At 40.3% G+C, this 72089-nt stretch overlaps 1 long non-coding RNA gene across 2 annotated transcripts; it reads left to right on the forward strand.

Annotated features, from left to right (window-relative positions):
- The first annotated feature begins 14801 nt into the window (after window positions 1-14801).
- Window positions 14802-40858, forward strand: LOC140845883 (uncharacterized). 2 transcript variants are annotated; one of them, XR_012124791.1, is made up of 3 exons: window positions 14802-15045; window positions 17882-18031; window positions 40331-40858. It is a non-coding gene; the product is annotated as an uncharacterized lncRNA (long non-coding RNA). The 2 variants fall into 2 exon arrangements; XR_012124790.1 differs by lacking the exon at window positions 40331-40858 and having other exon boundaries at window positions 17882-21987.
- Window positions 40859-72089: the final 31231 nt, after the last annotated feature.

Genomic DNA, 72089 nt, shown 5'->3' on the forward strand with positions numbered 1-72089 from the left:
TTCTGTCCTCTCACTTTATCTCTAAATAAAAGCCTCTACATTGCTCTCCTACCCTGAGTGTTTGCAAAGTTCATTCTTCAGCTCTGTGAACAAGAACCCTGACATCAAGAACTTCCCAAGGAAAGGAGATTTTCAGGCAGGCTATAAAGAGCAGATTGTGCAGCTACAGTCCTGTCTGGGTCACCCAGGAGGCAGGAACTTGCAAGCCCACATAAGAGCTCTCGGCAGCCCCTCCCTACTGATCAGTAGTAAAGCAGAGTCAGAATGAAGGTCTGGAAATAGAATGAAATAGCAAAGAGACAACAAAGATACTCACCACTGGAGGAGTGCAGAGATAAGATGCAGTAAGTTGAGCAGTGAGAAGGCTTTATTTGAAAGTACACACTTAAAGGGGAGGGCAGGCAACATCAGAGAGGAGGTGCACTTAAGGGCTTAGGATTCTGTTTTTTAAGGCTTTCAAGAATGGGGCAAAGGGTGGGGATGGGGATTGTTGGGCATAGGCTTGACATGTGGTCTCATGATGCCTCTCTGGTGAGAGACATACATTACTATCCACAGTCAGTCCTCTAGATAATTCTGTAAGATAAACTTAATGCAAGCAATTTACTAATCCTGTTCTTCTCCAAGATAGTGGTTTCTCTCAAGCACTGACAACATACCAGTTATGTCTGCTTGCCCTGCCTTAAGATAGGTTGTTGGCTGATTACTAAAGAATTTGTTAGGAATCTCACTTCTCAATTCTTTACTTTTAAAATGCAAATTAGCCTTAAGATGGAATCCCTCCTGTTCTTACTATACTGCTTATATCTCAGCATTTTTCAACATAGGCAGGAAAAGTTAATCAGGATGCTTGTTCCGTGTCCCTGCCCCACCTCACCAGGCAGAGACCTTGATTAAAAATCTCATTGTTATACAACCAAAGCAGGATAAGGAAAAATCACAGCCATAAAACTCACCTCCAGAAATATGAGAGGTATAAAAGAAGTTAGACTAGATACTTACACTGGGAAATTTTTTCTGTGAAAATTGCATAAAGCTAGAATAAATACCATAATATAAATATACCTACTGCTTGAGTTATGGATTTGTGAACACTGTGGACGCCTGTCAGTCCTGAATGAGCATTCCAACCAGATAAACCTTAGGCACTCCTGGGACCTTAGCCTGGTTTTCGGTGGCCTCGGCCAAAATGGTATAACAGGATATTATGCAGGCTCCAGGGTAGAGATTATTGGTGTTCTCAACCAAATTTGTGTGGGAAGGAGGATGGATTTGAGAAATGGAAGGAGACCTTGTGCATAAGACAGCCTTTGTGCTTTACAGTGTATGGAGAAAAGTCTTTTCCAAGATAGTCCTCTGCCCTCCATGCTCTGCCAATACTAGACACACTTGCTTAGTCATAGCAATGGAAATTCCTCTAATTAGGAATTCACTGATGTTAATAAGAATCCTTTTTAAGCTGCAATTACCTCAGGATGGCAATAGCTAACTCACAAATTCATGCAAATTTTCTTAATCAGATTGTTTTTCTTCTGAACACCTAGATGAGATTAGTGTCTTTGAAGGAAGGAAAATTTGGACTTTGGTGGTATTGGGAGGTGAGGGGCACAGAGGGTAGAAACAGGAGGAAAAAGTAATTAAAAACATGTTTTTCCGATTATGAAAATCCTTCATGCAGTTCAGCGGAATACTTGAATACAGGCTCTGGGGCCAGACCACTCTTGGCCAGCTCTGGGACTGGACAAGCACTTCATTCCCAAGTAACCTCAGTAATCGGAGGGTAACATGAGTACTTACACCAGAGGGTTTTGCTGTGGTAGTTAGATTAAATGAATTAATGCAGGTAAAATTTAGCATATAGGGAGAATTCAATAAATATTAGCTATCTGAAAATTTTAGGAAGTACAAAAGAAAATGAGTTGCCCAAAGTTTTGTAACATCTATTTCCAGGGCATCGTTTCTCAAAATGGGTGTTGTTAACCTTATGGCCTATTTCTATTCAATATATTTATATGCCATGTACAAATGCACATACAAATTGGGGTTACCCTGTAATTACTTTTTAGTGCTCTGATTTTTTTCCATCTAATGTAAGTTCATGAGTATTTTAAGGAGGGCTTCCTGGAAGGGGTGATCAGTAAATGTACATGCATTTCCACTGTCAGATTTGAAGGAGTTTCAGTCTACGGGTACAGTATAAAGTAAAATGTAAGGCAGGAAGCCTGGGAACAAGTGAAGACACCAGTGGGGGCCAGCAGGGCTCCCGAGAGGGCGAGACTGAATAGAGCTTGAGGCTGATTATGGAAGAACAAGGGGGCTTACTCTGTAGGCACTGATAGTTGAGAGGGAGGCAGGTTTAGGGAGAACAGTTAGGAGTTGGTTGTAATAATCCAGGGTAGAAGCGCTGAAGGACTGACGTTAGGACTGAACTATTTCTCCTGGAATAAATAGGGAGCTATGGATGAGAGGCAGTGTGGAGAAGGAATTGACAGAATATACTGAATAGATAAGGGGCTGTAGAGGGAAGAGGGAAGGAACAAACACGGTTCTAAGAATTCTGGAAAGTATAGCTGGGAGGGTATTGTACTAATTAGACCTTTAAGAGAAGACTTTAAGAAGATTAACGAAGACCAGTACATAGAAACGGGGTTATAGGGTCAACAGTACATGGCTAAGAAGTTCAGGAAATGAGTATGGACAACTCTTTGAATATCTTGATGTCAAAGAAGGTGTAACATAGAATAGTAATATAAAGGAAGAATAATATAGAAATAAGTCTGTTTGTTTGGTTCTGGTTTACTTTGTTATTCTGGTTTATTTCCCAAAAGATAAGGAAAACCTCCCTCCCAAGAGAAGGGAACATGCGAAGATGAAGGAGAAAGAAAAGATAGGGAGTATGGGAAGGAGTGGGAGGGAATCCCCCCTTCTCAGAGGTGCAATGAGGAGAAAGGCGTTGGGGACAGTGGAGAGACCCTGCCGTGGGAGGCACTGGACATGAGGTCGTTGGCTAACGATGGAGCGCAAGTGTGGGACTGGAGATGGTCACAGAATGGAAACAACCCTGAGTAACCGTGAGGAAAAGATGGGCTGAGGTTAAGAATTAAAAAAAAAAAAAAAGATATGCAAGAGCTTTGAGGCTTATCTTATTTAATTAGAAGAACACATGTGCCAATTTGGAACCAGACTTAAAATTAGGTCAGTACGCTATACAAATAAATGCTTTAGTTATAAAAACCTAATAGTTGTTGAAGTAATCTTCTTTCATTGCAGCAGCAAGGGAAAATATACATCCTTATTAAATTCATGTGTTAATTAAGTTCTTAAACTTCTTGCTGGGATGAAGGGTACAGAAAGAAAAGTGGCTTTAGGAAGTATCATAAGGAGTCCCTCCATTTCTCTAGCACTTTTTGGTTTAGGAAATAAATTCACTCAGATTATCTCACATACTAAAAGGATAGGAAGGAATAAAAATCTTGTATGTAAATCACACTGAAAAAAATATTTCCAAAGAGGAAGTATCTCTTGATGCTGAGTAATTGCCATTTCCAGAAAAGGTGTGTAAAAAAAAAACATTAACATTCAAAGGCAGCTCAAAGTTCTAAGATTTTGCCAGCTTAGGTTCATGTTCTTGGGGTTTGGTACTTTGTCAATAGATATATTTCCTTCTCCTTAAATTTATGTAGGCTGCCCAGAAGGCATTGAGCTTCTTGAAATTTCTATTAGGGCTTTCCATTAGTATAGCAGTAACTATTTCCTAAACAACTGTGAGCTATTTTCTAGGATGGGGATGACTTTTTTGTAGATTAGGCCAAATTACTGTGCAAACATTTTGAGACATTTGTTTGACATTTAGGGTAGGTCAGAATCACTAGTCACTAGTAGGGTTCTGAAGGATTGGCTTTGGCCTTGACACAACAATCCAAAGCCGAGTTGACATCCCTAGAGAGGGCTCTTTAGGGCCTCCACACTAGTGTCTGTTGCTCTTTCACATTTGAAAATTTGGGAATGTGGCTTGTTGGATTTTCCATAAGTTTAAGTGTTGTCTATAATAATCACTTTGTGTTTTATACCTTTATAGTTTTATACACGCCATTTGTTCATCCCAAACCCCTCTGAAGTGTGCATGGAAAAGGCAATGCTAGTTCTTTAAGATAAAAACCTGCAGTGATGATTTGCCCAAGGTCTCACTGTTAGTCAGTGTGGAAGGCAGGATTTGAATGTATATCCTCTGTTATCTGCTGTTAACCCTGTAACCTGATATTTTGATGCCCAGTTATCATAGGACTTGATTCAAGAGTAATAGTGGAAACAAATTTTATTTATATGTCGGAATAAATATTAGGTGGAATCATATACAATTTCCGTATTTCTATATCTAAAATGGTTGACTACTGGCAATATCATAAGGTTCTACCCAACACCGGTAGCCAAGTCCTGTGTGGAGACAGCATAGACTTTGGAGTCAGACTAGTGCAGGCTAAAAGTCCCATTTGGCTCCATGTCAGAATTGTTATCTCTATAAGATTATTTAACCTCCTTAAGCCTTTGTCTCCTCATCTTTATAAAGGGTTGATGGTGCTAGCCACTTTCAAGGTCCTTACAAAGAAATACAGTACAATGTTTGCAAAAAACCTGTCTCAGCACATGGTACATTCTAGGTTCTAAATAGACCACCACTAATATTGTCAATAGGGTTAACTAATTCTACATTGGAAAATAAAATGAGCCTTAACTGTTTATTGTATGTTTAGCCTGTGTTTGAAGTAAGAGATAATTTGTCATTGTTTTTTAGTACTGGTGGGCTATCTTTTAATTCATAGATTATTTGGGTGTGTGTGTGTGTGTGGGAGGAGAAGGGCATTTTAAATCAGTTCACTCTTTTCATTTTATACATATGCATTTTCTTATTTTCTGTAACAAATCAATTTTACTTTCATAGTAATTATGAAGTTATAAAATAAAAATTGATTTAGGCACTAAATGATAAAATATCAAGAATATGAAAAAGGAACAGCTTCCTAAGAAATCAGTAGCCTTTAGGTGAACAGAAGTGTTAATTGTTTAGAAAAAAGTCTATATACCTCTTCCTTCTACTCATTTGAACCCTTACTTACTTATATATTTGTTCATTCATTTAACAAATACTATTTAAAAGCCCAGTATGTTCCATGAACTGTGCGGAGAAAGAGAGATGGAATTCTTAATAGGTCACTAACTTACTAGGTTAGTAGTTCATAATAGTTTACTAGTGACTTGTCTTTTCAACAGAGTGTGGAGATACCAAGAAGACCCACCTGACCCCACTTCTTGGGCAACCAGATCCGTATGCTCTATATGCATACCACGAGCTCACTGAAATGGACAAGGGCATACAAACCCGGCTTCAGGAAAATAATAGATTATGTGTGCCATACATTCAGCAGCACTGGCAACTTAATTCAGAGACAATAATATATTTGCCTTTGAAAATCTTATAAAAGATGCCAAGAATAGATATTAACTATCCCTAAAAGCCCTATGCTATTATTAGAGAAATAATCAAGAGAACTGACACAGGAAGAATAAAATAAGATTATACATTTTTATGAAAAGAATGTTTACCTTGGGATAGAGAAAACTATAACTGAAATTTAAGGAATCCTTTAAATGATCAATAGCTATTGATATGTTATTAGTTCTGCACTGTGCTTGGCACAGGCCCGAAGAATGTATGTGTCCTTCCATGTTGTAGGTCAGAGTAAAGATATTTTTCTGGCTCATTGTTTGAAGGGGTAGTTAAGTGGCATTAGTGTTTATTGATTTATTTTTAAAAATGAAATTAGAAAAAAAATTATTTTCAGATGATGCCTGCAATGCAACAGAGAGGTAAGTTTGAATCCTGTTTCTGTCCTAATTAGTTATATTATCTTAGGCAGGTCACTGAACAACTCTGAGCTCCAGTTTTCTCACCTGTTAATTAGACACGATCGTTTCTAAACAAAGAATGGTTGTGAGGATTAAATGAACAGATAATAAACATGTCTAGGACAGTATCCAGGACACAGAAAAGATTTAAACATTTACATTTTTCATTCAAAATTTTTTGATGGATTGAATGTGTGGTTTTCAAAGATTTGCTATGGCTTCTACTTTTAATAATTTCTTAGAATCAATTCTTTTTCTTTTGTGGAAATATATGATCAGGTTTATATACAGGTCAAATGGGTGCTATGATTTAATAAATTTACTTGTTTTTAGATGGCTTTTAGAAAAAAGACTTTTTTTAAAAAAAAAAGAGAAGTAGTCTTGCATGTTTGCAAATATTTCCACACAAAACAGGGAGACAGCAGTACCAATGATCCTTCATTCAACAAATATTTACTGAGTACCTGCTATGCTCTACTAACAATTCTAGGACTATATATATATATATATATATATATATATATATATATATAAAACAATAAATAAATATGCATGTATATATATATTTTACTTTGGTGAAGGTAGGTTAGAGTTCTGTGTGGAGAACATGAAGTTTGAGATATTTGTGAAACATTCAAATAGAGATATCCAGGAAACAACTAGACAAGACCATATCACATGACTGTTCAAAACCCTCCACTAGTTCCCAGCTCACTCAGAATAACATCCGAAGTTTTTACAATGACAGAAAGGTCCTATTCTGGCTTCAGCTCTTCTCTGATTCCTTCTTCCTTTCTTCCCCTTACCCACGGCTGCAGACACACTTGTCTTCCGACTCTTTATAGAAACTCACCATGTTTTTCATGCCTTAGGAGCTTTGTCCTCACCCTGTTTTCTGCCTGGAAAATACCTTCCCACAGGTCTTTGCCTGTCTCTTACTCCTACTCCATTAAGGTCTCGGATCAGATTGGTGGTTCTTCTCTGACCTCTCTACCAAGGGTGGGTTCCTCCTTCAACTTCAATACTCTCCCCCTGTATCCTGATTGATTTTTCCTCCTTAGCAGTTATTGTTTTTAACACATAAATATTTTACTTTTTATTGTGTTTGTAGCCTTTTTCTTGACTGGAAGATAAGCTTCATGAAAGCAGGGACTTTGTTAAGCTCACCATTTTGTTTTATCCCCAGAGCTAGGTTAATACCTTGTATATCACAGGCACTCAACAACTCAATAACTATTTACTGAATAAAAAAATTACTCTACAAATCAAAGCATAAAGATGAAATTGAGACTGGAGTATACATTTGGGAGCCATTAGCATATAGATGCTGTGTAAAGCTCCAAGAGTAACTGAGATGACCCAGGGGAGAGTGTGGAGTGTGCAAAGAAGGCCAAGACTTTGAGTGCCCAGGCACTCCCAACATGTAGGGTTGGACTGAGGAGGCTGGGAGGAAGGCAAAGCCAGTGGAGACCCAGAGGCAGTCTCAGAAAAGGCTGGAAAATCTGGAAGGAAACCCGAGGAGCACAGGGACACGATTCCAGAAAGTGAATGCTATTGGAAGGCAGAAACAATCACTTCTCGTTTGATCTTTCCTTCAACAAAGCAGTTTTTTAAGCTATCACATTATTGTTCAAAGTTAATTTCTTAAAGGAAATATTGCATTTAATTTTCTGAGAGAAAAAAATATTCTAGCCAAATCCATTTTGTTATAATTAGTAACTTACATCTTGAACACAAATTCCAGGAAAGTATTTTAAAGCTCAGAATGAAAGTGGTAAGATCTTCTAACAGTATTTCCACCCCTTGAAAGACCCCAAAATACCAATTTCATCGGATGCCTCCCTTTTTAGAACCTGCAGAGCCAGCAGCACTGGACGGCAATGGTGACAACAGTGCCCGGCAGAGGCAAGAGGAAGAGGGAGAATTGGATGCTCTGGGGTTTCTACCTTTAGGAGGAGGAAATCCCTGAAGATCACGGTGCAGAGGAGGTGGGGACAGCTCAGATTCAGGGCTGCAGGGCCCACGATGGAGCAGCTGGCTTCAGCCAAGCTCGGCTCTGTGCGTCCTGCCAGGTGCACAGGGCCCCGCAGCCAGTCCAATGGCTGCACTCTGTGCACCAGCGGTGCTGTGGGAAGGATCTAGGGCTGTGTGAAGTGCTTCCCATGGGCCATGACTCTGTACAGGGCGGTGAAGCAGAGACTTGATAGCAGGGGGGATCTCTCTCCTTCCCCAGGTGCTACTACCCTCACCTGTCAAAATTAATTTTTCTTAACATAGCCACATTGATAGTATTCATTATAAATTGAGAGGGATTATTCAGTTATTCTGCTGTTAGTATTATAATTCTAGTCCTTTCATCAATCTCTTCTCTCAGTACTGTGGTTAAAAAACAAAATTCAACTGAGTACATTTAAAGACCTATTGGTTTTGTTTAATGATTTGTTAATCTAGCAGCACCCCATCTAACATGCAAAATGGAGCTCTGAGGAGTTGTACAAAATGGAAGGTTTTCAGAGGCAACAAGACCGTGAGACAAGGAAGTTAAAGGAGTGATCATTTCTGTCAAGGTTACCTTCTTTTAGGGGAAGGCAGGGGGTTTTATCATGCAGATTACCTCACAAGTGCTGATCAGCAAATTCTAGACTGATTAGTTTAATATTCCATTCCTGGGAGAGGCTGAAACTGCAATTAGCTTAGGTATTAAGTCTCAGCAGGGCTTAGCAAAAGGGACTCCAATTTGGGTCTGTTGTTTCTTTTTAACACTGTTTATTGAGACACCTATTTGCTTAGCAGTATCTTCGTCCTTAAATTGCTCCATAAGACGATTTTTGTTCCCACTGCCTGTCTGTTTGTCTTTGTGCAGATACTGCTGTTTAGTTACAGTCATAGCTGGGTTGAGGGTAGGGTGGGTGGATGAGTGAAATAAAAGTAGCACCAGAATAGTTGGGCTACTAAAGAAAATAGTATTACTTGTCATTGATCACTTATATATCAGTATCCTAAACATTACAGGTTCAGTACAAAGAGAAGATAAAAGTTGCTTGAGAAACAGTGGGATGGATATTAGTATTTGATCTCGTCAACTTATGTAGATTTAATAAATCAACTTTTTAAGCTGGGCACTACATAAAGACGTTTGATTTGATTTTCTAAAACACTATCAGAAAATCAATTTTCCTTTATTGTTGATGCTGCCAAACAATTTCCTTGGTTTTGAACTACTGCAGGGAGGTCTTAAAGAAATAGAGGCAACCATGCATTTTCATAGTTGATTTGATCTGCCCTCTGATATCCTGACTTATTTCACTATTTAGGAAGGTATTTGAAGCCACGGTCACCTTGGCCACTGGTAGAACTCATTTGCTTCTCTCAGAAGAAACCGTTCTTTCAATTTAGATGTCATGCAGTGTTTCAACACTGTTCTATTGGACCATGAAGAAAATCCTGCACTCTCTGGTATCATGGCAAACCACACACAGGCACAGAAGGCAGTCGCTTGAAGCTGCTTCTTACTGGCTCGGGCAAGTGTTTATCCTTGTACATGGAATACTTAATAGTTTCAGACAAATCTCTAAAACCAATTTTTATTAGCTTTAATCAGCAAAATTGTTTCTCTCATAATTATTGTTTATGATACGAGTAGGACAAAGTGTTCTGAATTTCTACCTTCCAGCTTATTTCAGTTTGAAAATGTAAGAAACGAGGGCTGAAAAACTTGAGTCTTGTCATCATACTTGGAAACTAATCTCTTTCTCTCATCCTTTCCCTACTTTTCTCTCTTTTCTCCTTCTCATTCTCTTCTGCTTCACAAAGATTTAAAGTAGCATACAAAGATGTAAAGAATACGTTAAATAAATATAAGTCCAGTAAGAAATATGAGGCAAAGGAAAAAAAATAAAAGATAAGGAAGAGAAAGGGAAGTAGGGTTGAGGTTAAGGGCCCAAATTTTAGGCACAAATTCCCATATACTTGTTAGAGGCAGGTTGTGAAGGGAAACCAAGACTTCCAACTGGCAATGTGAGGAAGGGAATGCAGTAAGTTTTTGCAAAAGGAAAAATAAGCCAGTCATCCTGGATAATCAACATTTTTCTTGGCAGTGAGATGAGAAAGACTTTTTTCCTGCTCTCGTCCCTCCCAGAGGGGCACTGCTACCGTAATGAGTAGTCAGCAACATTCTCAACGATTACCTCAGGGACCGTTCTCATATGGGCTTATGGTATTAAGCCAAAGTGCCACTCAGGGTAAGCAGTTCAGTTCTCCAGGGGTGTGGGGGGGTTTATCATATAATGTGGTCAAGGTGGAATATGGCCTAATGATCTACTCTCACTTGGATTATATAATATTCAGGTGAATGGTAAGTTTTATATCATTTAGGGCATTGATTTTCAAACTACAGTGTGTATCTGTTAGTAGATAGTATAATTAATTCAGTGAGCTGCAATTAATTTTTTAAAAAAGGAAAGAAACAGAAGGTGCTAAAGTAGAATAATTGGAGTGTCTTGAGAAATGTTTCATGGTTTCTTTCAAATGTGTGTATTGGGTCATGATGCAAAGTATATTTGTTACTATAAGTCTAGTTAAAAAGGTTTGAAAAACACTGCATTGAGGCAATTTTCATACATTATTTTCCTTGCCTAATTTTTTGGAAGGTTTTGCTTGGCAGTACTTAGATTATGTCCCTTGGTGAGCACCCGGAGAGTTGCAATTCTGAGTTCAGTCACCAGCCAGGGTGCAAACACCAGGGATTGAGGGAGAAGCATTAAAATAGATTTGGAAAACTGAAGGTCACTGACAAGTCCTGACAAGTCCTACACGATGGTGAACTACGACAGTATGCCAGGGGTTCAAGAGTCTACTGAAACAAAAGGAAATCCTGCATAACTGAATGTAGAGCTTAACATGGAGCCTCATCTATGATCAGTTCAAAGTTGGAAGTCACACATCCAAAACAGCAATGTTGGTCCTTTTTGCAGATGATAACTGTACTGCAGTTAAAGTGATGAGTAATAATCTGACTGCATAATTGTGATAAAATCACATACTTTATAAGAGAATAACCTACAAGAAAGTACCCTTGGTTTACACCAGGTAAGTCTCTCTGATGCCTAAGACTATTTTCAATTCTTGAGAATTTGATTAGATTTCACTGACTTAGAATTAGAAAATGCAATCGGTTTTCCTCTTACAATCTTCAAAATTAATCCTGTGTGTTGAAGTGCCACAGTGAGAAATGTCTCAGAAAATATGACTATTTGATAGTCATGTACATACATCAGTATCCTAAACATTACAGATAGAATACAAAGAGTCATAAAAGTTGCTTGAGAAACGGTGGGATGGATATTAATATTTGACCTAGTCAACTTATACAGATTTAGTAAATCACCTTTTCAAGCTGGGTGCTACTGGATACATGATAATGCCTATATTCCATCTGCCCGATTATCAAACCTATGAGGAATCCCATAAAGGGAGGTTAAAAGTATATGTCTTATGAGGTCTCTTTCTTCTTAAAAAATATATCCTTGGTTATCGTGAATGTCTTTTCTCTGGTTTTGCTTTATCCACTATCCGTAGGCTCCCTGAGGTCAGTGACAATGTTCCACGCTTCTGAAGAGTGAGTTGATTTATGCATAATTTGTTTACAGTAGAATTAATCTTCTTGTGTGTACAGTTCTAATGGATTTTAACAAAGGTGTGCTGTTTTGTGCCATGGAAGTAAAGGTGTAGGAATTTTCCTTCATCATAACAAGGTTTCTCGTGTCCCTGTTCTAGTCATTCCTTTTTCTCTGTCTTCTTTTACTCAGCATAATGTGCTGAGATTCATCCATAATGTTGAATGTATCAGCAATCTCTTCCTTTTTAATGCTCAGTTGTATTCCACATACAACTTACTTACCACTCACCAATTTATGGGCATCTGTGTTTTTTTCAGTTTTTAGCAGTAGTAACTAAAACTGTTAGAAACATTTATGTAATAGTGTCTGTGTTGACACGGGTCTTCATTTTTCTTGGGCAAATGCCCAACTGGGGGATTGCTGTGTCATACGGTGAGTATAGTTAACTTCACAAGAGCAAGGCCTTCTTGACTATAGTCATTCATTAATCATTTTTAGGCAAAAAGCAATGTTGATATGGAAGCAATTGGGTATAATCAAGTGAAAAACCACCAATCATTCATTAATTTCAATGAAGTTATTGCCAAAAAACAGAAAAATTGACTGATCTTACCTTTGTCCTCCTTAGCTACCCCTGGTGACTCTGAATTAGATGCTAATAAACAGTGAAATGGCTGAAAGGCAGCAGGAAACAAGTTAGAGAAGCAACTGAAAGTGTGCTAAACCCATGAATTGGAAAACAAGCATCATGCAAAGTGCTTATTTTATCATCTTCATACTTTGAGTCAGAAAATTAACAATACTTTTAAGGATTCTGACTTTCACCTAAAGGAGCTGAATATATGTGCAAATAGTCAAACAATGACCTGGATTATTCCTTTTGAAAATCTGAACTAAAAAAATCAATTTTGTATTTATTGCACTAAGTTTTAGCCATTTCATCAAAGACATACCAATAAATGCTGTCTTTTTTCCCTGGCCCCTAACCAGTGACTGATATGCTTCTTGATAGTATGTGTTTAAATGTACACTGGTCCCCGCTTATCTGAGGCTTCATTTTCCTTGGTTTCTGTTATCTGTGGTCAACTGTCGTCCCAAAGAAGATGATCCTCCTGATGAATTATCAGAAGACCAGTCGTAGCTTATATCACAGTGCCTGTGTCATTCACTGAACTTCATTTCATCACATAGGTATTTTATCACCTCACATCATCATCACAAAAACAAGGATGAGTATATTACAGTAAGATATCTTGAGAGGCAGAGAGAGAGAGATCACATTCACATAACTTCTGTTATAGTGTATTGTTATAATTGTTCTATTTTATTATTAGTATTATTAATCACTTACTATGCCTAATTTATAAATTAAACTTTAACATACTTATTCATAAAGGAAAAACCATAATATATATAGGATTTGGTACTACCTGTGGTTTTAGGCATCCACTGGAGTTCTTAGAACCTATCCTCCTTAGATAAGGGGGGACTGTCGTATTGCCATAAATAAGAAAACAGCCATGAAAAGAAATTCACATTTTAATCAAAGATTTTATTTTCAAATTTTCAGTGTGTCTTCCCTTGTGTGTTTTTTTTTATGTGTAAGATCTGAATTATTTTGACTAAGGTTCAAAACTCTAACCAACTAAGTGAAAACTCTTCAGTGTTTAGATGAATTATTCTAATTGAGTGAACTGTCTAAGCCAGTTTAAAGAAGTGTTGTTCACTGTAGGAATCAGAATTCATGAATGCAAAGATAGGTGAATGGTAATCAGCTTTATTATTGTTTAACATGTGAGGATTTATTCACATGGAAAGCTCTTCTGGTTTTCTTTAACTTTTTGCAATGATGTGCTTTTTAAATCATGCAATAAACTTGCACTGAAGACTATGCACTTATTCGTGGCCACTGGTATTTGTAAGACAAATTCTAGGGTCCCAGAAGCAGAAGTTAGATCATATTGGAAGACAATATTCAATAGTTAGTGAATGGTACTTAGCTTTGCCAACACATGGGTCGACAAGGTTTAATTATGTACATGTACATCTTTCTCTAGTTCTCCTAGCTGACTGATTCCTGAATTTCACTTTTTCATTATTTCTATATTTTTGGCTGAGGTTTTTATTCCTCTTAAAAGCTGTGACAAGCTACATTGTCTCTTCTATTTATCTCTTACACCATAGAATGAAAGAAGGGCAGAAAAATGGCTATTACTAGTATTAGGTCTAATTGGCTTTATCAAGTGACTCATGAATCCATCAGCATTTCCCTTAACAACTAGAGAGATACTCCAGGTACTGTACAAAATGGAAGGTTTTTGGGGGAAAGAGGGTGGAACAAGAAGTTATTAGCAAAAGAAAAAAAAGATTGTTTCAGACGAGGTCATCCTGCCTTAGAGGAAGGAGCAGGGGTTCTTGTCACGCCCCATTACCTCATTGTTGGGGGGGATGGGAGGGGCCCATGTGACAGATTACCTTATTGGTGCTGACCAGGGAATTCCTGATTGTTAAAAAGGTCCCATTCCTTAATTATGTTGAAACTGTTATTAAATCTTGTTTTGGGGGGCAAATTATCCTATGTGGGCTTGTTCTTTCTTTTTTTAAAAACACTAAATAGGACCCAGAGAACTTGTAGGAGGAACGGGAAATACCAAAGGTCGGGAAAATAAAATTCATGCTCTAGAATTCAAATGAACTGATTTTACCCTGGAAATATGAATCTTGTTGGTTTACAAACCCCCTTAGATAAGGCCTAGTCACACCTGGGACTGGCACTTGACCCATACAAATCTGAGCTTCCCAGGGGAGAGATGATATGGCTTCGGGCTAGAGCTGAAGCAGGAGAGAGGAGGAGAACAACTACACCGATTAAAGGCCAGATTTGCTAATTGGCTTTTGGGCTGTGGGGGGAGGGAAATGGCATGAACCAGCAGGACTATGTGGGGCAGATTGGGGGTAGGGAGTTTGGGGGGATTGCCTTTTGGGAAAAGAGAGATTGACCAGATGAATTCTGTGATGGCTATTGGATATCAAGTAAAGAAGTCAAGTGGGCAATTGAGTTGTAAGTCAAAAGCTCAGAGACTAGTTTGAGGCCAGATGTGTAAATCTGAATGTTATTTAATAACCTCAGTGGTAAGGGGAGTGGTGAGAGACGTGAGATAAGGAAATGGGACAAAGCAGTGGGGAACCCTCGCTGTCGGAGTAGGAGAGAAAGGGGGGAAGCAGCGAGGCAGATGCAGAAGGAGGGGCTGGGCGGATGATCGACGGGGAGCCCTCAGTGAGGTGAGAGGAGAAGCCAGCGGAGTGTATTGCCACGAAAACCCGGGAGAGGGAACTGCAGTGAGGAGCGCTCGGCCGCGGTGGGCGCCCCCGAGAGGATGCGTGCACGGGGAGCCGGCCTCCAGACCCGGCGGCGTGGGGGGTGCTGTTGACTGACAGGCCCCGACGAGTCCCGAGGACGGAGGGTGAACAGAAGCCGAGAAGGGGCGTATTTCTGAGAGGTTCTGCTCTGAAGGGAAGTCGGGTAAGGGAGATGCGGTGCCGTGCGGGGCAATGGGAGGAGGGATCTTTCCTCTTTTGAAAACACACACGGGAGCATGTGTTTAGGCTGATGGACGCAGCCCAGCAGAAGTGCTGCGTTGACGGTATGGGAGGGAGAGAGGGGTCGGGTAACACCAGACTGGGGATCTCGGGAAGGCCGGAGACAGGAACCGCAAAACCAAGGTCTGAACTTGAATAGCTGGGAAGACGTGTTCTCCGTTTTAAGAAGAAAGAAGGTGTAGAAAGGTTGCTAGATTTGTGGATAGGGAGGTGAGTGAATTCCTGATTGATGGCTCTTATTTGCTCCATGAAACATGGAGTGAGGTAATCAAATGGGGGTAATGGGAAAAAATAACAGAGAAAAAGTATAAAGTAATCATCTTGGAGAGTGGCAAAAAATGAGGAAATGCAGCCAGATGGCCAGCGTTTTGAGGGCCCCTTGAATATCACGCAGCCCACTTGCCTGTGTGGTTCCCTCCCCAGTGCTCAGCTGTTTGGTTAAGCACGTCACATACTGGCATCACCCAGAGCTTTTATATTCTCCTGCTTCTTATATTTAGAGAGGGGCCGAGAAGATGGGATGACAGTGATAACATAGTGGGGGTCCATGGAATTGAGGTTTTGATAAGGCTCAAGAATTTTGTCAGTGGGGCTATTGAACAAGTGCAGTAGAAGGATTGGAAGTAGTGACTGGAGAGTGCTTAAAAGTGAGATGTTTGAAGGTGGAGCAACCTCTGCTGATGAACCAGAGGACCTCAGCTGTAACTGTCGTGTGGGTGACAGGGGCAGAGTGGAGGAAGGCACAAGTGAGATGGTGTTATTGAGAGAAGTAGAGTCCCAGGTGGATACTCTTGTGAATGTTGAACTCATTATGAATGATGACCGTACTTTCATGGAAAGGAAGACTATACATAAATGGGGGATAAGAAGCCTCTAGAACATGACAGCAAACGGGAGGAAAATGAGGTGGTGTATTCAGGTGCCTACATGTCAAGGGAGCAAGACACGTGCTCGCCCACTGCCTCCCCTGCCCAGAGGACATGTGAACCACTCACTGAGAAGTAATTTCAGACTCTTTACAATGGCCACCAAGGCTCCTTATGATCTGGCCCTCCTCATCTACTGCTCCCATCTTTTCTAGTGTATTTCTGAATTTTACCCACATTCCAGCCACAAGGCCACTTTTCAGTTCCTTGAGGAGGCTAAGCTCTTCTATCCCAGGGCCTTGGCATATGCTATCACCTGTGGCCCCTTCTCAGCCTCAGCTTAGATGCCATTCCTCTTCTCTGATCTTATAAACTAAGGTTTATGAGCACCCTCTGATGCTGCTTTGTTCCTTTTCTTTATGGTACTTACCAGACTTTGAAAGTATATATTTAATAGTTGGTTTACTTTTAAATTATTTATAGTAATTCATGAACATAGGATCCCTTTCCCCCCCCAACTATTGTTGTTACAGAAGCTGGCAGGGTGCTAGGTGCCTGGTAGGCAGCTCAGGTGTACCACCTACTGTTAGGTTACATAACCTGAGTTCAAATCCCAGCTCTACCAAACCATTTATGTGATCTTGGGGATATTACTTCACCTCTCTGTGCCTTTGTCCTTTCCCACCCCATGTGTAAAATGGAGAAAATGGTATTTGTTTCATAGAATAGATGTGAGGATTATAAATAACATAGGCAATTGGAATACCTATAACAAAGTGCTCGATAATTATTTGCTAAAGGATGCTGCAAATAAGCCTTCTTTGATTCAACTTTCTATTGTGTATAGATTTGTTATAAAAAAAAGCTCTTTTAGTTGTAAAATCATATTGTTTCTAACATTAAGTAACCAAAACACTTTTGTTCAGTTTCTTCAACTATAAAATGAGATAGCTGATATTGTGATCTCCATGGTTTTCTCTTTTATTTAAAAATCCTCAGTTATATGAATACAGAATAGATTTTCCTCCTTTGACTCATCATGAAAGTAGTTATACTTAATTACTTAAAACACTGAGGTGTTTTTTCATTTCTTTGTTTATTGTTTCAATAAGAGTTGGGGGAATCATAATGGAATCATCTAGAAAGTGCTTGCAAATTACAGATGCTTTCCCTCTTCCTTGCTTCTGATCCTGGCACAAGTGGGAGAGGGTATCAGAGTTGAAAAATGTCCCCAACTAAATCAAATCTCCTCCTGTGGTGTCTCCCACTGATCACCTTCTGCCAACTGCCTATTAAGAACCATTTATTTAACAGATACTACGATGGAAGAGATGCCTACATGGATGTGAGCCAAACATAGGAGGCATGATGACTGTAACCATGTACCATTTATTCTCCCCACTTAGAATTTTTTGCATGTCCGTGTTCTGAAAACAATTCTGTTCACAGCTCTGTGCAACTCTATATCTCCAATCCTTAGAGTTTCTGTATCAAGTGCATATTTATTATCACAAATCTCTCTATAATATCTCTCTAAAAAAGTGAAAGGATTGTCACTTGAATTTCCTTATATTCTATTTCAGTGAAATTCTATGAGATTTTAAAAGGCATTATATCTTTGAAACATGTTGCAATCAAATCCCAGTGTCAAAGCACAATACATCGAGGTTTCAAGTGTAAAATTTTGAGTGAAGGCTTTATTCTGCTTCTTCTCTGGTCTACTTCAACTCTTCTCACTTACCTTCTAACCGAATGAAGGGAAGTAGACAGTTTCATAAACAACAGGGGACGTGTGAGTTGGGTCAGAAGTGGGATGCATGATTTTGGTATCTACCAAATTTGGGTGCCAAGATATTGACTTCTTTGATGGTGGGAATTGATTTGTTGACTTAGGTGGAGGCTACTGATGTGGATGACTGCATGTTCTTTGCCTGCCTTGGACAGATACCTGTGGAGGCCCTCATTCTCTGCCGCTGGAACCTGGACATTTTCTACAGTTCGAGAAGGCCTACTCTACAAAAGCCAGCATGAGAGAAACATTCTGTAGGAAACTATGAAATCTAGTCGTAGTTGCATTTCTTTTTTCCAATAGTCTTACATTTTCCAACTGTAATCAATTTTGTTGTGTGAAATTTCCATTTCAATCAGCACCTGCCGAAAAAGCTTTCCAGATTGTTTCTAATTTATACCTGCTAAAGTGGCTCCTGTTTTGAAAGGCATTTGGATAGGGAAATGTTCTCGATTGAGAAATCTGCACGTTCTTGTTTACATTTGTGATTGCAGATATAACTGAATTTTCTCAACATTCTCTTAACGAAAAAACATCCCAGTGTTTCTGGTTTTACTGAACATTTGAAGTATAAAAAAAGTTCCTGTGAAACCTCGAATGGAAAAACCAGACAGTTTGGCCATTCCTTAGTGCTGAAAAAACTCAGGCAATATACTTTATGCAGGCTTAGTGAGAACACCTCAGAAAATGATTTGTGTAAATGAGTGTCTTGGAAAATTCTTACACAAAGAAAGGTTTGTGTTTCAATTTGTGCTTAAGAGAGAAAAGTCTCTCTTTTGGGTCCAAAATACAGAAGCATGAGGAAAATGGCTTCACTATTCCAGATGTCTTTTCTGAACTTAAAACAAAAATTTCAATACATACTTGGTGGTTAAGGTAAGATCAGAGTACACAAGTGTGAGAGACTGCATTAACCTCCCAGATACCCCAGAAAATGCTCCCACTTTTGAGTGTGAATTCAATTCCACTCAACACCAACGTTTTGATTCAATTCCACAATTGAGTATGTGCAAGGCATTATGGAAGGTAAGCATGAATAAGACAAAGAACCAAACTTCTGGAAGAGTTCACAGTCTAAAGGGGAGACTGAGATTTATGCACATGACTTGCATTGGGAGACCAAGAGAAGTGATGTTATGGGGATGTACAGGAGGGGCTTTGGGCTCATGGAGAGGGACTAGGGCTTCTTGGGAGGCTTCCTGAGCTGAGTCTGGAAAGATGTGCCTGGCAAGGTATATTCTGAAAGGCTTTCCATTTCTATTAAGTATCACGTCATCCTAAGAAATAAATTAACTCTATCACTTAATCATTCATTTATTTATTCAACAATATCAAAGACTCACAGTAGACCAGTTACTGGGACTTTCTGGATTTATTCAATATTTATTCATTCGTATATATTATTTGAGCACCTATCACACTGTTCCAGACTCCTTTGTTGTTTTTTGTTTTTTTTACTTTTTAAAAATATTGAGGTAGGGTTGATATACAGTCTTTCGTTGTTTTCTGGTATACAACACAGTAGTTCAACAGTTACCCATATTATTAAATCCTCACCCCCACTAGTGCAGTTACTGCCAACATGGAAAGATGTTACAGAATCACTGGCTATATTCTCCATGCTATACTACCCTCCCTGTGACAAACTTATATTATGAATGAAAATTTTTGTGTCCTTTTATCTCTCTTATGCTCCCCACCCACCCACTCCAAACCTTCTCCCATGGTAACCACCAGCCACTTCTCAGCGTCTAGGAGTCTATTGCTAATTTTTTTCTTTTTGTTTAGTTTTGTTTTTATATTCCACAAGTAGGTGAAATTATATGGTATTTGTCTTTCTCTGGCTTATTTCACTTAGCGTCATGCCCTCTAGTTCCATCCATGTTGTCACAAATGGCACAATTTCTTGTGACTCCTGTGTTTTTATGCACAGCAGTACAACTCTGTTCAGGTTCCCGGACCCAATTCCAATGCATGTGTGTTGGCAAGGGGGTCTTCCCATGCACAACACCAACCAGTTCTTGAATACCAGCAGGGTCTCCAAGAACTCAGCTCAGTTCTAATGCTATCTGCCTAGAGAAAGCACTAGATTTGCAGGCTAAAGGCTCCATCTTATTAAACTGCTCTCTACCCCCCACTCCAGATGCTAGTCACACGCCTGTCCTAACTGGCTACACATTGGAGGTTCCAACGACCTCCCTCTTAGGTTAGATTAATTGGCTAGAATAACTCACAGAACTCAGGAAAACATGTATGCCTACCTTTTTAATAAAGGATACCATAAAGCGTACAAGTTAACAGCCTGATGAAGAGATGCATAGGCAAGGTCCCAAATAAAGGAGCTTCTATCCTTGTGGAACCTGGGGCCTGGCTCAGTGGCATGTGAATATGTTCTGGTTCCCCAGGCATGAAAACTGTCTCCGACAGGGAAGTAGGACACAAGAGAGTGATATGCTCATCTCAGGGGTTTTTGTGAGGGCTTCTTTGCATAGTCATGATTGACTAAATCATTGGCCATTGGCTGATTTAACCTTCAGCTCCCACCCTTGGGTTTGGTCCAAAAGTCTCTCATTGACATGACAAGACACCCTTTTTTCACCTTTAAGGCTCTGAAGTGTTTTAGATAGCTTTGGGTGAAGACCAAATATACTTTGGAAATGTATATTTGGTTATCTGAATGGCCAAACATGTATTTCTTATAATTCATTATATTGCAGCTCCTTACCATAATCTCTCCCTAGGACTAAATCTTGGCAGTTTTGGAAGAAGGTCAACCATGAGAAACTGCTTATGGCCACGGAACCCAACTCCAACTATTTCATTCTCCCAATAATTCACAACCAACCCAACATTGGCACCTTAATATTTATGATTGCAATTTTTCCAAGTCAGGGGCCATTTTTAATTTAATTGCTGTCATAGTTCAGAAAAGAAAAAGTGGACTAGGAGACAAACGCTTGAGTTCTAGTTCTGGTCTCACCATGTATTATCCTCTCGATCTTGAGCAAGTCAACCTCTCCTTTCTCTTCTGCACATTTAAGATAAGGCTAATAATTTTGACTTGATAATATGAGAGTGGGGAATTGTGAGGACTGAATGAGAAAGGGTGCCCAAAAGTCCCTCATAAGCTGTGAGGCCATATAAAAATGGAATGTTTTATTGATAAGCAATTTGCTTACTACATCAAGCACTAGACATTTGCAAAATACTTGAATATGATTATTAAGTTGATGGTTAATTCTCTTTGGTGGTGAATATTATCAATACAGCCAGTAAATTATATTGAAAGTGGGTCCATTCTGGACTGAGTTGTGTTCTCCCAAAATCATAAGTTGAAGCCTTAACACTTCATGTGATTGCGTTAGGTGATAGGGCCTGTAAAGAGTTAATTAAGGATAAATGAGGTCGTATGGATGAGGCCCTAATTCAATATGACTGGTGTCCTTACAAGAAGAAGAAAAGCTACCAGGAATGCTTGCGGGCAGAGGAAAGGTCACGTGAGGACACAGCAAGAAGGCAGCTGTACTCAAGGAAAGGAGAGAGGCCTCCTGAGAGGCCAGCCCTGCCCGCATCCTGATCTTGGACTTCTAGCTCCTGGAACTCTAAGAAAATTAATTTCTGTTGCTTTAGCCACCTAATCAGTGGTATTTTATTATGCCATCCCTAGCAAATTAATATAGGATCCTTAAGTAAACTTCAGTGATTTTTCTTTTCTTAATGAATTTACCCATGTCACAAGTAAAAAGGTCACTTAAGTAGAGAAATTATGGAATCAGACTCACCTAGAGTTTTAGAACTGAGTCACTTAAAAGTAGTAACAACAGATTCAAAGGATTACCAGATGTTTAATTGCTATAAATTTGAGAAAGAAGTTGTGATAGTCCAGTTGATTCAATTGTTTCTTGTTGAAATTTCACCTCTAAATTTTGGGATTATACTCAGCAACTTTTGCACTCATACACATTTTTTGTTAAGATGCACAGATGTGTTATTTGCAAAAAATAGCTAAGTAGAAGTGTCAGATCTTAGCATAATGTCCATCAAAGAAATGAAATCCCAGAAGTCTGCAATTCTTTACCGGGATCATTTTCTTACTCAGTAGGGATTATATGTATATATGCTTTGATACTTATTTTCATTCAGTGTGGAAGGTTTTTCATTTGCAACATACATGTTCTTCAAATCTCCAAATATATACAGTAAGAAATTCTGCTTGTTTTATTTTTGTTTTTCATGTATATATAACACTGATTTTATTTTGAGTATTTTATTTTTTAACTAAACAGGAATTATTCATTCCTGGCTAAAAAGACAACTAGTGTTCAGAATGAATTGCTCGGTCCTAAAATGTAGATCTTAGAATACATATAACACTTCTTATTCTCTGATAACTGTTTTGCATCATTTTATTCAGATACCACTTCTCTTTTTAAAAAATAAAAGCTTTAAAGCCATTTGTTAAAACTGGTTAACATAAAAAGTTGTAGAAAGGATAGTTTTTTTGGCATTTGCTACTGCCTCAAGTGGAGGCTTATTGTAAAGATTTGACTGAACAAACATACCCTTAACAAAGAAGTTGAATGATCTGAAAGTTCAGAAACTGATGCAGTAACTGATTTGGGACAGCCACACCATCTTTCAGTTACCAATTTAGTGTAATAGCCAATAGCATGATGACAATCGAGGAATAGCGATTTCGGACAAATATGTGGTGTAGTAACACTGTCATGAACAAAGAGGACATTTCCCAGAGATACACTTCATGGTCAGAAACTTTGTCACCAAAAGCAGAAATAAAGCAGGAAGAAAAGACATGCATGCACGATAGAGAAGTGAGGGTGGTGGGAGGGGAGCAGGACTAGAGCCAAAATTTATTTGCTGTCTCTCAAACAGTGATGTCACTCACCTCACACGTTTAACTTCGAGACTAATTCCCTGTTACTCTGTGTGCAATGCAGTTACTGTTTGTTGTCTGTTTAATACCATAAACTGTCCCACTATTAGTCTAGATCCTTGCGCCTCCACATGTGGTCCACAGACCAGCAACTTGAGTCCCCTGGGAGCTTATTAGAAATGCTGACTCCTGACGGCGCCTGATATGCAGACCCTCTGAGTCAGAATCTGCATTTTGCCAAGATCCCAGGTGATTTGTTTATACATTAAAATTGGAGGACACAGCGCCCTGCTACTTTAAGGTGAGGAGGAAGCACCCGAACACCTCGTTAACAGGCAGATCCTGATTCAGTAGGTGCGGGGTGGAGCCTGAACCTCTGCCTTTCTGAGGGCCAGGCTGAGGGCTGTCGGGCCGCCCTGGGGGCCAGCAGGATAGAGTGCGGTGGCCGAAATTCTCCAGTGATGACACAAACTTGTAGAGAACTCAAAATGCCAGGCACCTCATGGAACCACTGAATTAGAACGCTCTGGGGAGTATTCTGGGGAAAGAATTTTGACTATTTTTTTTTTTTTTTTTTACTATGTCAGGTAATTCTTATCATCAGAAGTTAGGAAATTCCCACAGAGGCCAGTACATCCATTTTGTTCTTCCCATCTAATACCTCTGACCAGGACACATTCCCCAATGGCTCAGTGGCCCGGGTCGTACAAGCACTCCCATTTGAACGCTCCATGAAGTCTGAAGTCCTGGCCCTTTGTGCCTTCCCTGCGGAATGATTTTACCCTGCGGAAGGATGCGGTGCTACAAACCACGTCCTGCTTTAGTGCTTTACGGTGGGTCTCCAGGAGAGGGGCAGAGGATAGGAAGAAAAGGAGAATCCAACGGCCAAGACCCTGTCCCACCCCGAGGTGCATCAGTCTGCCCTCTCCCCAGCATCTTTCCCAGCTCAGGGAGTGGCCGCCCCAGCCTCTCAGTGTGCTTTCCTGAACATAAAGCCTTTCCCTGGGGCGTCAAACCAGGCTGGCTGGCTGCAAGTGAGTCTGTCTGGAGGCTGCTGGCCAGTCTTGGGATGGCACCCCCTGCAGGACAAAGATGGTGAGTATCACAGACTCTCCTGAACTCTCCAGTCTTGTCCTTGCCCAGCCCATGTAGCTTCCTGTGCATTGTAATATATTTTGACCTCATCATCTGCTGTTGTAAAGAAACTCCCTTTTCGATGATTTGTTAATGCAGCTCTTAGTGGTTCCAGCCCCCGACCCATGTCTGCTTGCACTGCTCGCTTCACTTGGAATGGCTCTGCTTCCTCCTCTGCTTGCCTGGAAGTTGCACCGTCAGCCCCCGTCTCACTCACTCATGGGCTTCTTCGGGATGCCTCATCGCTCATCACTTCTCTCTCCTTGAACTACTACAGTACGAGCATTTATGCACACGGAGGCATATGGGTGACATAGTAAGAGAAAGGGCCTGTTTTCAGCTTATCTCTGCCACTTATTGATTGTGCAACTTTGTGAAAGGCATTTAATGTCCCTGGGCCTCAGTTTCCCAATATGTAAATGGGAATAATAATATTTACTAGTGCAGAGACTCATATGAGATCACATATGAGAAAGCTAACGGCATATGAAGCACAGCAGGTATCCAATAATCCATAGGTCTTGTTATTATGACCACTATTATCACGTATTACAAGGTGACTGTTCCACATGTCTGAGTTTCTAACCACCTTATGAACAAACAAAGATAATATTTGACTCTGTTTGTGAATTCTCTTTAGTCCTCAAAAGGCTGCAGGTCTTTGGAGAAAGGCTTGAAAGTCCCACTGGAAGATGAAATGTGAAATCCTAGAATAAGTTAAAGAAGTTCTGCCCTCAGGGTTAGGAGCCAACAGAGACACAGACACAAAACTCGGCATGCCAGGTGCAGTGGCATTTCCCAAATGATGCTCTAGAGAACTGTGATTTTAGGAAATGCATAAATGAGGAAAACGAGGCTTGAGTTGAGATTAGTTCAGGAAACACTGCTGGCAATAGCCTCCTCCTGACGAGTGACTAATATTAAAGCTTTGCTGGAAAGAAACCTGTTTAACTTAGTTTAACCAAGCATTTTCCAAAGATTGTTACTGAAACATTTTTTTCAACTAACATCCATGCAGAGAGACGTTTGACTGGTTTAAGAACACATCAGCAAGTCCTTCAGAGACAGCGGTATAACCGATCTTTGCTCTATTTTCAGATCTTTGTCCACCAAGTAATCACCTGGGTTGTATTAACCTAGAGGGTGGCATGTGTCTATCTCCACAGATGAGTCTTCCTGTACTCTGTTGTGATGTCCTGTTGTGACGAGTTGCCCCTGGCGCAGACAAGGCAGTCTCCAGCACATTATCTAGACTAACGTTCAGCAGAACTATGCCAGCAGGTGTATATAAACATGTATATAGGGTTTACACATAAACACGATTTGGAGGAGGGCAATTGAGCCTCATTCACTGCATGTTTAGGTAGAGAGAACTGGGTTTCTAGGAGATCATAGCTCCATCTGGCTAGGAAACTATTGCTGATGTCTCTATTTCATCTCCTGACTGATTTCTTCTCTATCCTTTGGTAACTAAAACCTGTTTGTGATGTCTGTGCCTGGCTCTTCGGTCGATCTAAACCTACTCCTGGCATTTGTCTACACGGGGATCATATAGTCCAGTAAATGCCAGAAATATTTTCCCACAAATAACTTAATTCACCATTTGGATTTAGAAGCAGTTTATATCTTTGTATGTTTTTAAGAAGCTATCATTGTTAAATGTAGCAGATGAAAAACATTTTTAATTTAGAAATCATATAAAATTATAGACTTTTAAGCTATTGTCATTAAACTAACTTGCCAGATTGATTGTGCTCTCCATTGAGTTGTATGCTTACCAAGTGGGGTGTGCTTTATCTCACGCCTGTTTATGCTAGTTCTACTTTTGTTACATGTTCCTAATTTAATTAGATATTACATATTTGCTGATAGAATGCAAAAAAGATTATTGTTGAATGCTTTATATAAAAAACTAGATAAAGTTAGCTATCTTCCCAAAAAAATCCCCAAATTAAGGCACCAAAATACTATTGCTGTAAAATTAGATGTAGGCCAGCGTAAATAGCCTAGCTGTAAATAGATGTATAAAACAATTATACAAGTTGGAGAAGGGGAGTCATAAAAATCTGTAGGGGATTTTAAATTCTTGTTTCACTTGTAAGACATTAAAACTTGGCGTTATAGAGAATGTATTATCAATCATGAAAACACAATGCAGAATTCCAATCAGTGAATTCATATGCTAATGAAAAGTTTGGTTCTAGACCAAAGTCTTGGTCAATCAATGTGTTCTTATATGTTTTTAGTCAAAGTCAATTATGTAGGGTATGTATCAGGTATCATTTTTTATGATCTTCTGGTTTAACTTTGTCAGTTAGCCAGCGGACTCATTGGTGTAATCCTGTTATACTGGATTTATGCAAGCTCTTATACAGGCTCCTATTATTTGAACCTTGTGATAAATGAAGCATGAGTTGCCCCTTGTGATTTCAGCTCTCCTCCTTACCTAGCTGCAATGCGGATGCACTTCAAGCCACAGAGCCCTGTGCTCCCTTTACCTGTAGTTGCTCCATCCATCTCTCAGCTCTTTTCTATTTAGCAGTCCAGAAAACATGCGAAAGACAATGTGGAGGCTCTTTCTCTTCTCTCTGTTAGGGCAGCTGTTGCCTTACTCTTTCTGAAGTCCCGAAGCCCGATGTTAGCTTGCCTTAGTCCCAGAAACCCAGTTTGCCTTTCTTCACATCACACTCACTTCTTTAAACTGGGGACTTGCTTGGGCAGCTGACAGCTCAGATGGTCCGTCTTTGTTCTCACCTGCTGGCTCAGAGGTCTCTCACCGGTCCTGCTCATACTTCCCATGGCCTGTTCGTCTCTGCTTTGAGCTTTTGGTTCATAGTTCCTTATGTTGGTCGTCACATGGCACCTTTGATGTCTTGGGCACAGTCTTCATCTGCTGGAGTTCAATCCCCAAACTGGATAGTGAAATGATTTTACTCTTTCTACTGTTTTACTTTGTTTTTTTTTCCAACAGAGGCAAAAGACTAGAATGTAACTAACTGTGAAGGCAGCTATGTTGTGCATGTACTGTTTATGTACTGTTTTCAGTTTTGTTTTTCTTTAGACTATTTTCTTTAGACTGAGTCTATCGGAAAAGATAAATCTGGAGAGACTGATCTCTTATAATTAAGTAGCTTGTTTATAGGCATCTTTAGTTACCACCCACCATATAATCTCAAGTTAACTATGAAGTATTAATTATATATATCTTAATCTCAATTTTGGATTTTAGGAATCAAGGCTAGGAGTTCAACCCAGTCATGGAAGGTTGGTGGATGTTGCCAATAAACAGATAAAAAAGAGGGAAAGTAGGGTGGTGGTGGTAGTGGTGGTAATGAATATATCTTCCCTATTAAAAAGATTCACTGTATGCTTGGACCATGATAGAGAATAAACTCAATGCAGTTATACAGGCTTCTATTATTTGAACCTTGTGGTGAATGAAGCATGAGCTGCCCCTTGTGATTTCAGCTCTCCTCCTTACCTAGCTGCAATGTGGATGCACTTCAAGCCACGGAGCCCTGTGCACCCTTTACCTGTGGTTGCTCCATCCATCTCTCAGCTCTTTTCTATTTAGCAGTCCAGAAAACATGCGAAAGACAATGAGGAGGCTCTTTTTACTGGAAGGCTGAAAAGGAATAAGAAAACAATGTTTGTGTTTAGAATACTCTGTAGGAATCAGGTTTTTTAGAGTTTAAAGTGTAAAGAAGAAACTAGAGTAGTTTAATAATATTATAGCAATAGATTAGAGTGAGTGTATGCACCACGCATAGTTCTGAATCTCACACCACTCTCCTCAAATACCCGTGGATGATGCTGTATTGCTCTGTCCAGGGACAGCAAATGACAATTCATATGAGCAAGTACAAAGGTCAGCATGCCTACACCCATTATTACTTGAGTTGAACCTCCAATCTAGCCATTTATTTCCAGATAGACTCATGAATGTCATTACACGGTTTTATAGCTCATTCAATATTGAGACTTTCTAGTCTTCTGTTCCTAATTTATGAGATTTATGAGATTTAGATAGCACATATGTTGGAAGTATTAATGAATGTGACTCAGTCTCAACTTAAAATATAGTGTAGTTATTCTGTCTCTAGTTTCTTTCAGTTCCTGATGAGAAAGGCAAAAGCTTAGGAATGTGATTCAGTGATACAGAAAGTAAACACAGCATATACTGCATATGATGCTAAAAAACCCCAAACAAACCCTAATATCCTGGGCAGGTATAGGAATAACTTCACAACAGCAGACACAGTGTCTTTAGGTAAAGTAGTGCTGGCAGTGCAGGCATGTCATTATACACAGTACTGGGCAGTAGCTGAACAGTGTAAAATTGCTCTCCAGATAACTTCAGCAAAAGGACACCAACCTGTGCCATTCAGTCAAAAGTTACAGGCAAAATATGTGTAAACAATAAAGAATCTCATTTGTTTTAGTTGGCCATTTTTGGCCATTTCTCCTTGATACAATGAGGGATGATAATTCAAACCAAAGGGATTTAAATGCATGGTGTTTACTAGCACATGTCAAGTTAGCAGTAATTTAAAATGCATTCATTTTCAGTTATATTGATTATTAATATTATGCAAAGATTTTAAATCACACATCAAAGACTCCTTCATTGAAATATACAAAATTGGTGTATAAAAGTTTTTTCCACTTAAGCCACTTTGCAAGAAGAAAATCCAGTAACATTCAGGCATATCAGGAGGTTTTCATGGGGTTTGCTTTCTGCTTTTGGGATATCCTTCTGGGATGTATTGGCAGCAGACCAAGTTCACTAAGACTAATGAAGTTATGCTTAGATAATCATGTGTAAGGCCGTGATTCAGCTCTAAGCAAGTGCTTTGGGCCATTCATCACACAGCATTTTTAATACTGAGCAGTTGTGCACCTGTGCCATGGCCATGCCTCATCCTTGGATGGCAATCAGGACTTTCTACTCCTAAACCTCTCTGCTCCTGCACACCATTACCTCCTGATGCGATGCACATGTAACTGGTGTACTGGGCAACCTGGGTGCAAGAAACCAGGAGCCAAAGCAATTTTTTTCTTTCTGATCACTCCCTTTAAACTGGGTCTCAATTTTGTTCTTCCACACTCCTTGAAAAATAACCTTAAAGCAAGTCCTAGAGTTTTGGGCACTCTTAAATGAAGAACAGGCTCACTTCAGAAATTAAAATAACCAGTTGAGTGTAATAGTCAAACCTCCAAACCTCATTCTATTGGTGTTTCCTCTTCTGCTTAAGGGCCTGATTTGGGCTGATAGCCTGTAATGGGGAGCTCATGGGGTTGGCTCTGACCTCCACACCACTGACTCCCTTTCCCAATTATTAGATGAGGTCTTTGAGCTCTTTGACCTTCAGCCAAAAGGGAGAGGGAATCAACAAGAGGCAGTTTAGGTGAGGCTGAGGTTCTAATGTTGCCCTAGTCCTTGCTGGGGGACTAGGAGCACCCCCTCCAAACCCCTTCTCAGTCCTGGGACCCAGGGATTCTTTTTCCAAGGGGCCCTGACCCTGCTTTCCAGTCCCTGCTCAGGCCTCTTCCCCAGGTCTGTCTTCCAAGAGTAGGCCACACCCGCTGCATGCACTCCTAAGCCCAAAGGATGGCCAGGGGTGACATTTTGCTGGGGTGTAAGTGGGTGGAGCCTGGTGCTTTGGGCTTGGGGCTTCCTATGCATGCACCTGGATCTCCTTCTGCTGGATGGTGGAGTCAGGGGTGAGGGATCTAGGCAGGAGACTGGGCGCTGGCAATCTCCACCCCCCACATGTTGCCCTCTTCTGCCATGGAGCTTAGAGGAGTCTAAAAATTATAAATCTGACCCTGGTCTTCCAGATGATTCTGAAGCTATATTTTTAAGGTAGGAAGATGAAACATGTTATTCAACAATTTATTAGTTTTATTTACACTTTTAATTATTTAGGTAATGGTAGGTGGGCCTCCAACACTATTCTTGCTGTAGGCCCATCAAGTGTGTGTGTGTATGTATGTGTCTGATACTTCCAAGAGACCTCTGATTATACTGGCATTACTGTAGTCAATGACTCATTTTCACATGTTTACTTGTTTAAACTTTACCTATCTCTGCCCCTGGAGTTCTTATGGACCATCCCAAATGTTCTCTACTGGCTCCCTTCATCCTTTCAGGAAGATGGAGGTACTTTTTAAAATAACTAGAGGCTGATTCTCCACCACAGGCCCCCTGGGCCATGAGAAATCTCAGGCCTCCTTTCCCCATCATCAGAGGATATGAACCTCACCCCCATAGAAGCTCTTTTTCTCCTTGATGCTAGGCAAGTGGTTCCAGCCAGCTTCTCTTTTGGTTTGCTACCGGCAAGAGTTTCCTTTTCCTCAAATGCAGGGAACATGTGACAAATTCTCCCAGTTGTTCTGTCAAGGTCACTTTCACTTGGTCATGGGGGTGTGAGGCTCTGCACAGCCCACTGATGACCCTCCAGAATGGCCCTTCCTCCCCAGCATCTCTGCCATCACCCCCATTAGGCTGGAAGTGGGTAAGCATTCATGTTGGAAGAACTGGGCTCCTATTTTCTTAGCTTGCCCAGAGTAGGTAGTGTAGGACCTCCCTTTAGGGAGTCCTTGATAGACATAATTTTATGGACCTTTGGGGTTTCTGCCAAAGTTCCTCAACACCAAGAAAAGCAAAACATCCCATTATATCTGCATTTGAAGGATGCCCCAAACCCATGTCTTTTTTCCTCCCATTCTAGGCAGAAATGGAGACAGGGGGATCAACAGAAAGAGCCTCCAGATGTGTATAAGAAAAATAACTATTTAGATCCTCAAATAAGGGGAAAACAAAATATTAAATTCAGCTAGTAATATTAGATTTACAAGCAGACAAGGAAAGGGACCAATTTAAGAAGCAGTTTAGAATGTAAAAAATCATCTGAGTGGGGTACATTGGAGGAAAACTGAGCACTCGAAATACTTTCTATGACACCAAGAAGGAGGCAAGGAAATGATGTCCTGGAATAAGGGAAAATTCAAGAGCTGAGGATTTCAGGATTTTTGAGCAATAATGTGGATTCACACTCAGCCTTAAAAGGCGCAGTCTTTAAAAGTATCAGGAGGAGCTGCCAGTGGCGATGATCCTGCTGAGACAGGGGTAGCCACAAGGAGCAACCTGCCCTGTGTATATTTTGTAGACCTACTATGTGCAAGAGAGAAAGGCACTGGCAATGGCAACAATAACTCAGGGAAAACATGTCTGGAGACCTTGTCATCTATGAGAAAATGCAGAGACAGGAGGAGGACTGTGGAGAATGCAAAGCTTCTACAAACTGGGATGCTCTGATTTTGAAATAAGGGAGACAGTATCTCTAGCACCCAGATGCCTAGACAGAGCCCATGCTCAGTGCAGCATTTGCATACCAGGGAGGAGCGACTTCAAAGGGAAATGGAAATTAAGAGTTTTTAAACATAAGAGTTGGGGAATAAGACAGCCTTGAGGAGGACATTATGGCTGGATTGTCCCCAAAGAGCAATTTTCTAAATTTTGTGAGAAGGCCAGAGTATCTTAAATGCTGTGCTCTGGAGGAGAAGGCCCTGGTGGAATCCCATCGCCTCTCCTCCCCACCGTGGCCACCCTCAGTCCCCAGTGGTGAGATTCCTCCTGACCCAGCTGGGCTCACAGGTCCTGGACTTTGAATTCCTGGCAGAGATGCGTCATATCCCCTGAGCCTGGAAACTCTCTTCCAGCATTTTCTCTGATGACCCTCCTTCCCCCAGACACCATCTGGTCTCTGCTCTGTGGTAACCACCTATAGATGCTGCTACAGGGACTCCACGCCTTCCAGGACAAAGCCCAGGTTCCACTGTTGAACGCACTCCAAATCTACAAGGGCAACTCTATGTCAAGTTTCTCTTGTCTAGTTTCTCAAAGGTGAGCTGACAAGACATTTTGGAGGGAAGAATTTGGGGCTTTATCTTGTTTGGTCCTCAGCTCATATAGGTCTGTAATTTTGGACTTTATTTTTCATGTAGAAGTTTATTAATAGAAGGGCTTATATGATCTGATTTTCGGGCATATTTTTCATGGTTGATTTTCTTCTTTGTTATTAGGTTTATTATTGTGCTATAACTGGCCATAATTTGAGATGGAAATAGAATGGAAGGTAAATTTTTAGCCTCGGGTGAAACACTATCACAGTTAATTAAAACATCTCAACTCATTTTATAGGTATCTAGAGACAGAAAGTAGAAATGCTACTGTCATTTCAAGAATAAACGAAAGAGCAATACTCAGGGGAAGCAGCGACGTGAAGGGGGAGGCAGGACTGCCCTGATCGGCTGCTTTTCTTGTTCTGCCACAGTCCGCCTGCAGCCCTGGTGACCTTGCAGAGTCTGTAGGCGGAGGGTTAGAAAACGCGAAGGAGAGACCAGTTTCTCCCTTTCCCCATGCTCCTCTTGGAGCACAAGAGGAACTTTCACCTTGTAGGGAATATTGGGGAGTAGCCTCTGTCTCCTGCGATATACCCTCCAGCCACTTCTTTCCTAAGAAGAGGCCCTCTCCCTGCTCTGTGTGGGGAGCCAGCCCCAGGCCTGGCCCCAGGCAGGAATGGCTGTCTTTACGCAGTGCCCGTGCCTTTGAGCAACAGGGAGTGGTTTGGAGGGGAAAGAGACAAGTCTGACTTCGGCTGCTTTTCAACCTAATTTTACTGGAAAAATATATTTTTATGCCCATTTGATACTGTTTATTGCTCATTTGTCCTGAACCTGTAGGGGTGTGATTATCACTCCCAGAAATCCCAAATCGGAGTCCTATGGAAACTGGGATGTTAAACATGGCCTCTTGGCTGCAGGCACAGATCTCTGCCCACTTCTTGGCCAGTCCAAACCCTTAGTCCCGGTGCTTCTTGGAGGCAAGATGACATGGAACGCATGGGAAGCTTTGTTAGTATTTCACCAGGAAAGGGGTGCTCTGGTTTTATATGACTGGTTACATTTATGGACACAAAAATATGAGGCAAAACTTCTGAGAATTACTCTTACCTCCACCTTAGGGGACACTTTTTTACTATTAAAATAAACCATGAACTATTGACTGGGGAAAATGTTTGCTCCATGTGTTGCTGCATTCTCTCAGCTGCCCAGACTCGTTGCTTTGATTCCCACACCCAGGTTTGGGGCCGCCCACATTTTCTCTTTTGCCTAAGTTACAAATCCCTTTGCCTGGTGCTTATCTTCAAGTACTGCTCTGTTCCTCAGCCTCGTCTGATAACCAGGGTGCAGGACTTCACGTCTGCTTTGGATTTTGTGCTGGAGTGTGCGTGTGTATGTGCCTTTGACTGGGTCCTAAGTGAATGTAGTCAGGTGGGTCAGTGATCCACCTTTCTGTCCTCAAAATAAGGGTGGTTTTGGTGTGTGTTTACAAGCAGTGAGTTTCTCACGGACAAGCTTGTGAATACTGTAAAGCCTGGGGGTTAGTGATATTGCACTGCCTTTTATTCCAAAGGCTCATGCAGCAATTTACAAATATGCAAAAAACAAAAATTCAAGCAAAACACAAGACGAACACTGAGGGAAAAAAATAGAGTGAGTAGGTAAGGAAGAAAGAGAAATTGGTTTGGAAAAATAAGATGAAACCTAGGATGAATTTAGCTGTATGCTGAGGCCTGCCACCCTTGTTACACTTGGGCCATAGATTTAAATGCCTCTGAGTTTTCTAGCAAGAAATGCAGAAAAAGAGAAACAAAAACATACGATTTTCTGTGTATATAATAAAAACACATTTGCTCAAAAGTAAGAAAACTATTCCTGCTGTTTATGCCTATGGGGTTGCTTTCTATGTTTTTATAAAGAATATTCTATGAAATTTAATGAGCAACGTTCTCATGCTGAGACAACAGTGAATATCTTAGCATCATCCCTCCATGGACGTAATGGACATAATTATTAAATACAGTCGATTCATAAGAGCAATTCTACAGGAACTGGACAATGTGGTCGAACTATGCAGCCCTCAGAGTTTTAACTTGATTCAGGACACATTGAAGTTTACAATATATGGACCGCTTATCCAAAGTTTAGGCAATTCTTCTTGAACAGTGCTCTTCTCAATGGAATTTTGATAGTTACTGGGAGGCAGTGGGTAGGAGGATATGGTGACTTTATTAAGTTCCTGAACTGTAGACAATCCATATTATTGATTTAATTTAGAATCTTTATTCCTTAACAGTCAGATGGGCTGGAAAGTAGGACTGACATTCTCTTTTTAGATTTGAAGATCCTGGCAAGGATCTCACTTGCTAATAGAAATGAGCCCAGGTAATTAACATGCACAAGATACACAGATTTTTGCTTTACTCAAGTACAGTGACAATTACTGATGCAAGTAACAAAGTGCTATTCCTTAGAGCCTAAATGAAATAATTTCAGCCTGGAAACTTTCTGAAGTAGGTGTTGGGAACAAGTCAACAGAACCATAAAAAATTATTCAGTAAACACCTATGAAATATCTAGCTTTGAACATATTTTAAAATATTATGCAAATTTCATCTCCCCATTTCTCTACCCTTCCCAAATGAGCTCTTTACTTTGAGATGCTGTGAGTCCTTTCTTTCAAGAAGTTAAAACTCTCATACAGGCTCCATAGAAGACTTGTTTATATCACATTAGCCAGAACTGTGTCACAGGACCACTCGTAGCTGCAGTGGAGATTGGGAAAATGACCATTTAGATTTTCCAGCCTCTAGAGTGGAGGCACCCCCCAAAATTGGGAATGGGAGTTCAGGGACCAACTGACAATGTTTCCTACCACAGCCCTCTAGCCATAATAGGAATGGTGGTGGTGGAAGTAGGATTTAGGTATTCTCTCATACCTAAATTTTGCATTAGCAGATGGAGAAGGAGGCCACACAGGGAACTCAACTAACATAGTCAAAGCCAAGACAGAAGGAGGTTCGAGGCAATTGTCTTAGTTCTAACTCTTCTGTTTGTCTTTTAATGCAGCAGGTTGCTGTGCACATCTTGATATCAGGCCAGTGTATCTTCCTGAAGAACTCTTCCATCTGGTGGCATTTCTATGGCCTTTTTGTTATGATAATTAAGAAGGAAGGCCTCATATTTAGTGTCCAGCCTCTGAATGACATATTCAATAGAAAAAAATAGTTGGAAAATCAAAACATACCACAAAGAAAAAGTGGTAAAACTATTACATAAATGGAATAAATAGGTAAAATAATCACATCTTCCTCTTCCATTTTATATTATAGATTTAATCAAACAGATTTTGGTGATACTTATTGCATAAAAAGCATATTGGGAGAGAGAGAAATATACATTTTCATCATTTTCAACACAACAGTTTTCATCTTAGAAAGACATCAGGTAGAATATTTTCTGCAGCAAACAACAAATTCCTCATCTTTAATGACTTAAAAATAATATTTATTTAACTCCCAGGATAAGTGCGTAGGTGTGGCAGTGCTTGGCTCTGCCCTCTTCTGTTGGTTTCACCAGCAGGCTGGTAGCAAAATTACCACAGCTCAGGGCACCACATACAAAGCACATCCCCACAGAAGAGCTTGTTCTCAAGAGCTGAGAATTTTCCAAGTGGGGGTCCACTCTGCTTCGTTAGAATCAGCTTGAACTTGTTAGGAATGAAATTCTCAGGCCCCACTCCTGGCTTCCTGAATCAAAAACTGGGAGTGGGTTCCAGGACCTTATGGATTTTAGCAAGTGCCTCCTGCCTGAAATACTTGTCTCACTAAAATTTGAGATTCACTGGCTCAGACCAATAATTCTGAATCCTCAAGACTCTAGACGCCAGAGCTCTACTCCAGAACTACCAAAATTGGAAGGATGGTGTTTGAAGGAGGGCTGAGAGAGGGAAGAAGCTGGACATTGGCACTTCAAGAGCTTGCCCAGCTAAGAACTTCTGGCTTCACCTAATTGTGCCTCTGGGCCTGGGCTCAGATTCCCTGAAAACATATATGGTCTGTGGAGAAGGTAGACACTGCACGGTATCCTGGTCTTCCTGGGAGGAAAGAAGACCACCACCAGCATCTTCCTCTCTCTCACAGTTATAAGCTCAGCCCAAATCCCAAAGCATACTCCTTTCCTCTCTCACTGGTAAAAGTATTTTCATATTGTTACATAGTTTTATTTCATAATTATTGCCTTAATAGCTACAAAATGAGTTGAATCATTTTGAAGTTGTGGTGTATGTAATTTTCACAAACTTAAGAAATGTTCATAAAGACTACAAGGAGCTAGTGTTATATAAGCTTAAAATTACCATAGAAACAGACTCTGCACAGCTATGCTAGCAGAGGCATAGCAGACGTGTGTGTGATGGTGTGTCAAACACAAGGAAAACACAGCTTTTAGGAGCTGTGCTACCTGTTCTTCTGCCTTCCCTGACGGCAGAGCTTGTATGGAGATAATTCCAAACAAAAAAATATGTGTAAAAGATTTTCTTAGCTGTACTCTATAATTAGTAGAATACTAGTTCTTTTAGGTAAGAGATAGAAATACCATGAATCATGCCAGATAGTTAAATATTTGGGAGCTCAATGCCAGATATTTCCTAACTCTCTTCTGACAATGATTGCATAAAGTGGGAAAGAGACAACTGGCAAATCAAACAATGGATACCTATTAGGCGTGTCTACAGGGTGGTATGCTAGGGACCACGCAAGAGAAGGAAGAAGGGCAAGATGTGCTACATAACATATGTGTCATATATGTATGATATATACCTCAAAAACTTTTGCATGAGGATAAATGAATTAATACAAATACTTGGCACACAGTAATTGTTCAATAAATGTTTTTTTCTATTTTAAGTCACGTTAGCATTATTGTTTTATTAGCAACTGGAGACCCTTAAAAGATAAACAGAAGATACATATTATTCAATTTACATTTAAAAAGTACTTCCCTGGCTGGAGCATGGAGAATGGACTGATGGCAGAGGAAAGGATAGGTGGAATACTGAAATTAAGAGAAAGTTGTAATAATCTGATCGAGAGAGGGTGGGGACCTGGATTTACCAGTGGAAATGCATCGGATGGGAACCTGTAGTACTTGACTGAATATTTCTTCCAACTAAGGAATTAATAATTATTGAGCTCTTATCATATGCCAGGCACGGTCTCAGGGCAGGGGTACAATGGCAAGCAAGAGAGGAAAGGTTCTTTTCTATTTGGAGTGTGGATTGCAGTAGTTTAGAAAATAGGTGCAAACTAGTAGGAGAAAGATATACCAACTGGAGTAAGATTTGTGAAGGGGACAAACAAGGAGCTAAGAAACAAACAACTCATGGGTGGAGGTGGGGCTAGTTTTTGATGTTTCTTTTAAGAGGCCGCTCCCAAGTGGCTTTGAAGCTGAACACTGAAGAATGAGAAGAAGCACCCAGGGGAATGGGGCCCAGGCATTGGGAATGGCACCCACCAGATGGAGCCAGTGTGGCTGGAGCCCCAGCAGCAAGAGGAGGAACGTGCAAATGGCAGTGAGGGAGGGGTGCGGGGGCCCAGGCACGCCGAGTCTCCCAGGCCCTGAGAAAGAGTTTGCATTTGAAGTGGAGAACTTTTGCAGTGTTTTAAGTAGAGTGTGAGAAAGCCTTATGCTTCATGGTGATGTCACGGTGGTGCTGGAGAAGAGGCTGAGGAGCTCATTGAAGCAAATAGTAAACGAGTGAGGACAAGTTGTGACAAAGTGATGAACAAAATGCTCTGTCACTCAAAGGAAGCCATCGTAGTAAATCTGCCCATTCGGGATGGAGAAGCCTGGGCATATCGAATTATACTTGCTGATGTGGTAGACCAACTTCTGAGGAGATAGCTCTTCTTTTTGACTCTAAAGGACCTTTCATCTAAAGGCCATAGTTAATATCTTTTTTTTAAAACCTATAATGATAAATTCTTCTGTTCTTTTTATATAGGAGAAAAGGGCAGATATTTTCATCTGTACCTAATTTAAAAAATGCCTTTCTGAAATTTCAGCCAATTTTAGGTTGTCTCTTCTGTTCTTAAAATATTTTCATATTTGAAAAACCATTCTCAGCAGAAAGTTCAGTAAAGTTAACAGATAATGGAATCTTAGAACCCTAGAGTCTTAGAAGTGTAAGGACAGCTAAATATCCCTTTGTCCAAATTTCTACCTCAGGCCAAGATACTTTTCTCCGAAGTCGCCTAGTCTGTGATGAACAGGTCATCTCAGGGCTGGGGCACCACTCCCACACCCAGACTGACCCACAGGCAGGCAATACTAACTCTGCAGCCTTAAACTGAGTCTTGTTTGATATGATACCTGCTTTTCTTGAATTCCACACAATGGTTCTACTTTTACCTTCTGAATTGACAGAGAAGTCATCAACATCCTTTCCCTTTAAAGTTTGTTATAAACTTAAAAACAAAGTAACCTCTCAGAGTCACCTGCTAAAGAGTCTTGGAGCTAAGATAATACCTGGACATCTGAGACTGAGCCCATGCTTTTAACTATTAAATAATCTTCTATTTGAGCCATCTAATTGTATGATCATCCAGTATTCTTCATCTTGATCTCAAGGATGCAACTTAGTATTTTGTCTAACAGTGGCCTAAAACCTAACTTCAAAATATTTAAGTTAGGTCTTTGGTTTACTAGCGTTTTACCTTAATTAAAAAAAAAAGAAAAGTAAGTAACCTATATGGGTAACAGAGATTCCTAAAGACTTTGTCTTTAATATGATGTACATATGCACAAAGTTCATTTGAGTCACTTATCTGTCTATATGATTGAGACTGGCTTTGACTGGAGAAAGAAGATAAGGTGCCATTGTCGTTTATCTATGTTCCAATCAGAAATAGTGTTGGGGCAGGAAGTAAAGCCCAATCAAGATCCTCAGTATACATAGAAATTATTTAAATAATGCAATTAAAAAAACTCAAATATTTGAGGAGCAAAATAAAAAAACAAAAACAATTTTGGGGGAACATTGTCAAATAAAAAGAGAAAAAATTACAGCACCCATAGTTCCACCATTTAGAGATAATCTCTCTTAGCAGAAATGTGTATATTCCAAAAGTGTGTTTTTAACCTTTTAAAAAATAATAAACTTTACTTTCTAGTGCAGCTTTAGGTTCACAGCAAAACTGAGCAGGAAGTACAGAGTTGCCACATACCCTCAGCCCCGACCCATGCACAGCCTCCCCCACTATGGTCGTCCTGCCCCAGAGTGGCACACTGATAAACCTACACTGACTCATTATAATCACCTCAAGTCCATAGTTTACATTAGGGCTCATTTTTGGTGTTATATTTTCTCGGAGTTTGGACAAATGATGACCACATGTATCCGTCATTATAACATAACACTGAATAGTGTCAGTGCCCCGAAATCCTGTGTTCTGCCTATGTAGCCTTTCCTCCCACTAACGCCTCGCAACCACTAAACTTTCTACTGTCATCATTTTGCCTTCTCCAGAATGTCATATAGTTGGAACCATAAAGTATACATATAGCCTTTTCATATTGACTTCTTTCACTGAGTTACACGCACTTAGGGTTCCTCTGTGTCTTTTCATGGCTTGATAGCTCAGTTCTTACCTCTGAAGAGCGTTCTGTTGTCTGGATGTACCATAGTTTATTTATCCATTTGTTAGGCAGGAAGCCAGAGAGAGGCGGGAGGAGGGGTCAGGCTGACCACAGAGAGGTCCAGATTGCAGACAGTTTCCACCAATGAGAAAACCTCTAGCAGGAGGAGTAAAACCACAGAGAAAGCACACAAGCTAGAGTCCAACTGTGCATGCTCCTGGGGTGTCCTGAAGTGACCTTTCCTCATCATAAATTCATTAACTTAAATCAGCATTGCAGTTTAGCCCCTCTTGGTAGGCAGAGAGAATTCTGGGATAAAGCAGCGTAGTGGCAATTAGCTTACATCATTGCCAGCCCATCAATCAACATTTGTTTGCATAACACTAACCCTCCTAAATACCTTTGCAAGCACCATAAAAAGGAACTATCACCAAATATTCAGGGCCTGTCTGACATTAGGTCAGGGTCCACTCTGTCACAGAGTGTAATAAACTTGCTTAACTTTTTTAACTTCCTTGACTCTAGTTTCACTCTGTTCAGCTTCCCAGTGACACCAAACCGAGCTCCTTCCCAGTATCCCCTGCTGAAGGGCATCTTGGTTGCTTCCAAGTTTGGACATTTATGAATAAAGCTGCTATAAACATTCATGTGCAGGTTTTACTGTGGACATAAGTTTTATATTTGTTTGGGTAAATACGAAGGACCACAATTGCTGGATCATATTGGAAGAGTGTATTTAGTTTTGTAATTGAGGAACATATTTTAAGTTCAACTGAGCCATGCAGAGGCTTGAATTAAAAAGTCAGGTCAGAATAAGAAAAACAAGAAAAAGAAAACAAACTAGGTTGCAAGTAAAACAGTTCAGAAATCTTCTGAAGTTGACTATCTATCATTAATTTACTTTGGTGAAATTCAAATAAGCATGAAAGTACAGTAGTCCCCCACCCCTTATTCATGGTTTCACTTTATATGGTTTCAGTGACCCACTGTCAACTGAGCTCTGGAAGCAGATGATACTCCTGATGAATCATCAAACGGTCAAAGCAGCCTAACGCTGTGTCACACTGCTTCTGTCATTCACCTCATTTCATCTCATCAGAAGGCGTTTTATCACCTCACATCATCGCAAGAAGGGTGAATAAGAGTATAAAAAGATATTTGATAGGGAAAGAGATTGACCACATTCATGCTTTTATTACAGTATATTGTTGTAATTGTTCTATTTTATTATTGGTTACTGTTGTTCATCTCTTAGTATTCCAATTTATAAATTAAATTTTAATTATAGGTATGTATATGTAGTAAAAACAAGTAAATAGAGGGTTAGATAGTATCTGTGGTTTCAGGCATGCATTGGGAGTCTTGGGATGTATTCTCCCCCAGATAAGGGGGGACTCCTATAAATATCTTGTTGGCCCAACTTACCTGTTGATTAAAGAGCCCTTATTTTTTTGCATCCCTCCAATGTTTGAGTGAATGACATTTAATGACAATAGTTCTATCATACAAATTCAATTGTTCTCCCTGAAAGGTAATAAACATGTAAATAGTAGGATTTGTATCCATTTAATCAAAAAACCCCCCCCCCCCCTTTTTTTGAAACTTTCCTTCTCTGGCATGCTTTTCTTTGTACATCCTTTCATGGATCCCAAGCAGTTCTAGTATTAAAGTATATTTTTTGCATTTTTAGGATTACTTTAAATTCACTTTACCTTTAGTAATCCTGTTGTTTTGTCATCTTAAAAGAGGGAAAAAGTGGATTCTGTAAACTGTATTGTCACAAGGAACAAATATTTGTCACAATGTGATTAAAGAGGTATACCTAAGATGATGACAATTCTGTTTTGAAGGATACATATTCGAATGGTAAGCTCAAATCTTTTTACATGATTCCCTTAGATGTCTTTCATTACATTTTTAAAGAAGTCATGGAAGATTGTATGCAGAGAATAAAATGGAGATCAATTAAAACTTGATTATTAGAAGTTTGGGAGATGATTGTTTGATTTTAACTCTGTGCAATGGTATTATTAGGAAAAAAATCCATAAAGACATTTCTGAGAATATTAATAGTATAAATAATAATTTTGACAATCTGCTTGACATCAGCCAAATGATGACAAGGAAGAGATGTGGAAGGAAAATAAAGTTTTATGGAAAAGTGCTGGTTTCCAAGTGTGATGAACCTTACAGATAGAATCACCAGTTTATCAAATACCATAAAACATCCAATTCAACATAATGGGGCTTTTTCCATAGTCTGGCCTGCAGCCCATGCCAGCATTGTTTTTCTTATGTTGATACAAAGAAATCTATTACACTAAAAACTTATATAACAGAAATGAATGTTGATTGCAAATCTCTACCGCCCAGTCAGCAAATTACTATTTAATGGAGACATTGTCCTTTTGAAAAGGAGTTGGGTGCAATAACTCCTGGAATACAATGGGAGACATTCTTAATGCATTTTGACATGTTTGATAGATTCCCCACCCCTTCTTCCAGTGCTGTGAAGGCTGAGATCCAAGGCAGAAAGAATTTCTGTTCTCAGACCCAGTCCCACTGAGCTGATTGTTTTTATGTCTCCCAGGAAAGGCCCAAATGTCTTTTTCACTCCTTTGTCTTAATATGGTCACAATAAGCAGTAATTCATCAGGAATTACTATCCAGCTGTTTCATGTGTATGTATGTACTGACTGCTGTGTCAAGGACCATGTGTTCTAATAATTTGTATTCTTTAAATGTCAGGTATTCTACTGAACAAATGGGAATCACTCTGAATACTGAATAAAGAAAGCTGAAGACCAGATGGTCTTTAATTTTTTTTTCCATTTTACTGCTTAAATGCAGATACTCAGAGATGGATTTAATATGAAACTAAGTAAGCTTAAGTTTTAGGGCCCGTTTAAGGCATGGGAGTGGCCTCAATGTGTATCCATATGGCCATATGATTTTATAAAATTTGCAATAGTTGTCACGGTAGCCTTAATTGGCTAACACTGTTGTCTTCTACTTATACTTACCCCTGCCACACTTCCTGTCAGAGTGAGTGGTGCTGGAATGGCTGCAGGCATTTTGGGATCCAGCCAAGGAGAATTTGATTAGTCTGGTGAGTGGGATGTACTGATATGGCCTGTGGTCATTTCTGACTTTAGATTAGCTCTTGTTAGTTGTCCTGGCATAGAAAGAGCTTCCAGGAGTATGCCCACCACTCTTTGTGCTGAATTGCAAATGAGCAGGGCTGGAGGTTGAATCATGATGTCCTATAGTACTCAGCTCTGGATGTATGTTGAGAATGAAAGAGAAATGAAGTTGGAAATGTATGGAGCCAGGAGCTAATATATGACAGAATCTTCCAAATAGGAAAGTTCTCACCTCCAAGAAGTCTTTTCTGATCTTCCAGCAAACAGAACAATCACCGTCCAAATGCTTTTGCACCAGCTTCTCAAAACTATCTTGTGACACTCCTTGGATTCTTGTCTCTGCTGGCATTTAATTTTTTGTGTCTCAGTCTTATTTATCATATTAAATTAAAATGTTCTTAGTCCTTACTAGTCCTACTAAAATAATATTAGAATTTATCTGTGAAGAGAACACACACACACACACACACACATACACACACACCCCCCCCCACAACCACCACTGCCAACAACAAAATTCTGAGTGGAAGTCTTCCCAAGGCAGACAGTATTCATAATAAATTTGTGTGATTTTACTGATTGTGAGTTATGAAATGGATGAAATACTTTTTTAAACAATTAATAATAAAAAAACATGAATCTATAAACTGTAGGAACCATTTCAAATAAGAGGAAACTGAAGTGTGGCTAGCCACCTTCTTCAGCAAACAAAAACAATCCACTTGTCTATGCAGCCTTCAAATGTACAAAGTATGCAGGATTTGTGTCAAACTTATACACTCAGAACTATTCGGGACAAAATCTCACCTTTACTATCCTAGAATCTAACTCTATTAAATATTACATGATATAAATAGTCCCTGATTGTGTTCTGGAAACCACTTTGCTGATGGTTTATTGGACTCAACCTGTCGCTATGGGCCAGATGCCATTCCCACTCTGGCTCATTGGCTTGTTTATTCCCCAACATGCTGTATATCTACTCCCTGTGATGTGCTTGTTCCAGTCAGTCGCTTTACCCCATATGTCTCTCTTTAAATTGTTTTCACTTAGTCAAATTTATCCTCTCTACTCTACTATCAAATCCCACCCTCACCTCCCAGAAGTCTTTTCTCATCTTCCAGCGAACAGGACAATCACCCTCCATATGCTGCTGCACCAGCTTCTCAAGACCATTTGGTGACACCCCTTGTGTTCTTGTCTGTTGGCATTTAATCTTTTGTGTCTTGGTTTTAGTTATCCTATTAAATAAATTTGTCGTATGTTCTTAGGGGCCCTTATTAGTGCTACTGTAATTATTAGAGGGCCCAGAACTGTAAGAATTCAAAGCTATTTTTGAATGAATGCTTCATGAATGACTAGTTTTAAATCTGAGAATCAGATTTTAAGCCAGGGAGACTGGTTTATCAGTATAAGGGCGGGGATCCCCTTGCTGAGTTTAGACTCCAGATATTTGTTTTATTTTGTTTTCATGGAAGTGGGAACAAACTAATATTTTTAAGAGCTTCTGAACTTTTTTTATTCCTTCCTGTTTCTTTAGAGCTGGAGGCTTGTGAATTCACATTTACAGGCTCTTGACCCATTTGCTTTGGAACTTCCTCCTCTTCTTCTCTTCCTTCTTTTTCTTACGAAAAATGATGCAATAAATATTTTTATTAATATTCATATATGCAAGTATCCATTTAAACAAATATATATACTGCAGGATACCTCATCTTTAAAAAGTGTCATATATCCCCTCCAACTATGGTCCCATTTCTTTGCTCCTCCTCATTCGCAGCATAATTTCTCATGAAGTCAAGAAATATTTGCCATTTCTATATTCTTGTTTTCTTCTTCATCTACTCTAATTGAGATTTTTTTCCCCCTTACTCCATTACAACTATTCTTGTCAAGGCCACAAATTATTTCCATGTTGCCACAGTCAATGGTGACGTCTCTAGCCTGGCAGCATTCGCATCCACATTTACAGAGTTCCACCCCAAGGAGAACCTGTTCTCAAACTGTGGACAGAGTCAAAATGACAGTGAAGGCAGGTTGAAACAACCCTGGCACATGCAAAAAGAAAAAGGATAAATGAAACAGGATATGCCATAAATAACCCAGTGCCCAGGATGGACCATCTTCATCAGATGCTTTAGTCAGGGGTGTGGCCAGAGCATCTCATGTGTCTGGGACACTTTGCAATACTGCAAATCTATCTTAGATAAGAGTCTAATACTTTTTTTTTCCTATAGGGATTTATTTCTGTAAGTCTAGTTTCATTTATACTGCATTGAAGAAGGTATAAAAAATCCTGACAGTCCAGTTTATGAATAGCGTGAAATTCTGACTTCCTCAGTTTCACGTGATGAGTAAAGGTCGCCATGCAGTCAGTCATGGCCGTGGAATACTTACTGCTGAAACACCGAGGGTTTGGTGAGCTCTGGTGATTTGGCCCCTTCGGCTAATAGGGGTTTTCAAAGTAAAAACAGAGTATCTTAATTTTGGTAAGATGAGCTTTTATTTTATAGAAAAGATCTAAACCTCCTCTTCATAGACACACATTTCCTTGTATGGCAAGTCCTTGGGTGGAAATCCATGTTTTGTCATTAATGGTTATACTTGGAAGCTGTGATTTGCTAACTGATCATGCCATTTACATTTGTAGTCACTTACTTAGACTTCCTTGAAGCAGACAACATCTTTGAATTTCCACGTGACACTAGCTAATTATGTTAAGTGTTAAGAGAAGGTGAAGTAAAATCCAAAGACCCAGCAAAGTCTAAGCAAATCTCAGCTTTGCTTTGAGCCGTTTTCCCCTCCACATCACATGCCTGTGGTGAATCCTCAGCACCAGCTGAGCAGCAGAGCCACACTCTTCAAGGAAGTCAGAAGTACAAGCATAAGGAGAGGGATTCAGAGAAAACAGGAGCTGGAACAGAAACAAAGGGGCCGGAGTCGGGAATATGGTGCAGGTGGGGCAGCGGTGTGCGCTGGGGCCTCACACAGGGTGTCAGGATGTGGGCAGCTTGCCGAGGGCTGAGGGCAGCGCGGAGCAGGTGCAGGAGTCACTCCCCGCAGTAAACTCCTCCGTGCTTTACTTCAATGGAGAAACTATATGGAGTTCCTGGTTCAAAAGCTACTGGAAATGTCTTCGTATCTGTACTTGTGAAAAATACAGCATCAAGAAAAGGGAGGCTAATTAACCCTTCTTGGCACATATTAAGTCAATTTACATAGATGGCAAATCTGTGAAACAACATCAAATAATTCTAACATTCATTGAGGATGTCTATTGAAAGAGGTTTCACTGGAGCAGAAATAAGAGAAGACTGATGAACCGTTTCCAGGCTTAATGACTGGCCAAGGGCCATTATGTTTGGTACTAAAAGTGAGGAGACCTCTGTTGCAATTTATTAACTGTTGCTTCATGATCTTTGTGTGTTGATAATGGTTTCACTAGAAAATCTGAGAGTGTTTTTCAAGCAAGCATTGACTGATTCATTTGTGTCAGGAGAATGAGGGGTGAGGCAGATGGGAGGGTAATACAAGCACAGTAAAACCCAACTTTCTTTTTTTTGTCCCAGTCTTAGCAGATTGGAAGTGCATCTAATCATCTTCCATTCTATGTATGACATCTTCTTAAAGACAAATATGGAAAGATGTGTTTTTCCAGAGAACACCAAAATAACAACTGAAAACATATGACAAGAACAGCTTTATTTTGAATCAGGTAACAGTGAATTTTAAGTTTTTCGGTTCTTAAAATGTTATATGGGTCAGAGATCTGGGGGTTAGAACTAAAGTCAGTCAAAGGAGTTTGATTTGGCTTCTGAGCTTCTGATTCAGTGGACTTCTGATGCTATTCATCTTTTTGAGGAGCTCATAGATTTTTTGTTTTGCTTTGTTTTTTACTAGCCTGGCTGTGTGACTACATTTGTTAGATATCATATTCAGAAATTCTAAAAAGAGCCTTCAAGTTCTCTTATCTAGGGGGAAATTTGCTTCCCCAGCTGAACTTTTAAGACCTTCAAATAGGGCCTTCGGCCTGGGTCTCTACTCAATTGCTGCCCAATATTGGTTTTTCCCTACAATCCCCTCTGTGTCATGTTAAATTGTGATTTATTTTTTTCTCCAGGGCTCTGATTTTTAAAAAGGGCAACTGCCTCACCACTGAGTTTCAGCCCCTGGCAAGTTCACTCTGGCTTCGGTGAGAATGAAAAATGACAATGAAACATAGGGAGTAAAAGCGTTTTTACCCAGCTTTATTTTCGTGGTGGCAGATCAAGCGCTAGAATCCCGTCTGCCTCAGGGCAAGTCTGCATGCAGCCAGCTGCGCTTTGCCTCCATGTCTCTCTGCTGCTTCACAGCCCCACAGCCCCAGAGCACAGGGTGGAAGAGCTTTTTATATAAAGTCAATAATAGCTTATTGCCCACACATGTGCAAGCCTGCACCTGCGAGCATTGCATGTGCACAGTGGGCAAGCAGACAAGGGTCAGGTCAGAATTCTGGCCATGGAATTTCCATTTACTCTACAGCAACCCAGGGAAAAGTTTGTATGAGCAACTACTGGGATTATGTTAGGGTAATTATAGATCTCAGACACTCCATTTGCAGTCTCTGGTGTAGGGACCCGTAAGTGGAGTGGAGTTTTTGATCTGTTGCCTTCTCCACTGAGAGGAACAGAAAGCTTTGCTGAAACATTGGATTCCATGAAGGGGAACCAGGTGACCCCTGGGGCCCAGGTCACACTGATGATACCCTGCCCTGACATTGGTTTCATCCCTTTCCTGTCTTCCACTAGAATTCACTTAGAACCATACCAGGAGGGAGCGCTCTCTCCCATTTTGGAATTGGCCCTGCTAATCAATAATCAATCTGACTCATGCCCATCTGTTTTTAGGAATCATTTTTTCCCTCGAAGGCCTCTCTCTGGGCCAGGGAGTACTGCCTCTCCCGGCCTCCTGCACATCTTCTTGATGATGGTCCCAGACAACTGCCCTTCATCATCTCTCTCACAGTGACTGTCACTCTGCTGCATGAATCTGTAGACCTCTCTGACCCCAGCAGCCCATGTCAATCAACAGCCTAGCTCACATGGCAGGAGATTTTTTCCTTCAGTTATTGTCTATGTGCAGAGCAAGTTATTTGTTCTCTTTGTAAAGACGTGTGGTACTTTCGGATGCAGGAATTTGCTTTTAATAATTGTTACAAAATTTATTCACCATACCCTGTAGTATTAATTATTTTAGGGGGGCCTGATAGGGGCCCATCTGGAGCTACTGAGCCATGGAACGATCATATCCCCATAGGACATGCATTGAAAGATGGCTGTATTAATGTAAATGGGACAATTCTCAGCTAATTCACAAACAGAGGTGGGATTTAGTGGTAGTTTTTAATTATGAAGACAGAACGTTTTGGTGAATAATTCCTATTGAATTAATTATAGATGTTCATATTTGGGCTTCCTCCAGTCTCTTTCTAACATGCTATCAATGCATAATCAAAGTGAAATGCCGTAATGATTAGAAATTGTTATCGTGAATTTCTTGGTGTATTCCACAGTCCTGTGGACAGCAGAACTTCATGGTAAGGAAGACAAAGGGAGCATTTTCTTCTACATGCTGTTACAATGTTTAAGTCATCTTCTGTATTCAAAGCTGCTATTATTAAGTAGACAGACCAGGATGTACTTGGATACGTCCAAGGCAAAGTCAGGGGCTCAATGTTTCAGTTAAGTGAGATGGCCAGTGTGGAGTTCCTTGCTGAGGGAATATGAGAAATTCCTGTGGAGGTCCTTCAGGGGCACAGCCAGCTCAGTCCAGGGGGGCTTCTTGTTTGACTGGTCATACTGGACAGTGGACAAAAATAGCTTGAATTGAGAGCTGGCATGTCAGCCTTTCCAAAGGCACTGCCAATCCAATTGTTCCCCAAGACTGAGGTTCTAGGAGCTCAAGGTTGTTATATGTTGTAGTTGTCAGATTCTGCTGTGTTTGTTGTCAATAGGCACACAGAAAGGAAAGTTAGCAATCCAGGATGGATTAAGAAGTGTAAATAATAATAATAAACTTTACCATATTGCCAATATGCTCTATTTCCGAGGGCCTGGTGCACACTTAGGTTGGTTAGCTGCATCTGTATTGCTGGCCACTGCCCTGCAGGGTTAGGGGGTGCAACTTAAGAGGAGAAAGGGGAGTTTGGATGAGGTGGAGCAGCTGTTTCTCATAGTTCATCTACCTCCTCTTTAGCCGCACCACGGCATGCCGGCACAAGCCTAGCCTTTGAGTCCCCACAAGCCTGGTCTCCATCTATTTCTCTGCCAGTCATTGGCTGCACGACCGTGGACATGTTATTTAATGTCCTGTAATGTTATTTATCTTCTGTAAGATGGGGACACTGCTACCGCTCCTCCAGCTGTCTTAAAGCATCATCACGAGAATGAAATGCGATGATGATGTCAAGTACCTAGCAAAGTTTGTAGTGTATGGCAGGCCCTCAAAAAGTGCTAGTTTTGCTTTACCAATCCCATTTATATTGTCCTTGATCCAGCCTTTTCCTTTTGGCTTCCTGCTTTGGGAGAAAACTGTAAGACTAGGCTAGTGCAGAATTGTAATTTTTTAGTTTCTCATCCACTCCATTGAAGTTGCTCCTGAGCTTAAATTTAGCTAAACCTAAATGAATGCCTGTCAATCCTTATCTATCTTGATCTTTCTAGCATTTCACTTTGAGAATAAGAAGGTCCCCAAACTTAGGAAAAGTGTGATTCTTCTATAGCTATGGCAACAGCCAGAGGAACAGGTTTTAAACTTAAATTAATCAGCAACCATTCTATGATTGTGTGTTAACAAGCAAACTCCAGCACTGGTTTTAAACAATGCTGACTGGTCCGTGACAACTCAGTTCACTGAATATGCCTTTGAAAGATTACCAGTCAGCGAGAGACTGACACTTGGAGACAATTGGAGGTACACTTGTTCCGGGGAACATTCTTTTTTTTTTTTTTTCTGATGTTATCTGACATTTATTATGGTAAACTATTTACATCAGAAATGCTACATTATGAAAATAAGGCTACAGAATACCATATTTATGCTTAGACATTAATCATACAACTTTAAACCTCCTACATCACACTTCCCATGTGTTTTTCATTCTGTTTCTTTAGCCCATATTCTTCCTACCCTTTAGTCTTGGACATCTGAGAAATTTAAAATAATATGTTAAGTCTGTGTTTGTGATTAACATTTTATTTTTTGAGAGGGCATCTCTCATATTTATTGATCAAATGGTTGTTAACAACAATAAAATTCTGTATAGGGGACTCAATGCACAATCATTAATCAACCCCAAGCCTAATTCTCAGCAGTCTCCAATCATCTGAAGCATAACGAACAAGTTCTTACATTGTTAACAAATTCTTACATAGTGAATAAGTTCTTACATGGTGAACAGTGCAAGGGCAGTCATCACAGAAACTTTCGGTTTTGATCACGCATCATGAACTATAAACAATCAAGTCAGATATGATTATTCGTTTGATTTTTATACTTGATTTATATGTGAATCTCACATTTCTCCCTTATTATTTTTAATAAAATGCTGAAGTGGTAGGTAGATGCAAGATAAAGGTAGAAAACATGATTTAGTGCTGTAAGAGGGCAAAGGTAGATGATCAGGTGTGTGCCTGTAAACTAAGTGTTAATCCAAGCTAGACAAGGGCAACAAAACATCCACGGATGCAGAAGATTTCTCTCAAAACAGGGGGCGTGAGGTTCTAAGCCTCAGCTCTGTTGATCCCCAGGGAACATTCTTTGAGGGCTGACATCAACCCGTTCTTACCTCTCAAACCCAAACAAAACCATTCTCACAAAAATCTATCTAAGATTAGCAATTTGCTTTCCTTAGTAAGACTATGCCTGACCAGTATGGCTCTCCTTTACTCAAGAAAGCAATAAATTCAGTTTGTTTTTTGTTTCAGACTTTCTCTGATGCTTTTATCTTTTGATAATTTTATGCACAAGGCCAAGGCTCAGCCAGGATGAACTAGTTCAGACATTCCAGCTGCTTAGACCTGCTGCTGCTCCTCCTTCTTAGCTCCTGATTCCGCTCTTCCCTTCCTAAACCTTGGTGTTCTGTAGGTCTTACCCTCGGCCTCTCCAGTTCCTTATCACTCTGGGTGATCTCCCCCGTGCTAGTGGTTTTAGGTGTGACCTTAATGAACCCCAAAGCAGCATCACTAGATAGAAATGTTTTTCCTAAAGGTCATCTGCCCACAGGATATTTCTACCTGCCATTGCTCAGATTTGATATTTCTCAAACTGAAATTCATCTTCACATTCACATCTGCTACATTTGCATCCTGCGGCCCAGTTACCTAAACCTTACACATCCCCTGTCCTACATTCTTCCCACAGCTACCCTAAAGAAATTGTACTTTCTGCATCTCTGTGTACCCGGCCTCTCCATTTAGGTCCCATCCTCATCTTTTGCTTGTATTATCACAACAGCTCCCTAAAGGGTCTCTGACTTTGGTCTTGCTCTTTTCAAATCCCCACTCTGGCTAGAGGATTCTGCGTCACACTGCATTGATTTTGAATGCTTTGTTCAGTGGCAAATGAGAGGAAACACAGCTAGTGGTGATTTAAGTGCCACAAGCTTTCTCACGTATGAGAATTTGTCTGTAGTCATCAGTCCAGGGCTGGTTCAGTGGTTCCGTGATACGGGCAGGACCCTGGCTCTTTGTTTCTTCTTTGCTATTATTCAGTGTTGACTTTTTGTCCTCATGCCTGATGTGCCCTGGCTGCAAAGTGGCCACTACAGCTGCAGTGTATCTTACTTCAAAGTCTTCATTTCTCAAAGCCTTGTGAACTTCTGTTCTTTCTTCTAGGACTCCAAAACTTTCACAGGATGCCCCTGAAAGATTTCCTCTCCCAGTTCATAGGATAGACTTGGGTCCCTTAGCTAGAAGGCGGGTTAACAAGCACATATCTCATTTTTCTCCAACCTCCTCTGTGAGGGGTGGGCAAGGAGAAAAGAAGGTGGCAGTAGATGTTGTGTTTCAACGTTACCACCTAAATCCGGCCTGAAATTGCTCAAATGAATGCCTGTTTTCCCTAGAACAGTGTCCAAGTTTCTTAGCATGGCACGTAGACCCCTTCATCAACTGGCTTTTCTAACACTTTATTTCCTGATATATTTTTTTCACCTGCCTATCGCTTTTGTAGAGAAGGAAGCAGGAGGAGGAACAGAGATTTACCGTATTACTCAGAGTGACAAAGCATTTAGCTAAAGGAACTGTTTAAACTATTGCACTGAACAGGGTTAAAGTGTTTCTTTATATTATTTAGTGTGTAGACATGTATGAAGAAGATTAATACAGTTCAATAGAAAGAAGTTACATTTGCTTTGTACATCTCAGTGTTGCATGGTAATTCTGTTATCCCACTAGTGATAACATGGGAGGACACTGGGGAATTTTGGATAATTAGGATAATTTGGGAAATTGCCTAATGTAACAACTGATATCTTTGCAATTTAGGATCTCAGGGAAGAAGGTTTAAGAATTTCCCCCAAAGACAAAGAATTGTGTTTTTAACAGATTGATTTATATTTTATTTTACTGTGCTAAGAACACTTAGCATGAGCTCTACCCTCTTAATAAAATTCTAACCGTATAATACATTATTGTTGACTCTAGGTACAGTGTTGTACTGAAGATCCCTAGAGCTTATGCATTGCTTAGCTGAACCTTTATGCCTGTTGATTAGTCACTCCCCATTTCCCCCTTACCACAACCCCTTTAACAGTTTTATTAATCACAAGTTTTGTCCCTAGAGAAATATACCCACTCACAGGCACCTTCATGCTTTTACAGAGCTGGTTTATCACACGCATAGGTGAGTTAACTGGAGAGGGCACCTATAACAGGTCAGAGATACAGAACACAGTTCTGACTATAGTGTCAAAGAATCACCTTAGGATTCGACATTCGCACTTTCATTTTGTTTTGTATATAAGCTTTGATGAGCTTTAGTGCCAACGCCTTTGGCCTTGATATTTATGCATCAGTACATTGAGGTTGCAGGGTATATTCTGTTTGTCAGTGACTTGCTATGTTGGTAGAATTCAGCGCCCTTCTCTGTGGAGGAAGGTCCTGTGATATACAGCCTTGTTGAAGACCTTTTCCTAGTGGCCCCAGCCTTTGATAACTCCCCACATTTGAAATTTCCACATAATTACAGATCTCCAATGTTTTTCCTTGTTGACAGCTTAACCTAAATTTAATTTTCTATTACAATATCCATTAAAAAGTAAATCAAGCTCTTTATTATCACATTCTGATAATGAAGTTAGTGTTATTTCAAATGGTATTGATTTATATTGCTATCATTAATAAAATTATTAATTTTAGAGAAAGTCAAGCTCTGAATATACTTTAATAGAAGCAGATTTTCTTTTTTTATTTTTAATACCCTGTATGTTTTTTATACCCTGTATGTTTCATATGTAACCTAGAGGATATTGGGCTTGATGCAAAGTTCTAAGCTACTGCTGCCTGGGGATGTTTAATCGTATTATACAGAAAGTAGAAAGCATTGTGCAAGTGGGAATGTGTTTAGTTTGACTTGAAGCTAAAGGGGAATTTACTCCCAAACAGGTTTTAAATTTTCTCCTGCAGAGGGACTGCCGGGGTTAGTAAGAAAGAGTAAGACTTCCGTGATCAGGAAGGCATATTCAGTGAGGGACACAGTGAAGAGATTCATGCTGGGGCAGACCTTGTGTCCTGGACACAGTTTAGAACTGATCTCCAAATCCGTAGGAGGAAGCAGAGAAGGTATCCAGAACCCTGGATCCATCCTGTTGAGCTGGTTTAACAATGTCTGTATGGCAACCTGTCCACATTTTCAACTAAGGAGCATAGGCTTAGCCACTTAGAATATTTTGAGAAAAAAATATGAAAAGACAGAAAAGTATATCATGAATTAGTATTTTATATTCTCATCATTCCAAATGGATGAAGCAATTTTTAATAAATTCTTTTATCATTGTTGGAAAACCCACAGATTAAGAACCTTTTGGAATCATTGCACATTGACATTTGGGTCCTACCTGTTCCTGGAGACAAGATCCTGCTACAATGGGTGAAAACCGGTGAGCAACCTTCACTAACAGAGTCATGCCTTGGGTTTACAAGGCTATTTCATCCTAGCTATGATCAGTTATGGTCCTCAGGAGTTAATGGGGGGAAAGCTCTGCTGTCCCTATGTGTCGTGCATTGGGAAAAAATACACAACAACCTCTTTTAGTTGGACATTTGTGATGAGAGAAGTGTGAGGTCCCTGAAAGGCAGTGGAAGTTGGAGCACTGGAAGTGATTCCTGCTCACCTGCCAGTCTTGTCTTCTAGCTTTCCTGAAGGAGTCCGGAACTCATCACAGTGATGCACATCAAGGAGATTTGTACTGGTAATAAGAGTTTCACAATCTCTTCTACAAATTGAAAGCAAACAAACCAGTATAAAGCTTCAGTTTTTTCTGCATTTTTTCTCCCTTTGGACCATGTATTAGTTTGCTAGGACTCCCATAGCAAGATAATGCAGATTGAGTGGCTTATATAACAGAAACTTATTGTCTCATAGTTTTGGAAGCCAGAAGTCAGAGATCAAAGTATCATCTGTAGGGCTGGTTTCTTCTGAGACTCTCCCCTGGCTTGCAGATGGCCGTCTTGCTGTGTCTCCAGAGGGTCTTACTCTGTGCATCTGTGTCCTAAGGTCCTCTTACAAAGATATGGGTTACATTGGATTAGGGCCCACCCTAATCACTGCATTTTTAGCTTAATTACCTCTTTAAAGACATCATCTTCAAATATAGTCATATTCTGAGGTACCGTGGTTAGGACTTCCACATATGATTGTAGGGGAAACCTAATTCACCCATAACAGACCACAATTCAGACATAGTCTTTCCCTTTCAGATTTCATGAACTTTTCCTTCCTATGGCTCTTGACATATCGCTACTAATGGTGTATATGACAAAACTGGAGGACTAAAGAGAACATTAGCTGGAGGTGATTAGCAGAGCTAAAATCCACACTATTCTTATCACCTAGAGGAATGAAAAACAAATGGAAAATTGAGATGATATTTTTCAGATCATTTCAGGGCTGTAATGATCAGGGGACCATTTTGGTGATTTTTCTCTGCTTTGTGAGCACCCATTTTATTCAGTTTATAACATTAATAAAGCCATTGACTTGGGCATCATCTATTCTGGTAAATTCCAGCAAATGTTCAAAGGCCAACATTTCTTGTTTCAAAATAAAAGACAGAGGTACAAAACTGATGGAGATTTTTTTCTTCTCCAGGAAATACTTCTTAAGAATAAGACTTCATCAGCATGCTGTGCTTCTTGGGAATGATTAATGAGAAATTTGTGATGCAATGCCTGAGTCTGCTTTCACACTTGCATTCACAATATGAGCAAAATTATTTGGTTGAAAAACAACAGCCAAAACACAGGGGGGAAATGGATTAACTTCTTGTTTTCTCCTGTATCACTTTGTTATTTAAATCCAGCCAAACACTGAGGATATTTCAGATCCAGAAGCCAGCATATATAATGGCAATGAAAGGGAGAATGAAAACAATTGAACCAATAATTATTTATTTAATGTCTACTTATATGCCAAATACCATGCTAAGTATCTAAAGGATATAGGAAAATTTAAGTCTCTTGTTCCCTACTATTCCTCAGAGTCAGCATTTACATTCCAAATGTAGGAACTGGAATATAAGGAAATTTAAATGACACGCATAGCCTGAAGTACAGCAGATAATAATTATTGTTAGATGAGTGGAGTAAACACTCAAGTAGAGAAATTTTGTGGAAGGAAATGTCTTTTCCAGATGGATGGTTGAAAGAAGGCTTTAGGAGGGAGAAGAAATTTGAGCTGAATGTACAAGGAAAAAAAGGAATGTTTGGAAGAAATAACAATTTATTTTTGCAGGAGATTATTAGGAGAAAAAGTGAGGTTTATGCCAAGTTCTAGTAGAATTTAAATAGACATAGATAAGTCAGTTTATATTAGGATTTTTATCTTGGCCTTAAGAAGTCATTGAGGTTTTGGGACAAGAACACAGCAGATAAAATTGCTTTTAGGAATAGTTTAGACACTGTTATACTAGCTTATGTGGGAGTGACTAAGAATCCAAAATATGCAGGGTGGTTTAAGTCTGAGGAGAGGAAATCCCGGGGCAAAATGCCTCTAAAAACCAAACTCAGTCAAAAGGAGAAATGAAGTTTAAAACCCATTTATTGCTTACAAACTGCAGTCCAGCGTCGTCTCTCTCCCCTGCTTTGGATGAAAGCAAGTAAGCAAGCCCCTCCCCTTAACCTCTCAGGTTCAGACAAGCCCTCAGTTGCCCAGGTAATTACCCATTGACATGGAGATGAACTTCTCTCCACCCCTGAGGAGGTGCAAATGCACCAAAGCCAGGCAAGATATTGGGAAATGTTACCTTTTACCCACAGTGGTATAGGAAGGGGAGGGTGCAATGGAGAGGAACTGGGAATAAAGAGCGGAATGAACTTGGTGAATGCTGATGAAGTGAGGGAGAGGAAGGAACAGAAAGCGGTGCCGGGTTATTAAGCCCAGGTGAGCCCGGGAGACCCAGAGGAGAGTGATGGCATTGGTGATTCATGATTAGCGATGATACTAGCGACATGGGGAGGAGGAGAGGACTCTATTTCCCTCTGGGAGGGGAAGAGCTTCACAGATGCTGCTGGCCGGAAGTTCGTGGAGGAGTGTGTTGTGAGCAGTTGAAGATGGAGGTTTTGGAGGCCGGAGAGCAGCTGAGGCCACAAAAGTGTGTCCTCACAGAAGGAGAAGGCAGAACACGGACCCTAACAGAAATAGGCTAGAAAAAGTAAAATATGCATGTAGAAACAAATTGCATCTTAGTTGTTAAGAGCAGGATTTTCTTCCATCTCAGTATTAAGTGTGAGTAGAATTATCTTTTGGCAACAAATAAAGGCAATTCTTGGATCTGATAATGTAACATTAAGAGGATGTTACGTATGCTGGTTTGTGTCTATTGAAAAAGCACAAAAACAGCTATAATTTTTATAAATCAAGCAGCCATGCTTTGGGAGGGTGAAGGGAGTACAATAAAGAGATGCATGATGCACCTATGAATTCAGATAAGACAATACAATGCCACCATCATTACTGTCAGCGTGATGACCATTATTACAAAAGGTCAAGTGCACAATTACATGTGACATTTTTAGGTCCCATTAAAAAAATAAATCATCAGAGAACTGAGTCTGTGTTCATAAATCTAAGACATGATTTTGTGATTTTTAATTCACGTAGGATTTGATGATTTGAAATTAAACAATCCACTTTAACAAGTGCTTTCTGAGCATATGCATGACACTGCTGGGTCATGGAAATCTACAAAGATAAATCAGACACTGTGTCCCTCCAAAATTAAGGAAATAGGACATGTTCAATAAGTACCTGCTTAACATGGGGCAGGCACTTTGCTCAACCCATGCTAGGCCTTCATCATATGTGTTCTCTTCTAATCCAGTAAGGGAGCAGACACTGTTATCAGCTAAGCCTCAATAAGTAGAATAATAGAGGTTGGCATTTCAAACAAGGAGAATAATTGCAGTTGGGAAGATCCAGGAAAACTTCTTGTAGAGGGTAATGTCTAAGCTGGACTTTGTCACATGAGCAGGAAAACAAATATTTTTTAATAGGACCATCCAAATTCCATGAAGGCAAAAATCAGTTGCTAGAATAGTTTTATAGCCTGTTAGTATCAGATAGAGGCAAAATCACAGAAGTCATTTATTAGTTCCTCAGACTAAAATAAATGGCAAAATGCACTGACATTTTGGATGAAACACTCCAAAAGAAATCTATATGCAGATATGAAATAAAACTTCTCAGTATTAAATGCATTCAGAAGAGATCCTTTGATCTGTTGTTGGCTATCTGTGATTGGTAAGTGTGATGGTTAAATTTTAAGTGTCAACTTGACTAGGCTGCTACCCAGGTGTTTAGTCGAAACGCCAGTCTAGAGGTTGCCATGAAGGCATTTTGTACATGTGACCAACACTGACAATCAGTTGTAGGTGAGTCGGAGATTAACCTCCGTGTAATAGATGGGCTTCATCTAGTCAGTGGAAGGAGTTAAGGGCAAAAACTGAGATTTCTCAGAAAAGGAATTCTGCTTCAAGAATATAACAGACTCCCTCAGTTTCCAGCCTGAGACTTGGCCATCCCTCACAATTGCTTGAGCCAATCCCTTAAAATAAATATCTTATATGTATGTATGTATGTGTGTATATATATATATATATATATACCTGTTTCTCTGGAGAACTCTGAGTAATACAGTGAGGATGTGGGAGGACTTTGAGACCCAAAAGTCCTTCCTCAGGTATCAGTGGATGTTTCTTAACATCCCTTCATGGGAGAAGAGATGCATCACCTGGGCTAGGCAGACCCTGTGTTTACTCAGCACTTCTGTTGTGATGGGAGTCTCCCCCTCCCATGGCCCTCTCTCTCTCTCTCATCTCTGTCTCTCTCTCCCTGTCTCTGTCTCTCTTGGGTCTCCTTGTGTCCAAACATAGTGACTCTTAGCCTCTTAATCTCAATTTAGCTGGAAATAACTTCTCCGAGGCTGGAAATCACCTCTCTGAGGAGGATGTCTTCTCATTCTCTATGTATTTTCCTTTATTTGGGTGTCCAATTGAGAGCTATGAAATTCTCCAGCTCAGATACCAGTAAGGACCTAAGAGGCCTTTTGACCTTGATGTTGGGTATGAACTTTAGAATCCACATTGACCAAGGGCCTCTATATTTTGCTAATTATGAAATAAAACTGCTAATTTGTTATTTAGTTTCTTTGTCTATTCTCTCCTAGTTAGTACCTAGGGATGCAGTGCAGACCAGTGGTGATTGATTTAAACATTAATTCTAAAATGGTGTGAATCTCAATTATCTTTGCTATGAAGAATCTGGTGTTCACTTTTTGATGTTTTCTAAATTTTCTATAAAATATATTTCTTTCATAATCAGAAAAAAATATAGAACTTCATTTTGTGTCAGCTTAGGCAAATCAGATGCATTAGTTTTCTATTGCTCTTATAACAAATTACTACAAACTTAGTGGCTTAAAAAGAATGGAAAATTATTATCTCATAGTTCTGTAGGTCAGAAATCTGACTTGGTTTGGGTAGTTTCTCTGCTTCTGGTTTTACAAGGCTGAATTCATAGTGTTGGCAGAGCTGTGTTCCTCCCTGGAGGCAATGGGTATTAATTCCTTCCCAAGCTCATTCAGGTTGGTGGCAGAATTCAGGTCCTTGTGGTTGCAGGACTGAGGTCACTGTTTCCTTGCTGGCTGTTGGCCAGAGGTCAATCTTTCCCATATTTCTTGGTTCATGGTCTCTTCCACCTTCAAAGCCAGTAATGTTGGATCAAGACTTTCTCAGGTTTTGAGTTTCTTTTACCTCTCCTTCTGCTTCAGTTCTGTTGACTGTTTTGCCTTAAATCTTTGGCTCTTAAGGGCTTATGTATATATTATATTAGAACCAGCTAGATAATCCAAGATAATTCCTTTATTTTAAAGTCAGCTGATTAGTAACCTTCATTCCATCTGCAAACCCTCCCCCAGCAGTGCTAGATTAATGTTTGATTAAAAAGCCAAGAGGAAGAATCTTGGGGTATATATTTAGAATTCTGCCTATCACACAAGGATACCAGCATTTTTCTGAAACCTAAAGAGTCCTAATACTGCTTGAATTTTTCACTGGTTACCGTAGTAATTATGATTCATAATTACAAAGTAGTGGTTTCAGGAAAGTACACAAAAGGTACAAAAAGGGTTTTGTTCCTTCAGTTCATTGGGAAAGGTTTCTTAATTGAAGAGAAGAATTAGTTTCAAATGAGATATTCTCCAATATTTTCACACTTCTTTGATCAGCACTGTCTTCCAGAGACCATGACTTACTCTCTGGCCATCACACTCCTCTTCGGACTCCTACACCACTGTTTGGTCTTATCATTTCTGTTCATCTTCTGTCTGGACACATGTCACTGCCAAGCATCACTCCATTCCCATTTAGCTGTTGGCATCTCCAGAATTTCCTTCTTTGGATCCTTCTCCATGGGGTTTTCCCCAAGTCCCCTGTGTCCTTACCCCCCTCTTGTTCTTTCAGTGAGCCCATCCTCCCAAGGAATGTCTGATGTCAGGGTACTCTTCTCTTGCATCAACTCAGATGACTTCTTGTGCCCACATTCTCTTCCTCTGTGTGTTGTACCACCTCACATGAGGGGCTTGTGCTTTTGGGGGTAGCATGTGTACTGTAGACTGTAGAAGAGGATGTGCCTAAGATATGACCTAAATAGGAAAGCTGAATTCAAGGCAGGAAGGGGCAGAAAAAATGCTTCACTGAGGCCACCCAGGAAAAAAAGCCAGGTTGTCTCAGTGTTTGCATAGATATGGTTTCTTTAACCTGGTTTCTAATTTTGGTTCTAATTCAGTGTTCTACTCTTCCAGACAACATAGCTTGACATTGGATTCAGGTGATCCTTGGGTTTGGGTACAAGGAATTCAGCAGTGCTTGGCTTCCTTTTCCTATTGGTTCTATGCTCACATTCTGAAGGTTTTTCCAACATCTCTAAGTGCTTAATATGGGAGTTGTTATTGGAGAGGTTTTATCAACTCATTTATTCTTCTAAAATTGTATAATAAGTTTTATCTCACAATATTATATTTTTTCCCACGGTATTTAAAAAATATTCTTATGGTTTAGTCTCTGACACCTCTCACAAATTCAATAGCATTCCCTAATCAAATTCTGACATCAAATAAGCAGTGAAGATTACCAACATAGATATTTAATGGGATTCTGTACAGCTATGTTCACTGTGTAGCTGATTTACTGGGCTGGCAAAAGAATTCTAGACACTAATTCTCATTTTGAACATATTTTTAGTTATCCATTAGTTAATTCAAAAAGAATTATTGAATGCTGCTTTGTGGAAGGCACTTCTCCAGTGGCTAGGGATCCACTGTGAAGAAAGAAAGAGGTGCCTGTGCTGTCTTGGAGCAGGTGAGGGGCATAAGCATCAGTCAACACAAATAATTACTTAATTTGTTTGTGATACATGTTAGGAAGGAGAAATCTAGTGAGTTCTGAGAGTGTGTAAATGGAGGACTTTATCCCAACTCACTCTTCAAGGAAGCCATCCTTTAGGGATGAACCTTTGTGGTGGGCCTGAAGGATCCTGAGAATAAGTTATCTTGGCAAGTTGACGCAGAGGAGAGAAGACTTCAGCAAAGCCTGTGCATGTGTGAAAACCTTGAGATAGGCCATAACAGTTAAAAAAAAAAAAAACCAAGCTAGGAGTTTGGTACATCTTTTGGAATGACTACAATCCAGAACACTGACAGCATCAAATACTGACAAGGATGTGGAGCAACAGGAACTCTCATCAATTGCTGATGGGAATGCAAAATGGTACAGCCACTTTAGAACACAGTTTGTGGGTCCTTACGAAACTAAACTCTTACTGTATGATTCAGCAGTTGTATTCTTTGGTATTCCTCCAAGGGAGCTGAAAACTTAGGTCTACACAAAAACTGGCACATGGATGTTTATAGCAGCTTTATTCATAATTTCCAAAACGTGGGAGCAACCAAGATGTTTTTCAGAAGGTGACTGGATAAACTGTAGTACATTTAGACAATCAAATATTATTTAGTGCTAAAAAGAATTGAGCAATCAAGCCATGAAAAGACCTGGAGGAAACTTAAATGCATATTAGTAAGTGAAAGAAGCTAGTATGAAAAGGTTACTACTACATAATTCCAACTATATGAGGTTCTGGAGAAGGTATAACTGTGGAGACCGTAATAAAGATCAGTGGTTGCCAGGGGCCGGGGGGAAGAAGGGATGAATGGATAGAGCCCAGAGAAGGAATGAATGGATAGAGCCCAGAGGATTTTTTAGGGCAGTGAAACTATTCTGTACAATACTATAATGATGGATACATAACGTTATACATATGCCCAAACCATAGAATGTACATGGAATGTACTCCACCAAGAGTAATGCTAATACTAATGTAAACTATGGACTTTAAGTGATTATGATATGTTAATTGTAACAAATGAAGAACTCTGGTAGGGGATGGTGGTAATGGGGGAGGCTATGCATGTGTGGGGGCAGGGAGGACTTGGAAATCTCTGTACCTTCTGCCCCATTTTGCTGTGATCCTAAAACTCTTCTAAAAAAGAAAGTCTGTTGAAATAAAACAAAAACTTGGAGGTTCCTGTGGAGTCAGAGTGCCAAAATCAAGTTGTAATGCAGCACAGATGTGATTTGTGAGCTCTGGTGTCTGGTCAGAGAGCAGCACATCAATGCAGAAATGTGACCCTGGCTTTCACAGTTTCTTATTTCCATTTTCTATCTTTTACTTGCCTCTTTCTTCCATCTTCTCCTGAATAGAGTTTAAGATAGAAACAGCTTGCCCATACACTCCACAACTTTTGGGACTAAAAAACCTGAGTGAGGAAACAATGAGAATAATTTAGATAAGCATTTCTAAAGACTGGGCATTTTATTTAATTTATTTTTTTACTGATAAGACAACATTTATTTAACAAGATCAACATGTTCTGTAGGTATACAGGGCAGAGGAATTTAGACCAACCTCACAAATACTAAAACACATCATACAAGACAGTCAAGGAGTATTGATACAAGCCCCGTGGGAGCACTGAATGATGCAGAGGAAAAATTCTGTGATCCTCCTAAGCTCCTTTAGAAATCAATCTTTACTTGTAAATGGAAACACGCCCTCTGATGTTTCTAGTCCAATTCCACTTCAGAAGAGCAAGGCTGTGCCTTTCACTCAGGAGCCCCCACTCAGAGGCCCAGAGGGGAATGTCCACACCTGGACCCTTGTTCTGCGGTCACTCTAGTTTTTGTGTGGTTGCTCATATTAAATGGCATAGTTTAACAGCGATTGTATGTTTTCCAAGTATTTTGATGATGTTAAATACCACTTATTGAAAATTTAATGTGCAGGATATTAAACTTCAGATAGTGCATATATATTTTGTGATATGTTTGTAGGCTGGGTTTCTATAGACTTCACTATTCTAGGCTATGAATGCAAAGGAGGTCTCATGAATGGCTGTGTCAGAAATTTCACTGTCTCTTCGCTCTGTTTGCCTAATTCCATCTCACCAGCTCTGTCATGTGATACCATAATTCTTGCAGCCACAACATTCACTGAAGTTGCAGAGAGGCAGGGCGAGATTGGGGGTGCCTGAGAATCTACCTGTTCTGGGTAGAGCTGGAGTCTGGGGTGAGTGAATGCAAGCATCAGTGTCTGGGCAGTGAATGGTGCAGGCTTCCTGGAGGGCGGCTGGAGATTCTGGGACCATCAAGAGCAGGTGAAGCACGGTAGTGCATGAAAAAAGAGGTGGGCGAGCAGTCCATTAGAGCAGTGGGAAATTGGCATGCCTGCGTGCCTCTGGCCAGTCTCCTGTCTTTTCTGTTCAGCTCAGGAAATATCTGGCAAAGTGAGTATAGATGGAGCATACCCAGCCTGCCCCTTGTGAAAGAGCATTTATTGTGTCTTAGCATTTACCAAGTCTAGTAATGTCCATAATCTTTCTTTTTCTAAATCTTTCTTTGTATTTTCTAACAACTTGCCAAAAGAAAAAATAAAAAAGATTTGGAGTCCACTGTCTCTTATTATTACTGCCCTTCTACACTTGATTTTCTATACACTGGGAGGTGCCCATGTGACCTACAGAAGGACTGCTCTGGCATAGGGCTCCACATGGGCTCACATGCCTGAGCAGTTAGCTCCTGAAATATTCACGTCTCAATGTTTCTGAGTCTAGGAACTTTGTTGTGCATTGGCACTCCCTTCCTCAAAGGGTAATTATGCTCGTGTTCTTGAGTTCAATGAATGACATTAAATATTTCACCTGAAATACTAGCCAGTTTTTCAATACCTAACTCCACTTTTCCTGAAAAGTCAATTTCCTAAGAAATATGTATATGACATAGCTTTTTGGGCTATAACAATTCTTAACACAGCTGAAATTTGAGGACATTTTGCAACTCTATAGTCAGCATGAGTGTCTGGACATGCATGGCCTCTTTCCATGTGCTCTGCTGTCACCCATCCGGCTCAGTTTTCTTGAACCTGGGGGTGACTTACAACAAAAAGCAAGAAGTTGAACAGGAAGAATCTGAGGAGTAAAATTCAACATTAAAAATCCCTTAAATAATATAAAATAGTGCTTTATTATTTATAGTTTATTCAAGTAAATTATTTCATTTGAGCAATTTATATGTCCTATAACAGATGAGCAAGTTTTACTATTTATTCTTAGTGGTTTTCTTTGATCCATCTTTTTTATGTCCCACACATCACCTTCATTTCCACAATCATCATTCAATGTTATTCTTTCATTCACTTAATATACATTTAATGGTACAGCATGCTAGCCACTGTACTAGATGCTGGGAATATAAAAGTGAAAAGACAAATACAGACTTTATTTACATAGGACTTATAATCAAGTGTAAAAGGTAGGCTTTGAACAAGTTCTACCATTCATGGTTGGAGAATGTTATTTCAGAGACAATAAAAAGAGCTTTGGAAGCATAAAACAATTAGTCAAGAAGAGTGTATCAGGGTTCTAGCAGGATTCCACTCAAAAGATCAGGCAGTTTCCAGAGGTGTCAGCAGACTTAAGTGAACCAGCAATACATGTCAAGTCATTTAGGGACAAGCAGTCATGGGGATGCCACTGGATACCTCTGGTGAGAACTTGCTCCCTTGGGAAGAGGACACAGCTACTCCTAGAGCCCCAGGGCCAAAGCAGGGAAGGAGCAAGGAACTCTGAGCTCTCTCCCTCCTTGTCCTTTGCTCTCCTGCAATGCTTCCATTGGCCACTGCAGCCAGAACCAGGGGGCAAAGGAGCCCCAGTGAGTCGGCCAGTGTGTCTGAGCCTTCTAGAACACAGAGCAAGGTAGGAAAGAAGAGAAAACAGACTGGGGGCAAGGGAGAAGAAATGTGGGACCACTGTCCCAGACAGCCTCCCCAAGAAAGGGACAGTCTAACTTGAAATACGCAGGACAAATAGGAATTAGCTAGGAATGGGGAAAAAGATGGTTCCAAGCTCTGGAAATGGCATGTTCGGATGTCTTGACATGAGAAAGTAGGGCATGTTAAGGAACCGAAAGCATGGCATAGGCTGGGGTGAAAAGACCTAGGGAAACTATGGTGTGAAATGAAGTATCTTAATGATTCATGATTTCATCTTGAGGGTAATGGGAAACCACAGATGGCCTTGAATGGAAAATAACCTGAGTCAATTCCACATTTTAAATGATTATTCTGGTTATTGTTGGGGAGGAAAAATTTTCCTCTGCCCTTCAAGGTTTTTCTTTCTTGTCTAAAGATCAAATTGAGGTGAGACAGATAAATAGGAAAGAATCAAATTTAATTTCATATGTACAGGAGCACTACATACATGAGAGGTTCAAAGACAGAGAGGTAAAATGAGGTATATATGTCATCTTGAGCTAACGAATGGGATAGGGACCTGGCGCTTCAAAGCAGAGGAAGGCAATTCACAGGGCAATAAGCAGAGCAGTTGCATGATAATTAGACGTTTGCCTGACCCTACTGATGAGTCTCTCAGATAAAATTTGTCTCTGGTGCAAACTCTCATTCTGGTAAGGACCTTCAGTTTAGATTCTTTTAGATAGTTAAGGGAGGGGCAAAAACTACTCTTTAGCCCCAAAGGGTCTTGATTGTCTTCAGCTCAAAATAGCCTACATATCAAAGTGTCGCATGTTGGGGTGCCTTGTTCTGAACCCTTTCATTCCTATGTTAAGAACAGTTTGAAGGGACCAAGAATGTATGCAGGGACATCAGCTAGGAATCTGTAAGTGAGAAATGGAGGTGACCCAGGGATAAAAAGAAGTGGATGTAAGTGATAATCAGTGGGAAGTATCAGGACTTGGGTATCAAAGTAGGAATGGACGGCGTGTGATGGGGACTGGGCAAAAATGACTCTCAGTGGCCAACAGACACATGAAAAGATGCTCCACATTGCTAGTCATCAAGTAAATGCAAATTAAAACCACAATGAGATATTACCTCACACCAGTAAGGATCACCACCATCCAAAAGACAAACAACAACAAATGTTGGTGAGGTTGTGCAGAAAGGGGAATCCTCCTACACTGCTGGTGGGAATGTAAATTAGTTCAACCACTATGGAAAGCAGTATGGAGGTTCCTCAAAAAGCTCAAATAGAAATACCATTTGACCCAGGAATTCCACTTCTAGGAATTTACCCTAAGAATGCAGCAGCCCAGTTTGAAAAAGACAGATGCACCACTATGTTTATCGCAGCAGTATTTATAATAGCCAATCAATGGAAGCAACCTAAGTGTCCATCAGTAGATGAATGAATAAAGAAGATGTGGTACATATACACAATGGAATATTATTCAGCCATAAGAAGAAAACAAATCCTATCATTTGCAACAACATGGATGGAGCGAGATGGTATTATGTTCAGTGAAATAAGCCAGGCAGAGAAAGACAAGTACCAAATGATTTCACTCATATGTGAAATATAAGAACAAAGGAAAAACTGAAGGAACAAAACAGCAGCAGAATCACAGAACCCAAGAATGGACTAACAGTTACCAAAGGGAAAGGGACTGGCGAGGATGGGTGGGAAGGCAGGGAGAAGGTGGGGGAAGAAGAAAGGGGGCCTTATGATTAGCATGTATAATGTGTGGGGGGTGGGGGAAAGGGGAGGGCTGTGCAACACAGAGAAGACAAGTAGTGATTTTACAGCATCTTACTATGCTGATGGACAGTGACTAATGGGGTATGTGGGGGGCACTTAGTGACGGGGGGAGTCTAGTAAACATAATGTTCCTCATGTAATTGTAGATTAATGATACCAAAATAAAAAAAAATCATGAAAATAAAAATAAAAAGAGCTGGAGTCCTCACAAAAAAAAATGACTCTCAGGTGTTTGGTTGAGAGGTTGTATGCCTGATAATGCCATTTCTGAAAAAGAAAACAGCAAGAAGCTGGAGTTGAGCATGGGTTTGTGTTACTCATGGGTGGTGATATCCAGTAGAAAACTGGGTATATGATTCTGATCCTCAGAGAGTGCCATCTGGGAGTCATCAGCACATAGATGAAAACCAGTCAAGAGCATGAATAAGGTTACCCAGACACAGAAAAATGTCAACTTAAGGTATAAGAAAAGAGACCTAAGAAATGGAAAGTTTTAATGGTTCTGTTGAGAAGGAGTGGGTTTAGGAGACTGAGAAGCAGCAAAGAGAAGGAAAACCAAAAGCCTGCAGTGCAGCAGCCACGGGAACAGATTACTTGGAAGAAAGGAGGTGGTCAGCTGTGCTGCATTCGGGTTCTGAATGTCTCATGATGGAGCAACAGCAATGAACTCGTCCAGACCTCCCCACTTTCAAGGTCTTCTTCTTTGGTTCTGACGTACACAGAGCTATAGGAATCAGAGTTTGCACATTTTGTTCTTCTGTATTTTCCCTTCTCAGAAACCTTTAAATACTTCAGGATACAAACATCCTATTTTAAGATCTTAAAGTTTTCTCCTAATTAATTTTCCTCACTTTTGCTGTCTTAGAAAAAGTAGAAGCTAATAAGTATAATAAATACAGTAAGTATAAAATAAAATAGTAAGTATAGAATAAAAGCACAGTAGGCGTTTTCACTGTCTTTCCTATAAGAATCAATGAGGGTGATCAGCATAGAACTAAAAGTCAGATATGAAATCCAGAGGCACTCTTTGGTTTTATAAAAAGATACTTTCGTCCTCTAAATGAGCGGGTGAAGATAGATGAGAACCAATGATTGAGACGGTGGATGTCAGTCGGCCTCCATCACTGACCACCCAAGGGTCGTCACAATGGGCAAACGAACAGAAATGGAAATTATGTGTGGGCCCGACAGCCTGGACTCAGGGTTGCTGATCAAGGTACTGCTGCCCCTGAATGTCTAACTGGCAGCAAAGGCCAATGTTAACTCCCTTATCTGGCACCATTTCTTTCTGTGGTACTGGATCCCAGGAACAAGAAGTAGAAGCAGTAGTGGCCACACTTACTACCACTTCCCATGATTCATTGGAAGACTTTATGCTGCCCGTTCCTAGTCCTCTGGATTGTGCAGGGATAAAAGCCTGGTTTCCAACAGTGGGACACTTTAGCCAGGGAAGCTGGTAAGAGGTCATGGAATTCTAAGATGTGGATGCTGCCAGGGCACATTGTGCTCTTTGTGTCCAGAGGCCAGTAGGCAAGAACAGTCACTGTCCCGGCAGAAGTGACAGACGATGCTCATTATGGGGAGATCAGGCACATGAAAGAATACATGGGGAAATGAGAGGATGCATTTGCATGCCTGTGGCATCCTTTGGCCAACTGTGACTCTAAATTTCAGCAAGCCTGGAGTAAGTAGCCATGAAGACCTCTCAGGGCCTGGGTTGCACCACCCAGCAAGCCATCAAGGTCAGCAGAGGTGGCTCTTGAAGGTGAAATAACCTGGAATCAATAGTGATGGAGGGAGATAATAGTGAATTGTGACCGTAAGACCAACTACAGCAGTAGATGGGGCTTGTGGTTAGTCCCTCTTCTAAGATTCCCCTAAGAACACAGGTCCAGAATTCTGCAGGAGCTGCTCCCTGAGCATATAGGAAGAGGAGCCGAGTGGGGCCGAGTGAGCTGGAGTAGACATGGAGATGTGCACCAAGATCACCCTTCAAGGGAAGGTTTGCTGCCAAGCTCCAGGGAGTGTGGTCAGCAGACAGCCTCAGCTGGCAGCTCTTTCAGGGTCTGCTTCTACTCCAGACAGCACCCTGCTCAGGTCCTCGGGTATCTGGCAACCAGTGGCTGAGCATGGCAGGAGCACAGGGCTACATCCAGTGTTGTTTGCATGACGCGGGACGACTCTGAGGGCGATTACCGGTTCAGAGCTGGTAACAGGCTGGCTGAGGCTTTGGCAGGCTTGCCGTGTGGCCTCTCCTCCTGCTCAGTCTGTTTCCTCCCCTCCTTTCATCGGTCATGTGGTACACCTCTCATCCCTAATCCTGTTCAGGCATCTGCTTGGAGAACCCGACCTGTCATGAAAAGTTCCTGTTCATGATTAACACAGAAAATCCCAAGTAGATAAAATGCACAATTATGTGTATTCCTTGGCTCAAATAATTAGCAGCCCTTTAAGATCCTAAAAGCCTTATTGTTCAGGAATTTTGTAATCATGATTCTTTGGGGGTTAATGCTGTGTTGTAATAGAAATTTAGAGTTATGATTCTTTAGATCAAATTTTTGCTACAATTTTTCTCATCTTTAATATATTTGTTACCCTTGTCCTATATTTTGAAGGATTTCTGAAAGGGGGTAATTTTACTTAATAGTGACTTACTTATGCTTGAATTTGAAGGAGCAACGTGAAGATCCTGAGATGTTCCTGCTGGGTGTGCAGACTTTCGTGATGAGATAATTGGAAAGTTGGCGGTTTAGAGTCAATAAAAATCTGCCTGGAGTGATGCTTCTTTTAAAAGTTCTTCACAGTACAATTTTCATCTCAGAGTTCTATTGTTGCCTCAATAATTTTTGCTACATCTTCTAACAGCTTGAAGATGACATGCACAATGTTATTTTAAAAAACTTTTTATTTGGAAATAATTTCACAGCCACAAAAAAGTTGCAAGGATGAGAATAGCATAAAGAACACCTGTAATCTCTGACTCAGATTCACCTATTGCTGACATTTTACCTGAGTTTTGCTTTATCACTGGCTTGCATGCCACCCCCACCCCACACATGCATATATTCATGCATATGCACATAATGTTTTTATGAACCATTTAGGAATAATCTTCATGCTTCACAATCCTTTTCCCCTAATGATTTGTGTGTTATTTTCTAAGAATAAAGATATTCTGTCCATAAAAACAATATAGTTGCCAACTTCAGGAAACTCAACATTAACACAATACTTTTACATAACCTATCTTCCACATTTCAATTTTGTCATTTGATCTAATAATGTGTTTATAGTATTTTTCGTACAGTGCAGAATCCAGGCTACGATCATGTGTTGCATTTAGTTACCATGACTCTCAGGCTCTTTTAAACTGGGATATTTCCACAGTCCTTCTTTGCCTTTAGTATTGATATTTTTGAAGAATGTAATTTTTTTAGTAGCCTGTTCTTCACTTTGGGTTTGTCTGATGTTTCCTCACGCTTATGCTCAGGTCGGGTACTCCTGGCTGGACTATTTCACGGATGCTGCTGTATCCTTGGCAGGGACACTTTGAGGCACATATGCCCACCTGCTCCTTAATGGTGATCTTAATATTGAATCCAGTCAGGATGTTCAATTCCCCACCATATAACCACTAACCTTTTCCTCTTAATTAATAAGCAATCTGGGGGAGACATTTTAAGACAACCCAAATTTAATAAACATTTCCCCCTAGATTTAGTGTCCGTTGATGGTTCTCACCCCAGCCAACCTTTAATGTGAGGGCTACAGGACGGTTACTTGCCGGCTCCACCGTTTCTTTTGCATTTTCCCGTCTGTACTTGGCATTTTACTATTAGCAAGAAGTGACCATTCTCCCCCATTGATTGGTTTATCCTCCATCTGTTTCTTAGATAAATGGATCATGGATTCCAATTTATCAATGGTTTGTAGTTCATTGTTGTCCTTAGTGACTTCAGTGCTCAGAATGTCACAGGTATGACCAGGGGAGCCCCAGGGGGTTGGCTTCTGTGTCTTGGGCCCCATCATTTGCTGAGTAGTTCCTTACTTTTTGGCATGAGATATCCCAGGTTCTTCATGGAATCCACAGTGTCCAAGTTCCGGAATCAGCCATGTCTCTGCGGAGTCCTGGTGCTGCCTTGGTGGGGATGGTGTTAGAGACCGAGGTCTGGGCGCTGGGGGCGCTCACGGCTACTGGGGCCTCTTTGTTTCTAGTCCCTTGTGCTAAGGTATAGGAAATATATGCATGTGTATACAAATATAAATACACATACATAAATATACACACACACATACATGTACAACTATAGATGTACACATATACATATTTTAGAAATCGTAACTCACACCAATGCCATCAATTCTTGTTCCTCTCTACAGGGTTCCTTGTGGTGTCCCTTGTTCCACAGTGAGAACACGGATTCTCAAAAACATCAATATATTTACTCATTCATTCCTTCGGTGCATCTCAAATGGTTTCACGATTGCTTTGTCCAAACTATTATAAAAAAACAAACCTACAAGAATAGATCTGGATTGATTTTGGTTAGTTGTTCTGGGGAGCCCTTTGGCACCCCATCCTCGAGGGCCGAGGGTATATGGCCAAATCCTGTGATCATACATTGCTTCGATTAGTATTTCCTCCCCCGGCCTCTTAGGTGTGGGTATGTTATTTATTTGAAATATTGGTAGTTTCTTTCAACTTCAGGTTTTTTTCTCCTTTCTCATTCTTGTTGATTCAGTTTTATTTTTAAAAAGAAAGAACATTAACATGTTCCCCAAAGTCAAATTTGTACCTGATATTCTCAGAGAAGTGTTTCTCCCTCCTGTTTTCCTTGCCCCTCACTCCTGTTTCTATAAGTAATCGCGTTCATTGTTGAGATATACTGAATAATGGTCTCCCAAAGAAGGCCATGTCCTAATTTCTGGAAACTGTGAATGTTACCTTACAGGGAAAATTTTTTTAAAAAGGAGGATCTGAGATATAAATTAAGGACCTGTAGTAGGTGAGATTATTTTGGACTTTCTTGGGAAACCCTGATTGCAATCACAGTGTTTTATGAAAGAAGCAGGAGGAGATTTCACGTGCAGACAGAATAACAGCAGGCAATGTGACCCCGGATGTAAGGAGTAGGGAGATGCAGCCACCGGCCAGGGAGCCCTGGCAGCCGAAGCTGTAAGAGGGAAGGAGAGGCTGCTCCCTGGGATCCTCGGCAAGCAGGGCTGGCCCTGCTGGAGCCTTGATTTCAGGTCAGTGAAACTGATTTTGGATTCTAGCCTCTAGAACTGTAAGAGAATAAATGAGGTGGTTTTCAGACACCAAGTTTGGGGCAATTTGTACCAGCAGCCCTAGGAATTCACACAATCGTCCTGTGGTTTCTTGGCATTGAGAGGAGACTGTAAGTGCTGCCTTAGCCTCCTTCCTGAGCCCGGCCTGGCAGCTCACTTCCACAAATGTTGATGAACTTTCACTATGTGTGAGAAACGGTCTAGATGTTGGACACGATGCACACAACATGGGTACTTCCAAAATGAACAAAGTCTGTGGTGGTGCCAAGGAGAGGGGCATAGATTCTGTTTGGGGGCTAGGAAGCTGACGGAGGGGGAGCCCAGGCAGAGGTCCCAAAGGAGGGAGTTAGCCTAGCAGACATGATTTCTGCCTTCCTGCTGTACTTCCTCTTTATCTACATGCTTAGCCCAGGCCTCTCTTCTTGATCTACCCTTAACCCACGGCC

Source organism: Manis javanica, chromosome 13 (genome assembly GCF_040802235.1).
Source record: "Manis javanica isolate MJ-LG chromosome 13, MJ_LKY, whole genome shotgun sequence".
NCBI classification, from domain to species: domain Eukaryota; kingdom Metazoa; phylum Chordata; class Mammalia; order Pholidota; family Manidae; genus Manis; species Manis javanica.